At 40.0% G+C, this 72,089-nt stretch overlaps 2 protein-coding genes across 2 annotated transcripts; both read left to right on the top strand.

Moving 5' to 3' along the window:
- The first annotated feature begins 5,891 nt into the window (after positions 1-5,891).
- rom1a (retinal outer segment membrane protein 1a) lies at positions 5,892-11,646 on the top strand. The gene is made up of 4 exons (XM_026255373.1): positions 5,892-6,393; positions 7,955-8,385; positions 9,011-9,257; positions 9,992-11,646. The coding sequence occupies exons 1-4, from the start codon at positions 6,244-6,246 to the stop codon at positions 10,196-10,198; spliced, it is 1,035 nt and encodes a 344-aa protein (XP_026111158.1). The 5' UTR covers positions 5,892-6,243; the 3' UTR covers positions 10,199-11,646.
- Positions 11,647-12,965: 1,319 nt separating this feature from the next.
- rps6ka4 (ribosomal protein S6 kinase, polypeptide 4) lies at positions 12,966-27,219 on the top strand. Its single transcript, XM_026255300.1, has 17 exons — positions 12,966-13,738; positions 14,821-14,892; positions 14,976-15,043; positions 15,895-16,045; positions 19,490-19,605; positions 19,823-19,930; positions 20,078-20,158; positions 20,807-20,910; positions 20,985-21,135; positions 21,665-21,826; positions 22,303-22,562; positions 22,845-22,938; positions 23,090-23,260; positions 24,288-24,479; positions 25,126-25,285; positions 25,708-25,871; positions 26,355-27,219. Exons 1-17 carry the CDS (start codon positions 13,663-13,665, stop codon positions 26,565-26,567), a joined length of 2,343 nt encoding a protein of 780 aa, XP_026111085.1. The 5' UTR covers positions 12,966-13,662; the 3' UTR covers positions 26,568-27,219.
- The last annotated feature ends 44,870 nt before the right edge of the window (positions 27,220-72,089 follow it).

Consider the following 72,089-nt stretch of genomic DNA (forward strand, 5'->3'; position numbering starts at 1 on the left):
AATAGTTTACAAGTACATGCATTGATTTATTACTTTTGTAGTGCGCTAAAGAACTGAACTGAACTAGCAGTATGTCTGTGAGCACGGCTCTTTTCTCCAGGTGGATCAGAGGATTGTAGGCCCCTGTAATAAGAGCACTGTCAATGACTTAAGATAAAAGCTCCATCACATTTTTTGATGCTTTTGAAGCTTCTGAAAGTCAGCTTTCATTGTATAAACAGAAACCAGCAGAACAAACTTTACCAAAATCAAATCCTCAGTGTCTTTTTGTCTTTCTCTGCTCTCGCTGCTCTGGGGTCACTGAGGATGAAGAGACCACAACAGCATCTGGTCCTGATGAGACAGTAAGAGCTGGAGTGATGGAGCATCTCATCCGTATCTCTGGACCATTTCCGGATGCTGCAGTGGACTTCTCCATCCTCAGTGCACTCACCAGTCTGCAGACATTTTCATAACCTACCTACATATGGAAAAAGAAAATAGATAACCTGTGTTTAGTTACTGTATGTAGATTTGTTTGATTACATGACTTACACTCATCTAAAGCAGTGTTGACAACAGTGAGTGAACTCAGATGCTTGTTTCATGTCTGTTAAATGTGCTCACATCAAAGACTATCCTGTCAGATGATAGACATTTAGTAATAGTCTTCAAGATGGATATATGGTTTATGTAAATCCACTTTTGAGTCATGTAATTAATGGAGCTCCCCTGTTAGTTATTCATTATAAAACGTGTTTACAGCTAAATCACAAATATGCTATATTATGTAAGTAACAAACAGGGTTTAGATTAAGCCTGGATCAGGCCATGGCTCAATTAGTCTTGTCTGTGAAACCGTACGATAGAGTATTTACACCTTAGATGTAATAGATTATTAACTCCAAAATCAATACCACTGTATGAAAATAAATTGTACTCTTAAATTTAAATAATTATTTCGTGAAAAAAATATATTCTCACCATTGTAACTCACAGCAAGCTGTCATATTCGTCTTCTTTCCAGTTTAACTGCGGTTGGCATCCAGCTTATTGGTGCAATACCGCCCTCTTCTGTTCCGGAGTGTGGATCAGATAATATGTTTTTCTACTAAATGTACACATCACTCACATTGTTCCCTAACATTAATATCTACACACACCTTATGCATCAAATCCTGCCTAAAACCCCTGCTTCCCTTAAAAAAACGTAATCAATATTCTACTCTGTCCTCTGTGAAACCGGTCATACTTCTACCAACTTATCGTTTTGACATCTCGCGTGATTCTGTGAGATTTCTTCAAGTTACGCCTCGGTCTTCCAGTCTGCAGACGTACGCCTACAACAAACTAAGCAGCATATAGCCCCCGACCAGGTACGGCAACTATTGACGCTATTGTCATTCAAAATGTCAAACGAATGGGAGTTAGCCAAGAGCATAGGCTCTTTTCATAAAAGTGACACTAGCCTACTCTTCAAATACAGTTTCTCCAAACGGGTTGGTTATTTTAGGTAGTCGTTATCATTATAATCCATGTCCAAGTGTCAATTTTCCCGGACGAGATGGTTTTTATTCGTTACTTATTTGACACGATTAACACATACTGACCTCATCAAGCTTTTATTTTGGCACTTTGAATTTGCATATTTGCAAAATATTTAGTTTCAACCGAAACATTTAGATTTAACGTTTAGATTTAACATTTAGATTTTGTAACGATCGGGAACACAGGACACGAGATCCAAGAGCAGTGTGAGTTTTATTGGGTAATCCAAAATCAAAATCCAAAAACAGGCAAAAGGTCATAACCAGAAACATCCGTCCAAAAACAAAACAAAGAGGAACAAGAAACTAGAACCACAAGGGAACGAGAGGAAACTAGGTGACGGAAGGTAAGGATTCCATGAAACAAGCAGCATACAGACCGGTATAAATAGGCAGGATAATGACTAAGAAGTGAAGACACCTGAGTGCAATTAAAAGGTGTGCAATTACTGTGATGAAGGGACAAGGCCTTGTGGGAATTGTAGTGCCTGCGGTGAGGTGCCTATGGGGAAGTGAGACCTCTAGTGGAGACCCAGGGAGACACAGAACAGACACCTTGACACCTCCTGTACGGAGCAGCTACCAGATGCTCCTTCCGAACATAAGAACAACCCAAGGAACACAGAGACCAGGAGGGAGGTGGACCGGCGGAGGACCAGGGCGAGAGACGGATGGCCAGGTAATAGAGGGTAACAGAGACAGGAAGTACAAAAAACAAAAACAAGGAGATCAGGAGGGAGGTGGACCGGCGGAGGACCAGAGGGAGGGGCGGAGGACCAGGGCCGAACTGACAGGGCAAGTATCCCGGGTGGATCAGGTGGAACTGGAGTCATGCGGTCGAGACAGAAGCCCACCAGGGCGCAGAAGACCACCACAGTGGGATCGATGACACAGGAGAGTAAGTCTGGTTAGGCAAGTCTGAAACAGTGAACATGAACAAGTTAAGGGTGGCCATGACAGGATCAGTCGAGCGCTCAGAGAGTTCGGCCGAGACGTGACGAGGCTCTGGAAGTTCAGCAGAGATGAGGAGAGACACTGGTAGATCCATGGTGTTTTGACTGGATTCAGGAAGATCAATGGTGACTTGACTTGACTCCTGAGGTCTAACTGTGGTAGTGCTTAACTCATGAGTGTCAATGGTGACTTGAGCTGACTCTGGAGTGTCAACAGTGACCTGACCCGACCACCTTGTGCAGTGGTGCTGGGCTGGCGGTCCTCCTGTCTGTAAACCCAGTCTAGAGTCGGCCATCCCACCGGGACAGACAGGTGTGGCTGGGGTATCCCACAGACACCGATGTTGTAGGTACAAAATGAACCCCCAAAAATCAAAGGCGTCCAGCTGATCCATTTCCCTTTCTGGCACAGGATTATCCAGACCAGCATTGAAAAAGTCTTTCAGGGCTGCATCATTATATCCCATTCCACCCGCCAGGTTCCAGAACACTTGTGCCACACCACCCACCTCATTCCCCTCTTGACGGAGGGTCGTTAATTTGAGGAATTTCACCCTCCGCTCCTCCACACTGGCTGGGGAACGGACACAAAGTCCCACACCGCTGGATCTAGACATGATGGAGTCCTTCTGTAACGATCAGGAACACAGGAGACAAGAGATCCAAGAGCAGTGTGAGTTTTACTGGGTAATCCAAAATAAAAATCCAAAAACACGCAAAAGATCATAACCAGAAACATCCGTCCAAAAACAAAAAAAACAGGAACAAGAAACTAGAACCACAAGGGAACGCGAGGAAACTAGGTGACGGAAGGTAAGGACTCAAACATCAAACAGACCGGTATAAATAGGCAGGATAATGACTAAGAAGTGAAGACACCTGAGTGCAATTAACATGTGTGCAATTACTGTGATGAAGGGACAAGGCCTTGTGGGAATTGTAGTGCCTGCGGTGAGGTGCCTATGGGGAAGTGAGACCTCTAGTGGAGACCCAGGGAGACACAGAACAGACACCGTGACAGATTTAACATTTAGCATTTAGATTTAACATTTAACATTTAGGTGTAACATATTTATGTTTAACTATTTAAAATATCTCTAAGTTGACAAATATTGTTGTAAATATCCTAAAAAATGACCGTCAAAAATTCATACAGGTAATTTTTTACATTGTTTGAAGCTAAATTTGACAAAATGTTGCTGTTATTTTCAGCGTGAGACACTTTACAAATGGCGCCCTATAAAATACATCCACAGAGGGGTCTCACCTCGAAGCTGAATCCAATCTAATGAAAGCAGACCCCAGCTCTCGTCGCTGTAGAGTGCCCAACAATTTAGCAATTTCTGCCGCTTGTGACAGGGCTCTGACTAATTCCCGTATTTAAATGTGAACAGGCGAAGATGAACCATTTGATGGCAGCCAAGGCATTTTATCAGGTCAGAATGACATCAATGGCACTGGGGGAATAGAGGTGGCTGGAACTGTTTAACTGTGCGAAAGTCAATCAAAAAGAGAAGGCTGTGAAAGTTTGGAAAGCGCCGCTGAACACACACAGGCGAATATGCGAGTGTGCTTTTTATAGCATTATCGTATGTCTTGTCTCTTTATATCATTACAAGAGTTAACACCTGAAAGCGCAGTTCTGAGTCAGCCCTGTTCATTATTTCTCGAGCTCTTGACATCATACAGGTGCAGATCTGAATAGCAGTCTCTCTCCCTCGCATTGTCTGTGTGCTACAGGTTCAGTTCTGCTCCAGCAACATCCGACTGTGTGATAGTGAGGAAAGCGCTCTCTGAAAACACTGGAGTTAAGTCTATTACTCTCTTCCTGAGAGACCACAAGAGTGTCTCTTTAAATATGTCCTGATATTTTGGGACAACAGTCTAGACATCACCTGGGAGTGTTGCATGTCACACCACAGAACATTAAATTATTCCATCAATCAATCAATCAATCACCTTTATTTATATAGCGCTTTAAACAAAATGCATTGCGTCAAAGCACTGAACAACATTAATTTGGAAAACAGTGTCTCAATAATGCAAAATGATAGTTAAAGGCAGTTCATCATTGAATTCTGTGATGTCATCATCTCAATACAGTTTGAATTTAGTTTAGTGTCTGTGCATTTATTTGCAATCAAGTCAATGATATCACTGTAGATGAAGTGTCCCCAACTAAGCAAGCCAGAGGCGACAGCGGCAAGGAACCGAAACTCCATCGGTGACAGAATGGAGAAAAAAACCTTGGGAGAAACCAGGCTCAGTTGGGGGGTCAGTTCTCCTCTGACCAGACGAAACCAGTAGTTCAATTCCAGACTGCAGCAAAGTCAGATTGTGCAGAAGAATCATCTGTTTCCTGTGGTCTTGTCCTGGTGGTCCTCTGAGACAAGGTCTTTACAGGGGATCTGTATCTGGGGCTCTAGTTGTCCTGGTCTCCGCTGTCTTTCAGGTCAGTAGAGGTCCTTTCTAGGTGCTGATCCACCATCTGGTCTGGATACGTACTGGATCCGGGTGACTGCAGTGACCCTCTGATCTGGACACAGACTGGATCTGGTGGCTACGGTGACCTCGGAATAAGAGAGAAACAGACAAATATTAGCGTAGATGCCATTCTTCTAATGATGTAGCAAGTACATCGGGTGTTATGTGAAGTGTTTCCGGTTCCGGTTTACCTAATTAATGCAGCCTAAAAATCCTTTAACGGATTTGGATATTAAAAGCACATATATAATCACTATATATAATTAATGTCAACTAACTAGTCATTTAAATAAAAATGAAATTAAATCAAAAGCCAATGACATCACAGCAAAGTTCAAAAAAACATTTCACATCCATCACACAATGGTCTGCAAAAACTATTCAGTGAAAGGGGAAATAATAATAAAAATGACTTGCTATCATATTACATTATTATAGATGACATGACCTAACCCTATTATTATAAAAAAGGTCTTAAGATTCTCATAAAGGTTGTTGAATCCTTTATTTTTAATTTGACCGATGCATAACATCGTGCTATCCCTCCTGCAGATGGGTTAATGTTAAGAGCAGACATCATTTTTCTCTCTGTCACACAATCTATATTTCTATATTAGTTTTCACATTCAAACACTAGAACAGGATCTGCTCTCGTCGCTCAGTGTTCACTTCTGAACAGAGAGAGGCTCAGAACTAGACTGAGTTTTGGAGGAAGGCGAAGGTCCTCATCATTCCTGCAGTTTTAGGTCAGTTCCACAGACTCAAACACCTATCAGCTTCACAGGCAGCTTCAAGCTCTCTGGCTGTCATTCATCATCTTTATCCTCTACCTGCGTGAGTCAGTGAGGTGTGAACCACTGGCTTTGCTGAGCAGACAGTGGCCTTGTTTCTCATTGGAGAGGGCCGTTGTAATAGGATAGTTTAGGGATTACAGGTAAGACGCCCAAGATCCAGTGTGTTTCAGACAGCCATGGGCATGGAGGTCCACAGGCACCACTCTCACCACTGAGGGGACATCATCACTACAGGGGATCACCACCAAACAATCCGGATTACATGACCACAACATACAGAAGAGCAGCTGCATAGTTCGGATGAAATCGATTTGATCTCGTATTCTGACAAAGAAAGGGAACTGAACGGATTACGCAGAGTTAGCTGTTTTTGCACAAGCTCCAGGCTGATTCCCAGCACCTCTTTCACAGTTTGAACACTTCTGTGTGTTTTCACACTCTTCCAGCCTTCCTTTTCACAGGTTTACACCACCATACTCTTTCACAATGGTTGTGGGTAAGATGAAGCTCACTTTTCAGAAGAGGGTGAAGCTGGCCCAGGGTTTATGGATGCTCTCGTGGTTTGCAACTCTGGGTGGAGCCGTCACCTTCGCTTTAGGATGCTTCCTAAAGACTGAGCTTCGAAGGAGGGGAGAGGTATCCATATAACCCTCATGTCTTTCATTTGCTTGATGTCTTTTGCTGATAATTCCATGCATTATGCAGTGACGCAATATGTGGTTCTGACCTTCAAAGCTGCCACTGACATTATTAAGCACAGTAATTAGCAGTTCATTAACATCTAGCAATTTGATTTAGTTTATAGAATCACTGTTGTAAAGTGACAAATGTCATAATGCATAATGTTAAATTAACATGTTAATGGTTCAAATCTATCAGAAATATCTGGCAGGGATTAACCTATGTGAATATAAATATGATCTAAGCCGCTCATAATAGGCTTAAGGAGCTGTCCTTCACAAAGGAGCTCTTCCACAGTCTGGATGGGTCATTATCAGTGATGAAGATGAAGATGAAGACTGCCATCGGCCCAAAGAAGGCCATACATGATTGTCTATTTTTACACCAGTTTTAAAATGTTTTATATAGTGTGATACTACAAATCACTTTTGCATGTTCTTTATTAGATATTAAGTAAATGACCAGTTCAAAAATAAAAATTATAATATTTTTTGTAGCAGAAATTACATTTGGATTTACCCCAAATATATGTGCAGTGGCAAATTAATCAGTCCATTCTGTAAAAATCAGCCTCACATCCAGGGTAAAAGAAAAAAAAAAGAAGAATAAGAAAAAAAGGAGAAAGAAATAATATATGTCTCATATCTCATTTATATATTTATAAAGACACAAATATATGAAAATGTATTCAAAAAATTAAAACTAATTGCAAAAACAACAAAAATGACACTGAGAAATGATAATGAAAATATAAAAATACAAGCTAATTCAGAACATTAATAAAACTATTATTTCAATGATATTAAAATAACACTGATTAGATCTCACATCACATCAAATAATTGTTTAAAAAAGTGTAAAAAAATTAATTCTAAATATATATATATACTGTTTTCCCTTAAAGAAAAAATACAATTTTTGACAGTGGTTTACTAAAGCAATAAATCCGGTGAAGCCGTGGTTTACAGGGAATTAATAACAGCTGAGGGGCGTTGTTAAATGGTTATTCCATATGTGTATTAAAGTTTCACAACATAAAACAGAGCAAATAAAATGTAATGATATTAATAAGAGCAGTATTCTTCCACCAAACAATGTATCTCCTCAGAAACAGTTATGGTTGCACCAAAGTAGTTGCTGAGCAACACACAGAAGTAAACAAAGGTGTGTGTTTGTAGAGTAATTTACAACAGCTTCGAACGCAGCTCAGCCAATCAGAATCAAGCACCGGAACTCTCCTCTTTATAATAACTGATTTACTACAGTCCCAATGGATTATCAAATTCACCTTGATCAAAATGTAAAACTGAGCCACAGCTTGCTCTTAATGTATCAACCAAAAGCTCTTCAATGTTCTCCAAATGTACATGGGTTATATGGGGAATTTAGGGGGAATTTTGTTTTAATCTCTATTACATATAATCTACTCTAATAAAAAGAAGTTTGAATTATATTGAGTGTAGACACAATGCAGTCTGAGCTCAAAATGGCCTGACATCAACATCTTGTGCTTTAGGTGATGGACAACACAGACATCCACTGTGTGCCCAACACTTTGATGATCGTGGGTCTGGCTTCAATGGGTATCAATTACTTTGCCAGTCGAATCTGCCAGGATGCCCTGGACCCCGGCCGGTTCCCGCGATGGAAGACCTTCCTGAAGCCCTTTTACGGATGCTCGGTCTTCTTCACCACGCTCATGCTGATTTCAGTCATCCTGAGCTACATCATGAAGGGCAGCCTGGAGACCTCGCTGAAGATCGGCCTGAAGAACGGCATCCGCTTCTACAAGGACACCGACACCCCCGGACGCTGCTTCCAGAAGCAGACCATCGATCGCCTGCAGATGGAGTTCCAGTGCTGCGGGAACAGCAACTACAGGGACTGGTTCGAGGTGCAGTGGATCAGCAACCGTTACCTGGACTTCAGCTCGAAGGAGGTCAAGGAGTGAGTCAGAGACAGTGTCACACGACTTTAGCCAAAGAACATGTTTCAAAGAATGTTGTTAAGTTTAGGTATGGGGTGGATTAAGGGATCTAGAATATGGAATAAGGCATGCTTTATAAGTACTAATAAATAGCAATATGCATGGTGATATAGTGATCTTAAACTAAAATGTTACCAAATACATAAATGCATTCGAGTTTAGAACACCACAATGGTGAGTAAGTGATGAGACAATCTTCATTTTTGGGTGAATTGTCCATTTAATGTCCGTATTACTCTGTTTAGGACACTGGAGGAGAACGTGAGACTTCATACATCCACTATAAACCACTTTGAGACCCAAATTTGAGAAATCCCTAGCATCGTTCATTTTCAGATGCCACACTAGACTAGACATCAAAAGAGCATCTATTTGAAGAATATATGACCACTGAAATGCATTTATGTTAACAAACAGCAGTCTGTCTTGTCTGATCACTTGCTATCAGATCACACAGACTAATGCTCAGGTGTCTCTGTAAATTCAACAGTATTTTGGGTGAGTACTATGAAAGTGTGAAGAGAAGTATTGGTTTTCAAGCATTCAAAGTTTTCTTTTGTCTCCTTCTCTTTTCTCTATCCTCAGCCGCATTAAGAGCAATGTGGACGGCCGTTACTTGATTGACAGTGTGCCCTTCAGCTGCTGTAACCCTAGCTCTCCCAGACCCTGTATCCAGTACAGAATCACCAACAACACGGCCCACTACAACTACGAGCACCAGACCGACGAGCTCAACCTCTTCATTCACGGCTGCAGAGAAGCCCTGGTCAACTATTACATGGGGCTGATGAACGCCATTGGAGCCGTGGTTCTGTCCGTCTTTCTGCTTCAGGTACGCTGCATACACACAACCACAGGATGCACCATATGCATAGATGGATAGATGTAAAAAATAAAAAAAATAAGAAAGAAAGCACAAGTTTTGAAAATCAGACTGAGTTTCTTAATTTAGCTACAAAAGCGAAATCTGAACAATTTCCGCATGACTTAAATACATGCATGAACTAACAATGAAAAAGACTTCTAAAGCATTTATTAATTGTTTATTTCAACATTTACTAATGCATTATTTAAATCAGTAGTAAAAAAGTTGTATCTGTTAATATTATTTAATGGACATGAACAATGGACAGCTGTATTTTTCATACTGCTCATGTTTAGTTAATGCTAGTTAATGCAGATTTAGCCTAATTATTGCGTCGCATTAACTACAGTGACTGAAATGCATTTTTGCTAAATAGATAATCTCAGAAGATTGCAAAAACACAATTGCAATACATACACCAAATGACACTTTTTTTATTGTAGGGTAGATTAATATATAATAGCAGATTAAACCTGTAATATAGGAAATAAACCCCATAATTCAGGTATTTTTCCACATGCATGCACAGTGTATTTACTTGTATTTTGTTGCAGATTGCACCTACAGTTACATATATGCACTTAGCACACACTTTCAACCAAAGCATTTTGTTAACATCTGTAGTGTGCGATGACAGGTTTGTTAAGCAGCTCTTTTTAACCGTTTCCTCCCATGCCACATGGCACACGTCTGGCCTGCAGTGCTCGGTGTTGGCCAGTGTGCGTCTCCTGCAGACGTCTATGGAGGCCGTGGCTGGACAGGAGAATGTGGAGGTGGACAGCGAGGGCTACTTGCTTGAGAAGGGAGTGAAGGAGACCTTCATGGAGTATGTGGATCCTGTGCTGAAGCTCCTGTGGCTGAACGAGGTGACCCCCGCCGAAGCCAAAGCGGAAGCAGGGACCAGCTAAAGAGATGAAGAGTCAGAACGAGGGATGACAACTAATCCAAGAATTCATTTTTATATATCAGTTTTAATGACAAGAGTTGAGTACATCATTAATACACTTAAACAGTAGCCACACTTCACCCAATTTCATTAGAAATCTTCTGAATGATGAAGGGATCCACTGTCATTTCTGCAGCACCGTACTCCTCACTTAGCAGTGTGCTTAACTTTCCTCTCTGAACGGTTGCATATTTGAGTGAGGGTGCTGTTTCTTAACAGAAAGATCTATTATAATTCTTCCCCATTTCTTTACAAACTATAGCCTGTTTTGCAGTACCACTGCTATGGATGCTTGACAGGAATAACAGAAAGATGCAAATCAATAATACCCTTGTGAAAAAGATGTGCACTTAACTGAAGAGAAGGTGAACTTGTAGTGTACATTCTGAAAAAATCTGAAAAGTATATATATATATTAACAAAAAAAATAATGTACTTGCAGGTAATATAGTTAATGAAATTAAAGGCCACTTGATGTTTCTTTCTCAAGTACGCTTTTAAAAAGTGCACTTTGTTAAGTACACTTATTTTAAACAGTTTTAAATATTTGATTATAATTTGTACTGATTCGGTTTGATGTTTAAAGTTTATAATTTTAAATGTACTAAATTGCAAATAAACGTCTTCATTACAAGCATGTACTTACAAATCTTTTTAAATACACAACATATATGTTTCAGTCGAAATGACATTAAAGTATATTTTAGTTTTCCCAGTAATATTTGTCACACATTTATTGAAAACAGCAGTAATTATGAAATGACATACATGTACTGTATAGAGATCCTACTTGAGTGGGTGAGGAATACTCTCTGAACCTCAACTAATTGTATTTAACATAAATGCAAACAATAACAGACTTTCATTTAAATGCAAATAACATGCAGTTAGGTATCCAAAAACATTAGATTCTCTTTGCAGTAAAGTATATTATTTCTGTGATCCTCTTATTAAAAGTATGCTGAAGTGAACTTCTTTTTCTCAAGGGTAAGCCCCTTCATCACATCTTACACTGTGTGTTACTACACAGCCTATATATGAAGTATGAAGTATGTTCTAATAGGATTGTATTTCCGCTTGCAGTGTGGACAAGCAAACTATTTGATACTGGAAATCATTATTTAATAATATTATGATAAATTGGAAGTAAATTATTGTTAAATCTCAATTATTATTTGCTCATCCAGTGTTACTTGCATGTTGTAAACATAAATACTTAACTGTCATTAAGTCATTTGTTGGTTTGTTTTGCATTCAGCATGGAATTAAAAGCATTGTAAGTGTAGATGATGCTCAACGCTCTGCTATGAAACACTACTGCACTCGAATCTGTCCAGTCTAATAAATTCTGACATTTTGAACCGCTTTGTTGTCTAGAGATATTTTGTGGAAATAAATGCATACAGATCACATGAGCCTGGCGCTTTCTTACATTCATCAGTAGCTGGCTGTCAGAGACAGATAATGAGGGATGCAGTGAAAGCCTGAGTCCTTTATCCTGTAACCTGTCCTAATCTGTTAATACTCCAACTGCTGCACAAGCACTCACAGACACTGCATCCGATTATAACACACCGGGAGAGGAAGATCTCATCTACAGCTTGTCAAGTACAGATATATACTATATAGTGATGTTTTCATTAACATAGAGGATAGATGTCACAGGTTTTAACAAGACCTGTATCCAGTGATCGAACTGAGTGGGGGCTGGGGGGGGGCAGTAGCCAATAAGAGGCTCATTAAACACTTAATCTTAAACACTAGGCTCGTTTAAAAGTGCTCTTTCACTAAACAATGAAATAAAATAAAATGCATTTAGAATGCTTCCAAAATTCAAGATATGGGGGCAGAAAATGTATATTTATATAATTTCATATCATAACAGTGACTTGCTGCCATCTACTGCTGGTTATAATTTCACATTTTAAAGTACCTTATATATATATATATATATATATATATAATCATTTCCAATATCAGTATTCCACGTTTTAAGAGTAAGATATCAAAACATTATTTGTGCATTTGTAGCACGACACAATTTGCACACTATCTGTATCTCAATAGTTTGAATGCTTTAAGTCATAGGTGCAGTTATACACATAGCAGTGGTTATCAATATTGGTTTTAAAAGATGTCAAAAACTATCAAACCATAGAATTGATTTCTGTCCTCCAATATGAACAATCCAGTATCACTCACTATATATACACTGATCAGCATTAAAACCACCTAATATCATGACGTTTTTCTTGCCAAGACACTAGCAGCAGATCCTTGGAGTCCTGCTAGTTGTGAGAAGAGGTCTCCGGGGAAGGGATTTGATAACAGCTCAAAACAGAACTTACACACAACCTAACAATTACACACATGCAGCTTGAGATCCAAACAGGGTGTGTGAGATATAAGCTGTCTTCACTGGGAGAGGCTGAGCTGGACTGAAACTACTTTATACTCTCTCCACCTACACAGAGACCCAACCACACACACACACACACACACACACACACACACACACACACACACACACACACACACACACACACACACACACACCCAACCACACTTCTGGCTCACTATCGGAAAGTCAGAATCGTTTTAGCGAATCGGTTCGTTCGAACAGTTCAATCTAATGGACCAATTAATAAAACGATTCATCGACTCGTTCGGACGGAGACACAACTCAAAAGTGCATTTACGTCATATTTTCTAATGAAATAAAGCCAAATAAAGTAATTCGCTTTTTGTGTTTCCAACCTCACCTCACACATCTAAAACAAAACGATTGTGGTCAAAGTTCGCTTCGCGCGAAAAGGTTCACTCGAAAGAACCGATTCAAAGCGACGATTGCTTGCTTCACGATTCGAACAGCACTACTTCGGCTTCCGTAGCCGAAAGGATCCTTACTACACTTTCTTCCAGGCGTTTGTCGTTCAATTCATTTCCTTTCCCAAACAGACGCATATTTTAAGGCGAGCCGGGCGTTACTCCAGCCGGAAGGAAGGAGCAGAGGAGTAAACCCGTCCAGTTATCACACCTCACAGTCGGCGTCTAGAGAGGTTTGAGCGAGATCTGTGATGGATGAGGGTTAGCACGGACGCTATCAGGAACAGCTCGTTATCGAGCGAACATCGCAGTGTTTGGACGGTGTTCTCGGTGAAACCGCGCTAACGGGATCCGCTCGGATCGTACGAAGTTGGAAATACGGAAATAACAGTCATTCATGGCCCGCATTATCATCAGTTAACCTGAATTACCGTCACCGCGCCTCGTCGCCCTTCAGACAGATATTAAAGTATGCGGCTGTCAGAAGTGAAGAGTGATTAGAGTTCCCTCGAAGAGATTGTGAGCTGAGAGTACAACACAAACATGTCATAACGTGCAGAGTCTGACTTTACAACCGAAACCCGCGAGTGACCGAAGCTCATGATGTCCGGCGACAGCAGCGGAGAGGACTCGGACCGAGAACCGGACAACACCGTCACACACCGGATCACCAGCGGTAACACACTCTCTCTCACACACACACACACACACACACACACACACACACACACACGAGATACTGATTCGTGATTCCTCATTACATGAGTCAGTAACGTTATCCGTTACACCAAAAAAAAAAAAAAGATTAAATATTTAATGTTTACCTGCATGTCACGAGACCCTTAACCAACCGTCAACAAGCTAATGTGAGACTTGATAACTAAAAAAAAAAATTAAATGACGGAGAATCATTTAATTTTAAATAATGTATTGCTATTGTGATAATAATATGTAATCAATGAAAAATTACTCAAGTCTGATTATACTAGTATTTTAAAATATAATTTACTGTAATTATAATCACTTCATTTTTGGATTTAGATTACGTAACTCAGATCACGTGATCAGTTTCTGCCCTGCTCGGTGTACTTTGATATAAACCATGGCTTTTCAGATATACCTTGATATTTACGTGCAACTGTTCCAAATAACGCAAAAAAAAAAAAAAAAAAAAAGACAGAAACCTGGCCCAATGTTATGATTTGTTTCTCAAATCTGGCTCTGGTTATTTAAACAGATTTGTGGTACAGTGGTGCGATCAAATATCTTGGTGTGATGTAATTGCAATATTACTTAATATTCCGAAGAACACCCATAACAGCATTGCAATAATGTGGAACTTTCTGATGTTTTTTATTTTGGACAAACTTCACAACTTCATTGGATGGCATCATACTTGTTTTTTTTTAATTATGACTGTCCTTTATATTATTTTGTTCCATTTCAAACCGTTTTATTAAATGTAAAAATCCATGGTTTCTAATATCTCCGATGTTGGATGATTGACCTTTGTTGCCTGATTTCATTCTAGATCTGTTTTATTTAAATTAAAAAATTTGAAAGCAGGAAAAAAGTCTTGCAATTTGTTACTTGTTGCATTTTCAGTCATAGGTTATCTTCTGATTTAATGTTAAAATCAGACAGTGTTCCATCTGGTATGGTTGAGTGTATCTGACCCAGTATTGTGCTGATGTGTGTGTGTGTGTGTGTGTGTGTGTGTGTGTGTGTGTGTGTGTGTGTGTGTGTGTGTGTTCTCAGCAAACCTCACCGGATACACAGAGAAAGTGGGCATGGAGAACTTCGAGCTTCTGAAGGTGCTGGGCACCGGAGGTGAGAGCGTGACTCGTTTGCTCCTGTAATGAAGAGAAGGGTTACTCCAGTCGTCTCTCTAAACATCTCTGCTCTCTTCACAGCCTACGGGAAAGTGTTCCTGGTCCGGAAGATCAGCGGCCATGATAAAGGCAAACTCTATGCCATGAAGGTTTGTGCTGTTTTTATTAGTGCTGTGCGATATGGACAAAAAAAAACCTATCACGATTTTTTGATCAATTTTGTGATTTCGGTTTTAATCATGGTTTTGACACACACAAGCATACTTTACAGTCATAAATGCATCCAGTATACACTTTAAACATATTTCCAAAAGAAAACCAATGAGAGCTTTATCAAAAAGTTGTAACATAGTGTTTCCATCCTGCCTAATGTTGTCTAATAAAACAATGTTTATATTAAAGGCTGTGAAACAAGTATAGTGGATGTGACCATGTAGGCTTTATGTTTAATAAAATCACATTATATTCTAACACCGTAACGTTACACTCTAAAATAATGCTTTTAAAGTAGAAGTCAAATTAACTAAACTAAAAAATGAATAGAAATAAAAACAGAAGCACAGAGTAAATGCATTATATTTAATATTTTGATTAACCCATTACAGTAGTCACTTTACAGTTACTGTTATCATAGAAGTATATTTTACATTAAAAAATGTCATATATCTAGTTTAAAACTAACACTTATTGTCCAACAACAAATATAAAAAAAAATGTATATTTTGGTCAGATTTAATTTGCTCCTGTTCTATTGTGCTCCGTCTGTTTGGTGGGTTATATATATATATCTCAAATGCTAGATTACAAAAGAAGAACTGAGGATTTTTATTTTTTACATTTTTGCCACTGTGCTCTGAATTCTTTGAATGGAAATTACAATATCTTCTTTTGGACTGATACAGTCTTAACAAAGTGACAAGTACAGTTTTATTCAAATGTTTATTTCTTCCTCTGAATGAAATCGTATGATGGAAGTAAGTTATGATCATTGCTTCTGTAGGTTTTGAAGAAAGCAGCCATCGTTCAGAAGGCGAAGACGGCTGAGCACACTCGAACAGAGCGCCAGGTGTTGGAACACATCCGCCAGTCTCCCTTCCTGGTCACCCTTCACTACGCCTTTCAGACGCAAACCAAACTGCATCTCATACTCGGTGAGCACCGGATACACACTTCATCCTGATTCACTTCTGCATGCTGCTTTATGAATGCTATCTGTAATATAGCTGTGTTTACAGTAGGTCCTGGTGCTTTCAGCTCTCCAGCATCTTTAGTACTTTGGTGTAAACAAGATGAAGTTTCCGTCCAAATATTTTTAATGTGCAGTTTGGGGTATCACATAAAAATATGCTGAATAAATACAGCCAGGTGTGCATACATCCTACAGTTTCACATAAAATCTTATGCACTCAGCTAAATAAAAAAAAAATATTAGATAAGAAAACGTGCATAAACTGCGATGAAAACTCATTTAACATTTGTGGTGTTTCATGTGCCACAGTGGCTTCTTCTACTGCAGCCACTCACCATTTATTTGTGATGTTTGCTGCAGGTTTATCAGGAAGTGACAGTTTTGTTCTCTTCGTCTTATGTTTTATGTGATATTCCAACTTTGAGCGCTAGTAAAATTCACAGCTTTGGATGGAAGCATAGCTACTGTAGGGTGTAAATGACATGTATGCCATTTTAAAGGCGAATCCCAAACGATTAGTTCGAATCAGTAATGAGATTCCATTTCTCTAAACCCCTCCTTTCTGTGAGCCTGCTCTGCTCTGATTGGTCAGATGGCTGGGTCTGTTGTGATTGGTCTACCGCGTACATTGCCCTTCAGAAACTATGCACCTGTTGCTATAGTTCCATATTTGAACACTCAAAAAAAAAAAAAAATATGAACATCAATTATTGATCATACTTACAGGGTGTGATTGAGTGGAGTCAGCTGATTCAATTAAACTGAGTACTGAGCTCATCTTTCTAGTGCAAGCATTTGTGAATACCCAAAATTAGAGAAGCAGTTTCAGTAAATTGACAGGAACACAAAAAAAAGATTGGGGTTGTTCAGTTAAATTCATCTAACCACTGATTCTTAGCATCGTTCTGACGTGAAAAAAAAAAGAATAATAAAATGTTTTACTTGAACACCATAGTACACAGCATCTTCTTAACATGAACAAGTTGCAGTTTTTAACGGCTGGTCGAGTTTTTTGTGTCCATTCAGTATAGGACATTATGCAACTGTGTAACCTGTGTTGTGTAGTCCTCACAAAAGTGGGGTTCAAATTACTGACAACTCGTTTAGGCTATTCAGAGTTGATTCTTACTGTTGGGAGAAAATATTTTGTTTATCATCCACTTCTGGCTTTCGCGCACACTACACACTGCATGAAAGGCAATATTCCAAATTGGCATTATAGGGGCACTTAAATAATTTGAAACCCAAAAAATAACTAACTGAAATAAACTAAAACCAAATTATGGCTAAATTTGGCTTGTTGAAGACCACTCTCGCTTCTGCATTCTGGATCAGAGGTTCAATAGAAAGAGATAGGCCAAGAGAGCATTACAATAGTCCAGTCTGGAGAGAACAAGAGCTTGGACAAGGAGTTGTGCGGCTTGCTCTGACAGGAAGGGCCTAATGTTGTATAATGCAAATATACGGGACTGTGCCGTTGTAGCATTATGGTCTGTAAAGCTTAACTGTTCACCGATCACAACTCCTAGGTTCCTGGCTGTGCTGGAAGCAGTTATGGGTGAGAAACCCAGCTGTATAGAGAAGTTGTGATGAAGTGCTGAGTTGGCTGAGAACACGAGCAGTTCTGTCCTAGCAAGGTTGAGTTGAAGGTGATGGTCTTTCATCCAGCCTGAGATGTCATTTAGACTTGCTGCAAAGCAAGGAGCTACCGTTGGATCATCTGATAGGAATGAGAAGTAAAGTGTCATCAGCATAGCAGTGATAAGAAAAGCCATGCTTCTGAATGACAGATCCTAAAGATGTCATGTAGATGGAGAAGAGAAGTGGTCCAAGTACTGAGCCTTGAGGAACCCCAGTTGCAAGCTGTTGTGACTTAGAAACATCACCCCTCCAAGACACACTGAAGGATCTGTCAGAGAGGTAGGACTTAACCCACAGGAGAGCAGTTCCAGAGATGCCCATCTTTCTGAGGGTGGAGGAGAATCTGGTGATTAACAGTGTCAAAAGCAGCAGAGGGGATTTGGAAGCTTTGGCTTTGGGATCTGGAAGCTGCTCTTGCTAGTCGCAGGGCTTCAGTAACCGAGAGCAGAGCAGTCTCAGTTGCGTGGCAGAGAAGAGAGAAGGTGGTTTTGAAAAGTGTCCAAAAGTCAGAGTTGCTGTTAATTTTGTTTCAATTTAATTACGTTCAAATTTCATGTATATGTTCCATTCAAAGTGCACTGAAGTGCTCGAGACGTGAATTTAAGTTGTATTTATTTACCGAGGTATATGATGTCATGCTTGTCCATGTGTAAAGACGTTTCACAGTGAAAATCCATGAATGAATGTTCTGAAGTAAAGTAAACTTCAACAGATTTCCCTGCTCGGGGAGTAGAGAGCAATGAACACTGTGTAGGGAGCATGTCAATGGGAGCTCACTTCTGACGAGCCGATTATCTGAATTAGGTGTGTTAACAGAGAGACATGCAAAATATGCAGACCCGGTGGGGCTAGGACTGTAATTGAGAACCGCTGCCATAGAGGATAGTCGAGAGGGAGAGAGTGAGCACAGGTTATGCCAAAAGATGACCTGTGGAGGAGTTTGTGTTGGGTCTGTAGTCAGTCTGAGGTTCAAATGATGAGGAAGTAGTCTGAGGTGTGCAATGGCGTAACTAAAGTGTTATCAGTGGAGCCGTAGCGTATGTAGATAAGGTCTACTTGGTTTCCTGATCTGTGAGCAGCCGTAGTAGACACTAGCTTGAGATCAAATGAGTGGTGAAGTCAGCAGCCTGGGGATGTTCTAGGTGGATGTTGAAGTCACCGAGTAGCACCAGAGGAGTACCGTCCTCAGGACAGTTTGATATATATATATATATATATATATATATATATATATATATATATATATATATATATATATATATATATATATATATATATATATATATATATATCTAGAGAGAGAGAGAGAGAATCAAATATATGTATGAAGTCACTGGTCTTTACACTCGTTGGTCTTCACACAAGGGCTGCCGCAGTGTGCTAACCAATTATATCCTTGCCTGATACCTCGTTATTGAATTCAGCTGGCCACACATTACTACCTAACAAACCCAAACTAAAAGCCACATGATGCGCACGAGAACAAATTCGACTTAACTTACAACGGTCAACACAGTAAGCAAAACAATGTTTCCTACCAATGACAGCCGCGCTAAAATCTAATGAGAAAATGTAACTGATAATATAATTATGTAACCGTGTGAAATATAGTTTATTTTAGTTTTCAGCACATTTATCTGTGCTATGTAAAACGATGTACCCCATCGGTCACACCGCCCACCCCTGGTGGTTTAGCACCAGCTATTTGTCTTTTAGTAAATTGGTGTTTTTTGGAAAATGTTGAGTGTGTGTTTGTTTTGGGAAGACTATGTGAGCGGAGGAGAGATGTTCACACACCTGTACCAGAGAGACCATTTCTCCGAGGATGAGGTCAGGATCTATGTGGGAGAAATCATTCTGGCCCTGGAGCACCTGCACAAGGTACGCACATCCGTTCTCAACCAGTTACTACTATCAATACTAGTTTACCATCAAACTTTTATAATCCCCTTCTAATTAAATTCAGATTAGTGTTAAATAAATTGGAAATCAATTGCAGTAGCTATTAAAAAAGAGATTATGATGAGATTTATGGTTTAAATGAAGGAATAAATCTGATCAGTGTTTTGTAAGTGCTGTATCTGGTCTTGTGTTTCAGCTTGGCATCGTGTACCGGGACATTAAGCTGGAGAACATCTTACTGGACAGTGATGGTCATGTGGTGCTGACAGACTTTGGGCTGAGTAAGGAGTTTCTGGAAGAGGAGGTAATAAAAATATCAATAAAAGATACTTAATTGAGCAATGGTCTAATCCTGTCTGTGAAACTGGGCCAGTAACTGTAGATTGGCTTGTTTCATTGCATCCACGTGGTGTTGTACTCTAGTGTTCAGCTGTGTGTTGTCCATGTGTAGAAAGAGAGGACGTACTCATTCTGTGGCACTATCGAGTACATGGCTCCGGAGATCATCCGAGGGAAAGCTGGCCATGGCATGGTGAGAGCACACAAATCTCACAGAGGCTTTTCAGAATAAAGCATTTCATATAAGAACGTTCAGTTCATGTCATTGAGAGTACGGCTGCGACTAACGAATATTTTCATAATCGATTAGTTGGCCGATTATTTCTCGATTAATCGGATTAAAACGCTTTTTCAATTTTCTTTTTTACTGACAACACGCACTGTTCCACATCGTGCCCAATGCTGTCCTTCAACTGAATGCTATGAAAACAAACAGTTTGATTCATATATCTTTCATTTCGTTATTGTCTGCTGTAGTTAGACGTGACTTTTTCTTGATTATTGAGTACTTGGGTAAATAAAATGTATAATAAACCTTTGAGCATTATTTGCTGACTTGATTCTCAGTACTGTAATTTGCAGTTGACTTAAGTATATGAATTATATTTCGGTTCCATGCACATTAAGCTGTGATGGAAAAATATTTAAATCTATAACGATGTACAGTACCTTTTGTTCCACAGTAATGAGATTTAGTTTTTCTTTGAAAATCGATGAAGACTTTTTATTGCATTTCATTAATGAGAGTTTGTGGTCAGGGCTTTCTGTAAAACGATGAGCTGTGCAAGCTCTGTTGTGTAGATGTGCATGATGAGATGTTTCTCCTGAACGCTGTGTGTAGGCGGTGGACTGGTGGAGTTTGGGGATTCTGATGTTTGAGCTGCTGACAGGAGCGTCTCCGTTCACTCTGGAGGGAGAGAGGAATTCGCAGAGCGAGGTGTCCAAGTGAGTGTGATGATGTTCTCCAGTGTTTAACCGCTGCTGTGTGCAGAACTCAGTCAGCTCTGTGTGTCTGACAGACGTATCCTGCGCTGCGAGCCTCCGTTCCCCTCCATCATCGGACCCTTGGCTCAGGATCTGCTCAGAAAGCTGCTGGTGAAAGACCCTCACAAGAGGCTGGGCTCTGGCCCCCGAGGAGCCGAGGAGATCAAGTCTCATGCTTTCTTCAAGGTGCTCTCTTCGTCCTGTCCTCGCTCTTTTTGCCTTTCAGATGTTCCTATTCCTCAGGTTTTAGCTCTTTAACGGTTTTGGCTAAAACAGTTTAGGAAATCAATCGATGCACTACATTAATCTCTTTTCTTTGTTGTTTTTTCCTGTCAAAATAACAGAGTTAGTTTAGAATTATTCAGCTTTTAAGAACACGCAGAAGATATGGTTTCTCTGGTAGGGGGCGGAGCTAATGCGCGAGCTGCAATCTCATTGGCTGGTGCTCATCTGTTACATCCCTGTTTTGACAGTTTGAGCAAACGCTGACAATCTGAAATCTGCTCTGTAGATTTCAACTATTTCAGTTCACATAATACATTGATTATTTTAGTATTCATTCTGAGCAGCTCATCTGTTGTTTAAAAGCCAGACAAACTTCTATATTTAAAATGTTTGATGTGAAATGTATCAGAACACTTGATGTGTAGTTATTTCTTCGGTGAGCGTCCTGGTTGTCTCTGGGCTGACTGTAGACTGTCACACATCTCTCCAGGGTTTAAACTGGTCTGACCTGGCAGAGAAGAAGCTCCCGAGTCCATTCAGACCTGAGCTGCGGAACGAGCTGGATGTGGGCAACTTTGCAGAGGAGTTTACAGGAATGGATCCGGTCTATTCCCCTGCCAGCACTCCGCCCAGTACAGACCGTCTGTTTCAGGTGCTCACACACACACACACACACACACATGCAGAGACACACCTGTGTTCCTTTCATGGAGACAAACACATGCAGACAATACATGACAACATTTCCAGCCACAGCCCTCCATTATTAATATAAACAGAGTGCCACCACACACACACACACACACACACTTTTACACATTCCTGTTAAAGAGTGCCGCTTAAACTAACCTCATCTGTCCAGAACAGAGCAGTCTAACCAGCTGAACACCAGCTGAACCCGTCTGAGACCAGCTAGACCAGCTCAGAGAAAGAATTCACACAACAATGAAAATGATGTGCTTAATTACATGCATGTCATTACAAATCTGCATAAATCCTTATTTTTTCTTCTTCTCCTCCATGGATTGTTGGTGTTTGTTCTGAGAATAGAGTATTCTTCAGAGCAGCTGGGGTTGTAGATTTCCCTGCGGTCAGAATAAACCTCCGTCTTGTCTTGTCACTCTTCAGGGCTACTCTTTTGTGGCTCCGTCTATCTTGTTCAATAAGAACGTGGTGATGGCGGACGTTCTGGACGCTCATGTGAATGTTGACCGGCCCGGTTCTGCTACAGTCCAGCGCAGCGCTATGCTGAAGGAGTCCCAGTTCTTCCTGCACTATGAGCTGTGCCTGCAGGGGGCTCCACTGGGCGAGGGCAGCTTCTCCATCTGCAGGAAGTGCAGACACAGACAGAGCGGCCAGGAGTACGCCGTCAAGATCATCAGCAGACGGTACAGCCTTCACATCACACCTGTGTCCTTTCTTGATATATAAAGTAAACACTAGAGTAAAACAAATGAATCAAAATAATCATAATTTTATCTTCTCTGTATGATTTAAAAAAATGGGTTAATGAATCATTCACTCAGACACTGATTCATTGCGTTGTGTCGCTCTGAGTCGAGCAAGTGTTGAACGTGTGCACACCTGAAGACAGTGTCCGCTCACACATCTCTAAACTAACCCTTGTGACGGTCGTCGATGCCCTTCTCACAGTCTCTGTGCTGTTGTAGGATGGAGGCCATGACTCAGAAAGAGATCGCAGCACTACGCCTGTGTGAGTCTCACCCCAACATCGTCACGCTCCACGAGGTCTACACCGATCAGGTACCACACCTAGCTGTGAAAGTGAAGACATCACACACAAAAGAGTGCTTTATTGAAGAATCATGTGCATGTATGCATGCACACCTGCTCTCACACCATTCTCTTTCATGGCTTTTAACGCACCCGTCCCTGTGTGTTGTTTCTCTGGCAGTATCACACGTATCTGGTCATGGAGCTGTTGCATGGTGGAGAGCTGCTGGAGCGAATCCGGAAGAAGAAGGTGTTTGCAGAATGGGAGGCCAGTCAGCTGATGAAGAGCCTGGTGTCTGCGGTCAGCTTCATGCATGAGGCCGGAGTCGTACACCGAGACCTCAAACCTGAGGTACAGACACACATACTGAGGAACTGGAAGTACAGCTGTGTTCTAGACGCTCTGAACCTAGCAGGGTGCTAGAACCAGCTCCAGAGAGCTAGCATTACATCCGTGTGAGATCTAGTTCAGTCGTGAGGGAGAGATGGAGCAAATCAGCATGAACAGAGAGCCACAGGAATTATATGGCAATGTTGTTATGATGTTTTAATTTTTAACCTTGCCTTAATGCATACACGACCGCTCAGAAGCCTGGGGTCAGTGAGACTGTGATGTTTTTAAAGAAGTCTGTGGTACGTTTTTACTCCTGTAAAAAAAAAAAAAAAATCCCTCTGATCCCAACCGGTCGTGTAGATATTCAGTACCATGGAGAAATATTAAAGACATAAAATATGAACTGTATCTATCAAGGTTAATTCGCTGATTACTAGGGCTGTGAAATATAGTTAAACTCAATTTTGACAATATTTGATATGTATATAAATGATTTTCAGTTGTTCTTGACAAAGTTGAAACGGTGACCTTCAGGTTTCTGTGTCCAGAGGTTGGTTTATTTGTTGGCAACAGTAGTATGTAGATGTGTTGATGTTTGAAGAGCAAGCAGATGAATGAAGGCGAGGGTGGACATCCTGGTGTTTGAGTGCATCAGTATTAGACAGAACGAGCAGCTGTAGTGTGGTTTGAATCAGTATGATGCTGACATCTGTAGCAGCGCTAACGGTCCGTCCGCTGTGTGATCATCACTCATAGTGTGCTTGATTTCACTCGGTGATATTACAGCACTCGCTCAGTGCTCCGCTCGCTCTGGAGGAACTGTAATGTGCCGTCCACATGCAGGTAAAAGGACTGTAGCGAGAGGCTGTCGACATGAATCTTCATCAGTGAGATCTTTCAGCCCAACAGCATCCAGTACGACTCACACTTTCACGTTGTAAAACGTTGCGATGCATCGCGGCAGAATGTCCGAGCTCTGTGGTGGATTGTGTCAGTGCTGAGCCGTGTGTCACGTGTTGTCTCTGTGTTTCACTTCCTCCGGCAGAACGTGCTGTTTGCGGATGAGTCGGATGAGTCTGTGTTGAAGGTGATTGATCTGGGGTTTGCGCGGTTGTTTCCGAGCGGCAGTGCCCCCCTGCAGACCCCCTGCTTCACCCTGCAGTACGCCGCGCCCGAGCTCTTCCACAGCAAGGGATACGACCAGGCCTGTGACCTCTGGAGCCTCGGGGTCATCCTGGTGGGTGGAGAGAGTGTGTGTGTGTGTGTGTGTACGTGTGCTTGACCAGATTCATGTATTATTGTGGATGTTTTGGTCTGGACTGCCAGATGTATTGTTTTATTCAAGGGAGAGCTCATTGTTTAAAGTTTGATACCTTAAACTGAATAAATAGAAAATGAACATAACTCTACGTTGGTAAATTCCAGAAGTAAACTTTACTTGTTCCATCCCAAAAAAACTGGTTACTTAAATCATTGGGTTGTTGCTGGAGATACACTGTAACACAAAGATAATCGATAAAATCACATGATCGATCTGTCTGTCTCTGTGTGTCTGTCTGTCTGTCTGTGTGTGTGTGTCTGTCTGTCTGTTTTTCTGTGTGTGTGTGTGTGTGTGTGTGTGTGTCTGTGTCTGTCTGTCTGTGTCTCTCTGTCTGTCTGTTTTTCTGTGTGTGTGTGTGTGTGTCTCTCTGTCTGTCTGTTTTTCTGTGTGTGTGTGTCTGTGTGTCTCTCTGTCTGTCTGTTTTTCTGTGTGTGTGTGTCTGTGTGTCTGTCTGTCTGTGTTTGTTTTGTTGTGTTTTGTTCTGTCTGTTTTTGTTTTATAATGTTTGTTCAGAGAGCGTGATGTCATGTGCTGATATAGTTCTTGTTCTTGTTGTTGTTAGTACACCATGCTCTCTGGCCAAGTTCCCTTCCAGAGTGAGAAGAAGGGAATGACGTCATCGTACGCAGCTGACATCATGCACAAGATCAAAGAGGGAGATTTCTCATTGGACGGGGAAGCCTGGAGGGGCGTGTCTGAAGAGGCCAAAGATTTAGTGAGAGGTATGTTTTTTGTTTTGTTGTTTTTTTTCGTCCCAGTGCTCCAAAATCAATAGGCAGTTCCTATGATTGGATATTATCCATACACAGAAAATCCTGTGCTTAAATGTGTTGTTTAATTCAGATTTAAGATTAGAGTCCAACTGAGGATTTGATCAGAAAAGCCCTTGTTATAAGATCTTCCAGCTTATCAAATCTTCTGTGAAATACGTCGTAATAGTTTTTTACCGCTCCGAAGCGCCTGATGAGTGATTCCTGACCCGTGCGCTCTCACACACATTCAGTCCGATCTCAGCACGAGTGCTTGTTATAATATCTGATCATCTGGATGGAGATGGATGAGCGTCAGTGCTCTGGTGGAAGCAGAGAGGACACAGCTTTAGTGTCTGAAGGATGAGCTTCCATCTCTCTCTTGATCTTCACAGGTCTGTTAACCGTGGATCCTGAGCGCCGGCTGAAGCTCTCGGCTCTGAAGGAGAACGCCTGGCTCCAGGGTGGAGGTGTCATGTCCTCCACCCCTCTCTGCACCCCTGATGTCCTGGAGTCCACCGGCCCCACCGTCCGCACCTATGTCAACGCCACCTACAAGGTCCAGTCTCTGCATCGACACTATACTGAGCAATAATTAAAGCACAGAAATGAGTGATTACACCCTGGCAGGACCAGATGGAGAAACAGACGTAATGATGGTAGATGAGGCCCTTCATCTACATCTGACTTGGAATAAAATATAAGACACATTGCTGATAAATGCCTCTCGCTCAGATATTCACATTAAATTATTTAATCAGTTCAGTCACGAAATTCAAAGCAAAACCTATTTGAACACATGAATTAATCAGAGTGTGTTCTTAAATGGATAGTTCACCCAAGAATGAAAATGTTCATCGTTTACTCACACTCCTGTAGTTAATTTTTTATGTCTACAGAACACATATGAAGGTATTTTTAATGAAATCGGAGAGATTTCAGTCCCTCCTTTGACAGTCCATTCATTCTAAACCTTGCCACTTGAAAAGGTTCATCAGAAGTGAGTCAGCTGATTCCTTATGAATGCTCTTTATTCACACAGGCGTTTAACCGAGGGAAGCGCGAGGGGTTCTTCCTCAAAAGTGTCGACAATGCGCCGCTGGCGAAACGCCGCAAGATGAAGATGACCAGCACTGGTGTGGAGACGAGACGCAGCTCCTCCTCTTCATCCTCCTCTTCCTCTTCCTCATCCGCTTCACATTCCCAGACGCAGAACTGCCCGTCCTTGAATCCCCACGAGGAGCCCAAACCCTGAGGTCTCCCAGTGCGGCGGCACCTTGTCATGTTAGACATTTGAATGAATGTAAAAATGTTTTTAGAGAGATCTTTTAACTGCAAGAGACGAGTGAAACATGAGAAACAGAGATCAGGGAGCGCTGAAATATTAGGGGAAGCCGTATGTGAGCGTGAGAGTGTGTTGTAATGATCCACGGAGCAAAGCTTCATGTCACTCCTTCAGAAGAGTTCTCCGTGTCTGCATGCTCACAGTAATCTGAATGTTTCTCTTGTTTTCAAAGTTGAAGTGAGTCACTGAATCTCCACACACTGACAAGCAATTCTCATCAAAGTCAAAACTCAGTGATATTATATTATAATGTTTATAGGACTATTACAGATTAAAAATGATTAATGAGCCAAATTCATTCAAATTGGCATTAATGCATTGAAAAAAACTCATGGAAAAAGTATGTCTACACAAATAGTAATCTCTTTTTATTTATTTTTTATTTTTTTTACAAAAATGAGCAACAAATGTGTTCCTGGAGCACTAAACCAGTCGGAAGTCTCTGGGGTGTATTTGGAGAAATACACAACAATACATTGTATCGGTCACAATTATACATTTCTCTTTTATGACAAAAATCATTAGGATATTAAGTAAAGATAATGTTCATGAAGATATTTAGTAAATCTCCTACTGTAAATATATCAAAGCTTAATGTTTGATTAGTAATATGCATTGCTAAGAACTTCATCTGAACAACTTTAAAGATGATTTTCTCAATATTTAGATTCTTTTTGCTCCCTCAGATTCCAGATTTTCAAATATTGTCCTCCGAACAAACCACACATCACTGGAGAGATGATTTATTCAGCTTCAGATCACGTATAAATCTCAGTTTTGAGAAATGTACCCTCATGACTGGTTTTGTGCTCCAGGGTCACAGATTGTGTGTACTAATGTGGAGGAAATATGGGAGAGAAAAAAAAGTCTATAAGTCTATAAACTGCAAATCTTCATGCAGAGTAATTTCTCTCTCGGTGTGTTGTGGTGAACCGCAGGCAGAGGTTTGGTTCAGATTCGTGTGTGGAGATCTGTAGCTAGCGTGGCTGAATCCAGAGGTGTGTGTGCATGAGAAGCAGGCGTCACCATCAGTTCCTCCTGTTCTTAAGGGCTTCCCGATCACACGTCCCTCCCTGTTTGGTGTTTTATTAACCGTCTTCACGGACATCAGTCTTGCTGTGTTTTGGACTTGATGCAAGCGTTCAGACTGTGTTGAGCTGACGGTTTTATTAAGATGCAAACTGTAAAACACCTCCAGCAGGGTTATATAAACTGCACGGTGGAGAGTGAGCACTGTTTTTATTGAAACAACACATTCATGGTTTGTCTATGCCAGAATGATCAGTTAATGGAGGATAGAGAGCGTTTGCACTCGTCTGGGTTTGTCTGCTTCTGTCAGCTCTTCATGGATGGAAACAGTGATGTGAACAGACTGGAACAAGGGCTTTACTCCGCGTCTGTAATCAAAGCGTCTTTCAGAAGGAGCTTCATCAGGCCCTGCCGCAAACAGAGGTCTTTTAAAGGAATCGTTCACCCAAAAATTACACATTTCTACAAATGCGTTCATCCTCGGGTCATCTGAGATGTAGGTGAGTTGTTCTTCATCAGGACCGATTCATAGAGACTCGTGGAGTGGATTATTGTGATGTTTTTATCAGCTCTCATTCACTGCAGAGCATCCACTGATGAGACACTGATGCATTTCTCCAAACCTGATGAAGAAACACACTCCTCCTGATCTGGGATGAACTGAGGATGAGTAACGGATGCTGATTTTACACTAGTAGTTTTGGTAAATTTGAATCACATTTGTCAATGTGTTTTGGGCTTTAAAAACATATTTATTTCTTCTTACCTGCTCTTTATATCTCTATTGAAGGTGTTGTATCTTTCTGCTGAATGTAGTTTAGTGTGTTCTTGTCTAGTTGGTCACCTGCTCTCTTTAGATCACGCTCTGCGCTGGGGTTTGTTTTGTGGATCTTATACAGATGAATATTTTTGATTGTGTGATCTGAATTGGCGTCGAGTTTGTTCTGACTATATTATGTTGTGATTTGCATGTTTTTTTTTATTCTTCTTTTTCCAATTTCTCGATAACTTAAATGTTCTGTCTCTTCCAAAAAAAAATTAATAAATGTTTTGTAATTTTAAAAAAGAGAAAAGACTTCTAATGACACACACTGTTATGAGAATAAATGAGATGCATTGCTGTGCAGTAAGAACATCACTGAACCCAAAGTATTCTGTCTTTTCCTTCCTGAAGCCAGTAACGGTTTTATCATTTTATTATTATTATTATTATTATTATTATTTTTGCTGATGTTTTTGATGTAAATGTGGCTCAGATCCATTGAATTATCTCTGAGTGACTGTTGGCACAATGTGAAATAAATGAAAGTGAAATAACACGGTCTTGTAGAAAATATTCTAAATACAGTTTCGATTCATTTTTATACTCTGATTAACATGCTTTGACAACAACAGCTTGATAATGTAAATGATGCATAAAATATTGATTATTTTTTTAATTAATAATATGTCCAGTGTTTGATCTCAGGTGTGCAGGGTACTTGGTTTAGACTGATGCAGACGGTTCACTCACACACACTGAATGCTTTAGTGTTTCTCACACACTGTAAAGGTACTGGGACGCTCTTGTGATCTGAAGCTGAGGGGAGGCTGGACGTGCTCCTGCTGCTGAACAGTGTTCTCTCATGAGGATCTCCTGCAGTAGCTGGAGGAACACAGCAGATGTCACTGAAGACACGGCGTCCCAGCCGCCCTGATGCCACTGTCAACACCCCATTAATCAAAGTGATGTGCAAGCGGATCATTTGCATTGGAAATTGTGATATATGGAGCATGACACAAATGGATATGAATGGAAGCGTAAATCAAAGAGATTCCATCAATTATATCTGGCTCGTTCTGGCTGTGACCCAAGCTCTGCTGAAACACACTCATTACGACACCGGCTCCTTCCATCAGGGGCCGAACACTCTTCAGCCTGACCCTGGTAAGTTAAAGTGTCTCACACTTTTCGGTTTACTACTATCTGTCGGCTCTCGCTGCTGAATTATTGAGCTGTGACCCCAGCTGAGCTTGATTTCATGACATATCTTCAGATTTCTGCATCAATTTTTCATCTGGCCTTTCCAAAACAGTGTTTCATTATTAAAAGCCAAACATGAGTAGAGCACTATGGCCCGGAGTGAAAGTGCGTGATTGTTGCTTACTGTGACACCTCAGTGCTTTAACAGCTTCTCGTCCTCTCAGACGAAGCCCTGGAGGAGATACAGTACACGATAAACACTGGTGATGGTGCACTCCCTTACTGTGAGGTGAAGAACTGGAACAGGAACATGTCTAGATATTCTACAGTAAAACACTGCTGCATGTACACTCTCTGGAAGTGGAAGCAATTATTAAATACTTGTTTGTTGACTTGACCGAAATGAGTTAGCAGGCTGGTCACAGGAAGTCCAGCTAATCAGTCATCTAAACTAGCTTTGACTAACTAGAAAAACCAGCTTTTCCTGCAGATGATAAAAGCTCATACGAATGAGAGCTGGACAAAATAGTGCTTTTTTTAGTGAATTCTTCTTTTCTCTGTATTCTGTTTGTCTGACTTTATTGTGTCTCTGACTTGGTAATATTTCCTCTTATTTCCAGCGCTTCATCACTCCGTCTGTGGCTATCCTACAGATTTACAGTAAAAACAAACTCCATCGTGAGGATGCTTTAAGATCCGTGAAGATTTCTAGTCCACAAAAGGTTCTCAGGGGAGCCCGAAATGTTTCTTCTGTGGGAAAAAAGCCCTCTTTTGAAACCTTTATTTGTTATGAGTGAACTATTTAAAGACTGGACTGTACTGTATGGCTCTTTTGGGACAGTAAGCAATCACACAGAACACCCTAACCCCAAATTACAACGAGTTACAACTTCAAACTATTTGTTTCTAGCAGACAGACAGTATCCAGTCGACGGTACATTAGTCTCCATCTTCCTCTTGCTCACTGCCTGCACTCAGTAACATTTACACAAGATACTTTAATATTGCAATAGTCAACATCTGAGAGTGGGTCTGCTACAGTACACACACACACACACACACCGCTGCTGTCAATGCAACGCTATGCTGACAGTCATATGGTCATAAAAATAATTTAAGTCTGAACAAAAGAGCCCTTCATTTATTTATTCTCCAGTTGGGCATTTGCTGCATAAATGCCGCTCGGGGACGGTTTCTGGTTTGATTTTCACATCCTCATATATCTTCAGACCTTTCAGATTGACTTTGAAAGTCTTTATGTGTGAAAGATTTCCCGCTCAAATTAGGATTGTTTTATCATTGTAACACATCTCAAAAGATAGAAACCACCCTTCATTAAACATAAGCAATATCATTCATGTCCAATAGTGTGATGATGTGTGATGAGTTTCATATTTAGACCCAAGCCTGTGTCCAATCCAATCCAATCCAATCCACTTTATTTATATAGCACGATTTAAACAAACGGCAAGGTTACCAAAGTGCTTTACACAAAAACACTCAATATAAATAAAATAGCATCAACAGTAACAGTGACCAAGAAGACCACGACAGCTCTTATGGTGAGTCAAATGCCAGGGAATAAAAATGTGTTTTTAAACAAGATTTAAAAATGTGGCGGGTGGGTGCAACTTTAATATGCAGTGGTAAATCATTCCACAATTTGGGAGCAACTGCTGAAAAAGAGCGGTTGCCTCTGGTCTTCAGCCTGGTCCTGGGCACATTCAGCCGCAGCTGATCACCAGACCTCAGTGACCTTGACGGGGTGTAAATATGCAGGAGCTCTGAGATGTACTGAGGTGTAACCCATTTAGGGACTTAAAAACAAACATTAAAATCTAAAAATGTATTCTAAAATATACAGGTAGCCAGTGGAGCGAGGCCAAAATAGGAGTAATGTGTTCTTGCTTCCGGGGTCCTGTTAACAGACGAGCAGCTGCATTTTGGACCAACTGTAGGCGTGAACGGGAAAGTTGGTTCACGCCAATGTAAAATGCATTGCAGTAGTCCAAACGGGTCGAAATAAAAGCATGAATCACTTGCTCTAAAATATTAAAAGATAAAACAGGTTTAATTTTGCATAAAAGCCTCAATTGATAAAAACTCTAGGATCTAACCAACCTGTTTATCTGCTTGTCAAGTTTAAATTCACTATTCATTTTAATGCTTAAATTTGTCACTACTGGCTTTATATATTGCCTCAGGGACCCAAGGTTTACGGGAGTGGAGTCACAATACCAGCTAGGTCCAAACACAATGATGTCAGTTTTTTCATCATTTAAATTAAAAAATTAAAAGACATCCAGGTTTTAATATCCTTGAGACATTCAAGTTACTGAGTCAGAGAACCGTTTGCATCTGGTAAATAGATTTTTTGAGTCATCCGCATAAAAATGGTAAGAAATACCATGTCTTTTAAAAATATTTCCAAGAGGGAGAAGGTACAAAGAAAACAGTAGTGGTCCAAGAACTGAACCTTGAGGGACTCCACAGAGAAGGGGGCGATAGATGATGTAGAGTCACCAAGTTTTACAGAAAACGATTGGTCAGATAGATATGATCTGAACCACTGCAGGGCAGTATCTCGGATGCCTACACGGTGCTCTAGTTGAGAGATAAGAATAGCGTGATCAATTGTGTCGAACGCAGCAGTAAGGTCTAAAAGCACAAGAATAACTGAGTTTCTACCGTCTGTAGTTAATAAAAGATAATTTTATTAATCAATCCCAAAAGCAACAGAGATTCTTGTAATAGCAACTATCTAACTATCTAAACCAGTTGTCCATTGTAGGATCGCAGTCATACATAACATTATACTCAACAACCCTTACCAAAAAGTAGTATACATTTGTGTAGATGATGTATCAGACGCTCTTAAAAGTTAATGTGTTAAGTTCATGAATCATCCTGACCTGAGTTACGCTAACATCTCACGTCACAAGAAAATCACCAATCATTGAACATGTCAATCATACATAAATTGAAAGAAATATTAACATACAGTAATAATCATGAAAAATTATGATTGGGACTCGAGAGGACTCGGGAATAAGTCCAATTCCTAATATGTTTGAGTCTGAGTCAATACAGAGTCAATATACACACGAGTCCATGACAAGACCAAGACCTTTAAAATACGGTCTCTAGACCGAGTTCAAGACTGAGTGTTAGCATCTGTTGTTTCTTCTTCACTTTTTTTTTTTTTTTTTTTTTTTGTGGAAATTCTGTACAGAAGATGTGTACTAGCGCCATCTACTGCATAATAATGAAAACATGGATTCTAGGAGTATAGGTCTAATATATTTAAACTTTTTGTAAGTTTAAGTCAAGTATACTTAAATGTCATTTTAAGTATTTTTTGAGGAGTACATAAAAAGTAAACTTAAAGCATACTTTCCTATTTTTAGTTTAAAAGAAGTATACTAATGCCACACTTGAATACACTTTTTTTCATAAGGGAAAAAACATGTATTCATTTTTTTCTGATTTATATTTTTTATATGGGTTTACAGGGCTAAATTATTTTGTTAACTGTTTGCAAGGCTGCCAAACAGTAGCCTAAAACAATGCCTGAATGATTATAATTCTACTATTTGGCGATTGATTAATAGATCATATTTTTATAGATTTTATTATTTTCTGACAGGTGACACCACATCAACTTAAACGTAAAAGCAACTTATTATTATTATTTTTTTTACAGTAAGGTTCCTTTTGTTAATATGTAACTACATTTGTTAGCATGATATAACAATGAGAAATACTCCTCCTTTATGGTGTTTTCAACATCAACACACATTATTAAAATCAAAAGTTGTTTATTAATATTATTTAATGGTCCCGAGCGAACATGTACTAATTATGAACAGTAGCATTTTCATTAACTAACCTTAAAGAAGACTAATAAATACTGTAACAAATGTGTTCATCGTTGGTTAATCTTAGTTATTATGTAATGGGGAGCCTGTTGAAAAGTGTTACCACTGCTTTCTGAATAATGATGAATCATGCACAGTAAGACCAGGAATCATTATTTATTCACCCTTGTGTCAGTCTAAATCAATCTGACTTTCCTTCTTCTGCTGCAAACAAAAGAAGATGTTTGGAAGAACGTCAGCCTATGCCTTTAAGAAAGTAAATACTGAAAGAGTCCATATAGATCTGAAGGTGAAGTAGAGTGAGTGTTCAGACGAGCTCCGGCCTTCTGAGAGAACAGATGCTACAGCAACACACAGCTTCACACACACACACACACACACACACAGAGAGAGAGAGAAATAAAACTAGGGAACTTAGCCTACTTTTATTTGATATCCCGACCCCACCTGGAGACACACACACATGCATGCACACACGCATGCACACACACACACACACACACACACACACACACACTCACACTGATTCAGAGTTGGCTGATAAAAGCCATTTTCAGTCAGTGTGGTGTTTTAACCCCTCACCCGCCGCACTGTTCTTCAATCCCATTAACCTTTCTCCTCACTGGCTCCATCCCTCGTTCCTCTCACATCTCTGTCACTCGCCCGGCCCCTCATCCCCCTCATCCCTTCATTTCTGCTTCATTTCAGAGATCTGACCCTGTCAAGCGTGTTTGCTCTCCGCCGTCTCTACCATCCCTCAGTCCAATTATCACTCCTTCCAGTCTTTATGCCTTTCTCCTCTCCATTCAAATCCTGTGCCAGATACAAACTCAAATACTGCTTGAAGAGACAGTTCTCTCCAAATTAAAATGATCTCATTATTTACTGAACCTGTTAACAGTTTTCATCTCCATAAGCTCTGTGTTGTCCCAAGCCTGTATCTGTAAAACACAAAATGAGTGAAGTTTGAAGAACTGAGTTTATTAAAGATGTTTACCCAGAAACAGTATTTTCTCAGAATACATGACACCTTTACCATCAGTGTGGAAAGAGGCTTTTTAGCCCAAAATGGTGCAGATAACACCAGATAACTCTGAAATATATTTAGAATAGTTCCTTTGTGAAAAACAGTCATGATTTATTGTTTTGAATGTGCACTTGTAGTGTACTTCAAATCTTAAAAGTATATAATAAAAAAGGCAGACAATGTAATAATAATTACTGAAAAAGCCACTGAAGTGTAAAGAGAGACACTTTCATAACGTTTCTTTACACACAGAAGATCACTTTAAGAAGTGAACCTTATAATAATGTAAGAAGTTTTACTTTGAAGTACATTTTAAATCACTGTTTAGTTTTGTCATGCTTTCAAGTGCACTTATTTTGATGTGCTGACTAAGATACTAAAGCATGAGAAGTACTTGAGTATAATTTTAACTGTAGTGTGTCATTCAATAATAAAAAAAACTCGGTAACACTTCATTTTAAGGTGTCCTGGTTACACCTGTTACATGTACTTACTATTATAATAACAATTAATTATGTATAATTACATGCAAGTAACCCTAAACCAAACCCTAATCCTAACCCTAACCATATAGTAAGTATATGTAGTTAAATAATATTACTCAGTACTTAAATGTATGATTACACTGTAACAAGGACACCTTAAAATAAAGTGTAACCAAAAACTCTGTCATCATTACAAATGTGTTATTACAAATATATTTAAATACATGACATACAAGTTATGTGATAGTAATGATAGTAAAGTATAGTATTCTATAATAAACCTGATTTCTTTCTCTGTTTTCCACTTGTGCGCCTTCCCTTTATCTGACTCACAGGGCAGTGTGCAGTTTATTAAAAAATGAAGGTAGTTTTGAATGAGCTGATAATACAGCAGCGGCCCCCCACAGACTCGGAGGGAAATAGATGGAGGTGGGCACATTTCTGACAAGGTTAAGGAGAGGACAATGGACAGGGGAGGAACGCGGGACAGTAGAGGAAGGACAGGAAGAAAGAGTTATTGCAGCTGTCTGTTAGGGAAACGTTAACATGGCCACCTTGACCTTCTTTTTGCTCGACAGTATACATTCAGCGCTGATTAGCAAATGGGGGTTGGTCATAAAATGACATGCTTTTATTAAAATGCAAGCATCACTATTGGTCAGCGATTAACTGACAGGCGCAGAGCTGTGGGCATTTACAGCTGGCCCGCTCAATCAAAAATAAAAAATTAAATAAAATACTCTGTAGTAAAACATGGATACTACTTTATGTGGTGTATTTTATCTATAACATGTTATGTTAAAACAGTAAAAGTATAAGTAAGCCGGATAACTACTTAAAATTTAAGTGTGTTGTTTACGTGTTTTCATTGGTCAAATCAAAGTACTGTAGCACGCACTATTGCAATCTGGCGCGAACAACCAACGGATAACGATCGCTAGAAGTGTACATGGTATCTTGATTTTTCTTTAGTATGGGCAAACAAGTTACTTTCACTAATAAAAAAAAAAAAAAATTGTATCGAGAGGACCAGTCTGTGGATCATAATGGAACAACCGCTGGATCTGAGAATTGAGCGGAGATTAACTCCGAACTCCACTGATGCTAACCGGCAAGCAGATCTGCGTATGGCTAATCAACGATCACTGCTACACTTGATTGCACCGTCGGATCTGTCAGCCATGGGGGAACCTGTTATCCAACCTCATCTACAGGCATTCCCGAGTACCATAACTGATGGGAAATATCGAAGCTTCAATGCTAAGTGGTGTGAAAGGTTCAACTGGATTGAATATAGCCAGTCGAAAGACCTGTTTTTTTGTAAAGCCTGTCTGCATTTTCCTGAACAGCACACTGAGGGGACTTGAAAAAGACTTATTGAAATGCTGGAAAGTATTTATAAGAACAATATTTCATTGCAGCATCACCACACCATAAAAAAAAATGGAAAGAGAAGAAAGCACGTAAAAAAATCTAAATGGTTGTTGTGGCAGCAATATATTATACAATTTTAAAATATGTAGGCTAGGCTATTATAGTTTGGATTACTTTTCATAATATCCCACATGTTCTAATACATGCAATTTCAACTATTTCTGATGTGATTATTTTATAAAGAACACTGCTTTCCGACATAACGCAGTGAAGTAAAGTAGTAAAAGCAGTAAAGCAGACCATGCATGAGAGAATAATTCTCCATCCGGCGACATCAACAGATTCAGCGCCGTATTGTTCGGGGAACAAGCCAGGAATGGTATACCTTTAGTTAAATTATACGTTAGGAGTCTTTGTAGCGACTCTAAAAGACTCTTAGAGTCGCTACAAAGACTCCTAACGTATAATTTAACTAAAGGTATACCATTCCTGGCTTGTTCCCCGAACCATACCTTAGGAAGCTGTTTAAGATATACCTTGCGTGCGACTCTACCAGGAGCTGTCCGTGGCGATGGTGCTGAATCTGTTGATATTGACGGCTCCAGAATCAATTATTCTTTCATGCACAGGCTGCTTCACTGAATTATGTGAGAAAGCGGTGTTCTTTATAAAATAATCCCTTTAGAAATAGTTGAAAATGCATGTATTAGGATGTTTTTATAGACTTGTTATTAGGGATGTCAACGATTAATCGATGATCAATTGATTGTCGATAAGAGATTGATCGATTAAGGCTGTCGGTGGTCGACAGTACTGGTACACAGTAGACAAGACAAAGAACAGACGAAGCAGGGAAGTCAGGGAGGAGAGGAGAGAAATGCGACCGCCTCCGTTGAGAGCAGAAGTTCATGATGGTAATGGGATAATGAATCTGGTACTAAGCTTGTGGCATGGTAGGTGCAGGCGGATGTCCTGGGTTGACAGTCAGACCTTCTGTCTAGGTTGGTATTCCGGGGCTTCAGAGCAGGGAAGGACGGCTGTCATCCTGTGCCTATGTAGAGCCCATTGCAGTTGGTAGTGGGCCGCGTCCCAGATCCTCTCACTCTCTTGGAACCAGTTGTCGATTGAGGGGACGTCCGAGGGCTCACCTCACCACAGGAAGAGCGGAGGTTGGTAGCCGAGGTACGCACTGGAATGGAGTGAGTCCAGTGGGGAGTCCGGTTGTCGTAGGGAGTTCTGTGCGTACTCGTCCCATCCTAGGAACTGGTTCCAAGAGTCCTGGTGGCCATGGCAGAAGGTACGGAGGAAGCGGACAATCCCCTGAACCTTCCTCTCTGTCTGCCCGTTAGATTGGGGATGGTATCCAGAGGGAAGACTGATGGACACGCCTAGGAGTGAGTGGAAAGCTTTCCATACCGGGAGATGAACTGGGGACCTCTGTCAGAGACGATGTCTTTGGGAATGCCAGAGTATCTGAAGACATGGTTAAACATTAATTCGGCCGATTCAATGGCCATGGGCAGACATTTCAGAGGGATAAGACGACTTGATTTAGAGAACCGGTCAACTATAACAAGGGTACAAATGTTATTTTCAGAGGGAGGCAGCTCTGTGATGAAGTCCACCCCTAGGTGTGACCACGTGCGGTTCGGGACGGGCAGAGGGTGGAGCTTGCCTGATGGTAGGTGGCGTGAACTCTTGGAGATGGCGCAGTCTTTACATCCGTGCACATAAATTCAGATGTCCGATGCCATGTTGGGCCACCAGAAGCGTTCCCTTAGCAGCGAGAGGGTTTCATTGACCACCAGGTAATCAGTGCCAAGAGACAAGTGTGTGGAGTGGATGAGTGGAGTGTCCTGGGGATGTATTGCCGGCCTGGTGGGCAACCCGGCATTAGGGCTCTAGATACGGCTTTGGATGCGTCTAGCTCAGGGATTCCTGTTCATTGTCCGGTTCCAGCAGAGCCCCTGTAGCAGGGCAACTGGGTGACATTGAGGCAGCATAGTCGTGGGTCAAAACACCGCTCTTCTGTTCCGATCAAAACATTAAACAGGTTCTCCCCACTCAGTGATGCACCCACTGAGAAGCCTGATGAATGTGCTCTAGTTATTGGTGATTCTATTGTACGGAACGTGAATATAGAGACACCAGCCACCATAGTCAAATGTTTACCGGGAGCCAGAGCGCCTGACATCTTGGCAAATTTAAAAGTGCTGGCTAATGCTAAACATAAATACAGTAAGATTGTTATTCATGCTGGCGCTAATGGTGTTCGACTTCGCCAGTCGGAGATCACTAAAAATAACTTTAAAGAGGTGGGTGAACTTGCAAGTACGATGTCAGACACTGTAATATGCTCTGGTCCCCTCCCTGCTTACCGTGGTGACGAGATGCATAGCAGATTGGGACCCACTTTATATTAAGTGGTCTTAACTACTATGTACTTACATTTTAATTAATAATTTCGTACAATGTACTTATTGTGTACATACATGTTTTTACATTGTACTTATATTTAAAAAAAAAAACGACATGTAATTGCATCTGTACTTAATTTCTGTAATTACATTTATAATTACACTGTTGACCCATACTTTACACCTTAACCCACCCTTAAACTTACCCATACCTCCAACCCTCTCCCTAACCTTACCCCATCCCACCTCAATAGCAGCAAAAGTGTTTTACAATACAATATGAACAATAAGTACATTGTACTTATTTTTTTATGTAAGTACATAGTAGTTAAGTCCACCTAATATAAAGTGGGACCGCAGATTGTCATCACTCAATGGCTGGATGTCTAAGTGGTGCCCACAGAATAACATAGGTTTCATAGACAATTGGACAAGCTTTTGGGACAGATCCCTCCTGGGGTGGCGCCACTCTTCTCTCTAGAAATATGGCAAATAGTCTTAGTGTTTATACTTGACTAACTGGGGCCAGGTCAGGAAGCAGACAGACTGGCTAAACCGACCGTCTGCTAGCTGCCTCCCGTCACAGAGGTCAGTTAATTCTCAGCACATAGAGACTCTTTCACCTAGATATCACACTATAGAGACTGTGTCTGTTCCCAAAACTAGAAAATACAAAAAACGTTCAAACCAAGTTAAGGTTAACAATTTAATTGAGGTTCAACAAATAAAAAACAAATCCAATATGGATAAACAAATGATAAAGCTAGGCTTATTGAATATCAGATCCATTTCTACGAAAACACTTTTTGTAAATAATATGATCACTGATCATAATATAGATGTGCTCTGTTTGAAAGAAACCCGGCTAAAACCTGATGATTACATTATTTTAAATGAGTCCACCCCCCAAGATTACTGTTATAAACACAAGCCGCGTCTAAAAGGCAAAGGGGGAGGAGTTGCTTCAATTTATAACAACGTTTTCAGGATTTCTCAGAGGGCAGGCTTCAAGTATAACTCGTTTGAAGTAATGGTGCTTCATAAAACATTATCCAGAGAAACCAATGTTAATGATAAATCCCCTGTTATGTTTGTACTGACTACTGTATACAGGCCATCAGGGCACCATACAGACTTTATTAAAGAGTTTGGTGATTTTACATCCGAGTTAGTTCTGGCTGCAGATAAAGTTTTAATAGTTGGTGATTTTAATATCCATGTCGATAATGAAAAAGATGCATTGGGATCAGCATTTATATACATTCTGAACTCTATTGGTGTTAGACAACAGGTTTCAGGACCTACTCATTGTCGAAACCATACTCTAGATTTAATACTGTCACATGGAATTGATGTTGATAGTGTTGAAATTATTCAGCCAAGTGATGATATCTCAGATCATTATTTAGTTCTGTGTAAACTTCATATAGCCAAAACTGTAAATTCTACTTCTTGTTACAAGTATGAAAGAACCATCACTTCTACCACAAAAGACTGCTTTTTAAGTTATCTTCCTGATGTATCCAAATTCCTTAGCATATCCAAAACCTCAGAACAACTTGATGATGTAACAGAAACTATGGACTCTCTCTTTTCTAGCACTTTGAATACAGTTGCTCCTTTACGCTTAAGGAAGGTTAAGGAAAACAGTTTGACACCATGGTATAATGAGCATACTCGCACCCTAAAGAGAGCAGCCCGAAAATTGGAGCGCAGCTGGAGGAAAACAAAACTAGAGATATTTCGTATTGCTTGGCGGGAAAGTAACCTATCCTACAGAAAAGCATTAAAAACTGCTAGATCCAATTACTTTTCTTCTCTTTTAGAAGAAAACAAACATAACCCCAGGTATTTATTCAATACATTGGCTAAATTAATGAAAAATAAAGCCTCAACAAGTGTTGACATTTTCATAACACCACAGCAGTAATGACTTTATGAACTACTTTACTTCTAAAATAGATACTATTAGAGATAAAATTGCAACCATTCAGCCGTCAGCTACAGTATCACATCAGACAGTGCACTATAGACCCCCTGAGGAACAGCTCCACTCATTCTCTACTATAGGAGAGGAAGAATTGTATAAACTTGTTAAATCATCTAAACCAATAACATGTATGTTAGACCCTATACCATCTAAGCTCCTCACAATTATATTCCTTCTTAGAGAAAAATGGTATATGTGAGGATTTCCAATCAGGATTTAGACCGTATCATAGTACTGAGACTGCTCTCCTTAGAGTTACAAATGATCTGCTCTTATCATCTGATCGTGGGTGTATCCCTCTTTTAGTTTTATTGGATCTTAGTGCTGCGTTTGACACAATTGATAACAGCATTCTTTTCCATAGACTTGAACACTTTGTTGGCATCAGTGGAAGTGCATTAGTATGGTTTAAATCATACTTATATGACTGCCATCAGTTCGCAGTGAATGAAGATGTATCATATCGATCACAAGTGCAGTATGGAGTACCTCAAGGCTCAGTACTAGGGCCGCTACTCTTCACGCTTTATATGTTAACCTTGGGAGATATCATCAGGAAACATGGTGTTAGCTTTCACTGTTATGCTGATGATACTCAGCTCTATATTTCTTCGCGGCCCGGTGAAACACAACAATTTGAAAAACGAATGGAATGCATAGTCGATATATAAAACTGGATGACGAGTAATTTCTTACTGCTAAATTCAGAAAAAAAACAGAGGTGTTAATTATAGGACCTAAAAACTCTGCTTGTAATAACCTAGAACACTGTCTAAGACTTGATGGTTGCTCTGTCAATTCTTCGTCATCAGTTAGGAACCTAGGTGTGCTACTTGATCGCAATCTTTCCTTAGAAAAGTTTCTAGCATTTGCAAAACTGGATTTTTCCATCTCAAAAATATATCTAAATTACGGCTTATGCTCTCAATGTCAAATGCAGAAATATTAATCCATGCATTTATGACCTCAAGGTTAGATTATTGTAATGCTTTATTAGGTGGTTGTTCTGCACGCTTGGTAAACAAACTACAGCTAGTCCAAAATGCAGCAGCAAGAGTTCTTACTAGAACCAGGAAGTATGACCATATTAGCCCGGTCCTGTCCACACTGCACTGGCTCCCTATCAAACATCGTATAGATTTTAAAATATTGCTTATTACTTATAAAGCCCTGAATGGTTTAGCACCTCAGTATTTGAATGAGCTCCTTTTACATTATACTTCTCTACGTCCGCTACGTTCTCAAAACTCCGGCAATTTGATAATACCTAGAATATCAAAATCAACTGCGGGCGGCAGATCCTTTTCCTATTTGGCGCCTAAACTCTGGAATAACCTACCTAACATTGTTCGGGAGGCAGACACACTCTTGCAGTTTAAATCTAGATTAAAGACCCACCTCTTTAACCTGGCATACACATAACATACTAAAATGCTTTTAATATCCAAATTCGTTAAAGGATTTTTAGTCTGCATTAATTAAGTAAACCGGAACCGGAAACACTTCCCATAACACCCGTTGTACTTGCTACATCATTAGAAGAATGGCATCTACACTAATATTAGTCTGTTTCTCTCTTGTTCCGAGGTCACCGTGGCCACCAGATCCAGTCTGTGTCCAGATCAGAGGGTCACTGCAGTCACCCGGATCCAGTACGTATCCAGACCAGATGGTGGATCAGCACCTAGAAAGGACCTCTACATCCCTGAAAGACAGCGGAGACCAGGACAACTAGAGCCCAGATACAGATCCCCTGTAAAGACCTTGTCTCAGAGGACCACCAGGACAAGACCACAGGAAACAGATGATTCTTCTGCACAATCTGACTTTGCTGCATCCTGGAATTGAACTACTGGTTTCGTCTGGTCAGAGGAGAACTGGCCCCCCAACTGAGCCTGGTTTCTCCCAAGGTTTTTTTCTCCATTCTGTCACCGATGGAGCTTCGGTTCCTTGCCGCTGTCGCCTCTGGCTTGCTTAGTTGGGGTCACTTCATCTACAGCGATATCATTGACTTGATTGCAAATAAATGCACAGACACTATTTAAACTGAACAGAGATGACATCACTGAATTCAATGATGAACTGCCTTTAACTATCATTTTGCATTATTGAGACACTGTTTTCCAAATGAATGTTGTTCAGTTGCTTTGACGCAATGTATTTTGTTTAAAGTGCGATATAAATAAATAAAGGTGACTTATTATCTGTATTTCTGTTTTATGTCATTCTTTTAACACGTTTTAACTCTCACACTGAAAAGTCAGACCCCATTTCAATTTTAGTAATTTGTTTGTAATTTTAAAAGCTGAGCAGAGAGTCCACAGTACCATTGAGATGTTACAGTACTGTGTACAGAATACAGTACTGTAAAAAAGAACCAAACCAATACCAATTTGTGGTTGCATTTTTCTACAGAATGAGTACAAGACTTGCTGGGGGTGGACACCAACGCACCCAACAGCAGGTCTGGTCTGTATGTGTAGTACTGTAGTTGTGTGTTTTGAGTAATACCAGCCATCAATGCTATGTATTTTGTTGCAGAAAATCTTGGAGATGGATGGAGCTGCACAGCCTCCTGAATTTATTTACATTGATGAGGCTGGTTTCAACCTCCGCAAAACTAGACGACGGGGTCATAATATAGTTGGCCAAAGGGTAACTGTGCACATCCCGGGGCAGTGTGGGGGAAACATCACAATGTGTGCCGCCATAAACCTTCGAGGGCTACTACACCATCATGCCAATCTAGGTCCCTACAATACACAACATATACTCACATTTCTCGATGCACTTCATGATGCAGTACAGGACAGATTAGAGCAGCCCAGGTTTGTTGTTGTCTGGGATAATGTTAGTTTCCACTGTGCTGCTCTGGTCCGGGAATGGTTCACCAACCATGATCAATCTTAAGTTGAGTCCTTGCCCTCTTACTTGACATTTCTAATCCCTATTGAATTATTGTTTTCCTCTTGGAGATGGCAAGTATATGACCAACTACTATGAAGGTATTTTTGATTCAAATTAACTGAGCACCTGTGGCAGTGCGATTTGTAGTTGTAGAGAAAAGCCACACATGTGTATCAGTAAATTTGAAGCCACAGAGATAAATGTTTTAAGAGTTGCAAACCTGTAGCCTTTTTTTCTCTCCCACAAACACAACACAACAGTTACACCTTCTCAAATTCTTCATTGCAGGTGCACAAATCCTATTCTACAAATCACACATTTAGAAACTCGTACGCTCACATTTTTGAAACAATTGCTGCAGTGAATGTGGTGCAAAACGCATTTACACACCCGCATCAAGAAATGTGCAGTCGTGGAGAAATGTTGAACATCCGCAAATCAGTACGTGAATTCATCAAATGAGAGTTGCACACTTGTAGAATATTTTCTCAGAATGTCTTGTATATTTTTCTAACACAAACACAAAGTACATAACTACAGCTTCTTGAATCTGCTGCGATGAAGCTCAAACACTGTTTTTCGCTTTCAAGCGACAAGTTTCGCGCTCTCCCTTTTGCACCGAGATATTTGGTTCAAAAGTGATTTGTGCATCTGTAGAGGTAGTGGGCGGGACTGTTTAGAGATTACAGAATTTCAGCCAATCAGAAGAGCTTACTGAGCCGGTAGATATACGCCCCAAGCAGTTTTACGCCCCTGTTGTTCCTCATTCCTGTTTGCTTCACGGTGAGAGGAATAAGACATAATTCACCCCAAAAAGATGCTAACGCATAGTTTACCGTAGAGGTGTGTGCGGAACAATCAATCAAAACTGACTATGTTAGTTGACCAATCAGAACACAGTATGCTACCGAAATGGGGTTTAAGGAAACTTAATCTTTTTAACAGCTTCGCGTGAACCGTTTGGGGATCTCTGAGAATTGAGGTAATTTTAAAATGATATTTTGACAAAATGACAATGTTTTTTAACCATGGATGGATTTAAACCTATTGTACATATAAACAGTGATAGGAAGCTTAGAATTTTCATCTTACTGGCTCTTTAAAGATGAGTATTACTGACAGAGAAAGAGACACTTCATAAAGGTTAGGAATAATCCGGAAGTCAACTAAACAGAGGTGTTCGGATAACAAAGAGCAGGGCACCTGTGTATGTGTGTGTGTGTGTGTGCGAGGGTTAGAAAGCAATAGACAGAGGGTAAGAGTGTGTAATAGAGTGTGAGAGAGTGTCAGAGCGAGTGTGTAAATGGAGGCCTATCATTTAGCATGGGTCAGTCTAGTGAAAGCTTGCTGCAGCTCTCTAAGTGTCTGGCATTGCAGCAAATTGAGCTGAATGCTTCTCTACACGCGTAAACAGAGCAGAATACAGATTAGCCAAACTGAATCTCTCATTAAATCCACTTTTAATAGACCAGAGTAAGAGAGAGATGCGATCATATATAAATGTGTGCATTCCATAAGGTTTAGACCTGCCAATTGGCTGTAATATTTTAGATGACTGGAATTGATTAGATGATGTGCTGATTAATTAATCCAGTGAATCACATCTATCAATATCTGCTGCATTCATGCATTTCTATATCTCTGAAGATAGGCCGTCACTGGCCTACAGTCCTCAGAAATGCATTGATTTGACATAGAAACTAGTGTTGTTCTGCCACAGAAACAGTAAATATGGCTGTGAGTTTGTTTGGCCGTTCACCAGCCTCTCTCTTTTAAAGCACTAATTAATAAACCTTATAATAACTTAAAATAATGGTTGAAGGCCAGACTGAGCCAGATGCTTTTAAAAAACAAATTACTCAACAAAAATTGTAGTTAGTAATGAAAGCTGTTGGATTACACCTATGAGGTAATGTATTCAGGCTACTTTTTGATTACTTTTGCTTAACTCATTTTGTTATAACTATTGTTATTAAAATAAATAAATAAATGTATGTGGCGAGTGGGGCACAATGTATTTTAAGTTTAGAAAGAGACAGCCTCTGGAGAGTGTATGAGTGCAGGCACACACTCAGTATAGGCTATATTTATTTACACTTTCCTCATTCTCAGTAATTCAAGTTTTTATATCAATGAACCTCGACCGTCTTCAGAGAAGTTGTGATGGCATTTTCATTATATCTGATAATATACATGCTTCATTTGCAGCTTTATTTCTGATGTCCCAAAAGCGCCTCCTGCTGGCAGCGAATGAATGTGCATTTTCAATAACCCTGTCTGCAGCTTTTGTTCAGACCAATGTGAAATTCCACGCACATAACCTCATTTAAATATATATAATAATTTATACTTCTGACTCATTCATTTTCTTAAAAAAATGTTTTAAGGTCTCCATTGTGAGGTTTATCATTTTATATGTGTTTTTTTTTTTTCGGTGTGGGGGAAACCTGTATCTCAACTGCAAATCAACTGCTATTTCGTCGTCCTCAACATGAAAGAAAGCCATTGTAAAATATACATGAAAAATGAACTGAAACATTGGACGCAGCTATGGTGCACCTCAAGGGTGATCTAGGTAAATGTGTACGAATGTATAGGGCCTTCTATATTTTGCCTGGGGCCCCCATATATATATATCATTAAATCCACCCCTGCTCTCTCTCTCTCACACAGAGCGAAGCAAATGTATTCTAGCGAACACATCCTCTGCACCTGGAAGCATATGTATCTATGGCAACTCCTTCAGTGCGCTCCACCTCTGCTCTGTGATCAGCAGTAAGAGAAGAAGACAGCAGCACGAGCCAGCGGAGTGGAAAATGAGCCTCTGATTGGGAATCTTAGAGAAGGATTGTGTGATTGGTAATTTCACAGGCCTCTGGAAGCCTGAAGGAGAAGATGAAATTCACACCAGCTTCAAGAGCTTCAGTTTCTGATTAAAGCTCAGCTGTAGTCAGCTTATGCACGGAATCTACACCATTCCTTGATCCTTGTTTCTCTTGGCTGACATCCATCACTAAAGGAAACCTGTTGGAAAGACCTGTATATGTTGGTCTCCCCACCAGGCTTTTAACAAGATTAACCAGCAGGTCAGCTAGCATCGATGGAAAGTCCATGTCGGACAACTAACACCACCAGATCTGTTCCTCAACCACACGTGTGAGGAAACTATAAGATGTTAAAAGACTTGATCGAGCTTCTTTTCTTGCCTGTGAATTCTCTTCTTTTTTGTGTGTGTGTGCTTCTAAAGCTGAGCCTCGTGGGATGTGTGCAGTGACTCAACACCGTCCCTTCCTCATCGACACTGTCCCCATGTAACGCATGTTTCTCCACCCCCAGCAACAAAGACAGTCATCACACGGGACACGAGGGACCGGTTGAGAAACAATGAACAGATGAAAGCATCATGAGCGAGTGCTGTCAGTGATTTCTGCTGCCTGATCCTGTATCTAGTACCAATATTCCTCCTATGAGGAGTTCTAGACTGATGGACCCCCTGCACACTGCATGAATATTGATCCAGTATGACGCAATAGCTAATCAGCTCATGGGTTCTGATGAACCTTAGTGAAAGACCAGCATTTACACACTGGTTTATACACAACTTCAGCTCATTAGAAAAAAAGTGCTTCTATCTACATTTCCTGAAAAACTCCTTTACATGACATTCACAGTAGTGTCACTATAGTGGCAGTAAAACACCAACGGCTTTTATTCCTTTTCACACAATGATCAGATTATGGATTTAGTTCCTTGTACAATATTATGTTATCATCTTAAGACAATTTTTCCACATAATGCATGATTTGTACACAAATAGATTTTGACATATGTGTCCCTGGAGCACAAAAGCAGTCTTAAGCAATGGCCAAAAATACATTATATGGGTCGAAATTATAGATTTTTCTTTTATGCCAAAAATCATTGGGATATTATAAGTGAAGATCATGTTTCATGAAGATATTTTGTACATTTCCTACTATAAATATATCAAAACTAAAAAATAAATATGCATTGCTAAATCTTCATTAAGATGATTTTCTCAATATTTTGTTTTGTTTGCTCCCTCAGATTCCAGATTTTCAAATAGTTATATCTCAGACAAATATTGTCATATCCTAACAAACTATACATCAATGGAGAGATGATTTATTCCCTTATGACTGGTTTTGTGCTCCAGGGTCATATTTGATGAGGAAACCAGCACATTTCCATAATAAGATCAGCATCCAAAGCATATAGTGGAGGTGTTGAATACAACATTATTCTATAGAGCAATCTATTTGATAATCGAATAATCTAACATCTTTATCTGCATTATTTCACATATGGACAGGCTATTTCAATTCTTTCTGACCATAAGCTTTTGTAATGTGCTTCAGTTGATTGCAACAGAGCCACACCACCCCAAGTCGGCCGTTTTATGGGTTTGCACTGACAAGTAAATGGGATATTATGCTGGGAAATGGAGCAATGAACTCCTCCTCCCCTCCCTCCCTCTGTCCTTCATCTCTCTTTCCAATGCTGCTGACATCCGTGCTTATTTACTGCCTGTTTACAGCATTGATTGGGCCAGTGTTTGTTTTACCTGTCGCCCGACCCATACATCAACACTTTGGAAGGGAAGAGAGACGGCGAGAGGAAGACATGGAAAGAGAGAATCCAGCAGAGGAAGGGGTGAGCTGTGGCCTTGTGGTTAGCGAGCTGGACTCAACACTAGTGTGAAATCCAGGCTCTTCATTGGCATCGATGGCATCCATTGAAACGCTCCATTACACAAAATATTCTTTACAGTGGAAAAAGGTTCTTTAAATCAGTCAAATGTTCTTCACACTGTTCACCAAAACTGGCTCCTCTATGGCATTGGAAGACATCACTTCTAAAACTTTTATTTTATTTTTATAGAGTGCAGTTTGAGACATTTCCCACCACAATCATTTCTACATTGCATTATGGATGAAAAATCAAAAGAGAAAACAAACGAAAAGAAAAGATTAAATGAAAGACTGAAAGGCTCTTTGAGGTAAAGAGAGAATGTTAGTTGATTAATTTAATTCTTTGTACAGAAATCCAGTGATGTCCTCAGGGCATTTACACACACTCGTTTTAATCAAAGTATCACAGCAATTAGGCACTTCATAATGCACTACCCCGCATAATAATGTGTTGTTTTTCAATTATGCTTCTATGTGTATGATATATTACTATACAGCTTGTGTGCAATTGTTTCGATGTCAGAACAATTTGTCCTTCTATCCTGTGTACAAAAACCTTCATCACCAGAGCAGTTCAGCTTCTGGCTGGATTACACGTTTGTCTGAATGGGCAAATGAGAGGGAAGGGGTGGCTCTGGGAAACTTGTATGAAAAGGTATAGCCAGTATATTTACAAAGTCATTTAGGGACGTTTGACTTGCAGCATAGCATCCGATCCACCTTTCAGCTTATTCAGGCCAAGAACTGCCCAGAAGAGACCGTCATACTGACAGCTTAACAAATCCTTGTGGCTTCATATCAACCTCCAACCAAACTGCTGAGAACATCACAACTTTCTAGAAGCAGCTGAAGACGGGCTCTTCTGCAGACTCTTAAAGGGAACGTTCCCATTGACTTCCATTGCATGTGATGCATGAATATTTAATATACACACTATATAGGCTCATTAAAAAGACATGGCTCCATCTTGAAAAACTCCTTAAATATATCTATATGTAGAAAAAAGGAATGGTAAAGGTGCGCTTCCTGGACTCCAAAATTGGTTAAAATAGAGGTGCTCTTTGGATGGGAAACTAGATGCCAAAAATTAAAAATGAAAAAGGAACTCCAAGGCACTCTCAATTACAAAAGTAAAAAAGCCTTTATTATTATCGCTTGGTCACATTAACCTTCTAAAAACTCCAACGCGTTTCGGCTACATGCCTTCTTCTGGGAGTTAAACAGATCTCAAACAAACAAAGTTTCTTATGAACTAACAGTCAACCAATCAGAAGTCTCCATCTGTCAACTGTGGTGCTAAGGTTACAATTGTGAGTACACACACGAGACAGCAGTCGTATCATTTCCCCTTCTTAACAAATCAATTAAGTACATACAAAAACTAACTTCATGAAAGGACCATACCTGTACCCAACACGGTGACCCATAAAAGTAAAATACAAGCATAGTATATGAATTTCAATTGTGATGTTCCATATAGTGTCTTGCCATGGGATAGTTGGTGTTTCCTGTGCGAATTGCGTATTTGTGTTCAGCCAGTCTGTCCAATAAACGCCGCTTAGTTCTTTCTACATAAAAGACTTCACACATAGGACATTCCAATCTATAAATGACAAAGGTAGTTTGGCAGTTTATAAAATAGTTAATAGTCAATTCCTTTTGAGAACCAACATCATGAAAAACTTTGGTGTGTCTTACATTGGCACAATGATTGCAGTGATGGCATTTGTAAGAACCTCTGGGCCTAGGGCCTAACCATGTTTGTTTTACTTCTGGTTTAAGATAACTGTGAACCAGTCTATCTTGTAGGGTGGGACATCTTCTAAAACTAATGAGAGGTTGTTCAGGAAAGACCTGACTTAGTACCTCATCATTTTCAATAATTCCCCAGTTTTTCTGTATTATTTGCCTTATCTGTTCAGCCTCTGCACTGTATGTAGTTTCGGTGTATTCCTTTGTAGTAATGATGCCCTATCTATATGTTTGGCTCTGGTGTAAGCTTTTTGGACAGTGGAGCTTCTATATCCCCTTTCCTTAAATCGTGCCATCATCTCTAGTGACTTACTCTCAAAAACATGATCTTGGTCACAGATCCTCTTCACTCTCTGGAACTGCCCATATGGGACAAGCTCATGCATGATTTGCAAACTAATATATTTTGACATTCCCATCACATCACCACCAGCTTGATGTGTATGGCTTGTCTGACATGGTAAACCTGCTTGGTAACTCACCTGGTAAAGCAGAACACTTAAGATTCAGTGTGCTCAAGTACTGTGAAACATCACATCAGTCACACAAAAAAAGAACAAAGAAAAGAAAAAGAGCCCAAAGACACAAGTTAAAATTAGATTTTTTTTGTTTTGTTTTGTTAGGTTTATAGCACTCTATGATTTCCGTGACGTGGGCATCCGGACTATACACTTGTCCAAAATGAAATTCTTAGCAATGTATATTACTAATCGAAAATGAAGTTTTTATATATTTATAGTAGGAAATGTACAAAATACATGATCTTTATTTAAAGCTGCGGTAGGGAACTTTTGACGCTCTAGCGGTTAATAAACAGAACTGCTTGCGTCTTGCGGAAGAACATCGTAGCCGGAACTACTTCTCTCTGTTTATGTCTATGAAGAATCACAAAGGTACTGGGTTACTCCGCCGCGGTATCCTCGAAGCAATCTAAAATAGTCCGAATATAAACGCTTATTATAGGTGCACCCTAGTGATTCAGGACAAGCCAAAAACACGGTTTGGAAAATGGATTCATGGTGTTCTCGCTTATTATATACATTTTTCTAGATTTTGAACACAAACAAAGTTACGGAGCGCAGCTCTGATTGGTTGTTTTTTACCGGGAGCGATGGAGTTTCTGCAAATGGCAATAGGACACTGGGAGGAGCCAGAGGAGCTTGATTTATTCACAGATTATCTGTCCCATATTCTACTGTCAGGACATAATGACAGGTTTAACAAATATGTAAAAAATATATATTTACAAAAGTTACCTACTGCAGCTTTAACCCTTTCGAGTCGATTAACGCATATATGCGTTTTGAGTCATTTTCTCCTGATAACCCCGAAAAGAACTTAAATTACACTCTCAGTTTTAATCGTACAGATAAGAGCAATACATCAATCGAATCTGTAAAGGGTCTAGTTTTTTTTGGATACAGACATAATAACAAAGAACCTTTGTGCACTTATAAATTAAAGATAACAAACAAAGTGCGCTGTCTGCAGTCTTTGTCTCCGCTGATCTTCATTTACAAACACGTCATTAAAATGAACTGTAACTCCGTGAATACTCAACGAAGAGACATGAGAGAGATATCTATAGAAAGCCTGAAATGTCTACTTTTAAAGTAAACAAGTGCTCCGGACGATTTTTGGTAATTTTAACCCATACAGTGTATGTTTGTCTACTGCTACAAATATACCACAGACACATAAGGTTTTGTGGTCCAGGGTCACATATGGCATCCACAATTAACTGCTTCAAAAAGTCTATTCAGTATATACAACCTTCTCAAATGCCTGGCATGTCACTATAATATATTTACTGTACTACAGACATTTTCATATCTTGCTTTGTTCTGAAACTGGGGCTAAAATCGTTGCATTTTCTTCTTAGTTCAGCTTGTTTTCAGCAGGGGACACTTTAACGGGGTATTTCTGCAAGTCACATGTGAGTAAAACTGTGGGAGAAACCCCTCTCAGATGTTTCGGTGATGTACTCTCTTCAGCTCCTTCAAGACCGACTAAAATCAGCGTTGCTTTAGTTTGCTATCCTTACGGGTCTCTTATAATGTTAATTTTGGATGAAATGTCTCCTGACTTGTGTTCAGTTGTCTGTGCATCAGCTATTAGCTGCTGATTAAATATTGATCTGAACAATTTACATCTGCCAGTTCATCTCTCCAGGTTATGCTGTTGCTCTAATTCAATTTCATATCAAGATTCATGTTCGGTTTTCTGTGAGACTTTCCATCAGCTTCATTAACTGAAGTGTTTTGACTAATGTGACCGACCTGAATGTCACCTCTGTGAAGGTGAGAACATCCATTCATTATAATCCTCCTTCAGTAAGATGTAAAGATGGAGAAAGAGAAGGTTTTCACTGCTCAAGTGAGGCTGATTGAGCTCTGCCAGCCACAGCTTGGACCTTCTCCATCTGTCTTCGGCTCAGCTGCTCATCTCACTCTCATCAGAGATGGCTTTGGCCGGCCGGTGGACATCAGAGGTGGCAAAGGAAACATTTGGCATCCATTTTTGCCTGCTGTTAACCGATGCACTTGCGTTCGGCTGCCAGGTGAGCCTGCGGGAGACTGAAGGAGCCAACAGCGAATGCGTCATCCCACTCGCCCCAGCGCTCTCAGCAGCTCCGCTGTTATGAGAGATCTCCAATGGCCATGTCACATCTTTCTCTGGCTTTCCATTGTCTCCCTGCACCCACTCCATGTAGTCCTCATCCCAAATGACGTCTCATTAATCACGGCCGAGGATCAGTGAATCTCTACAGTCTAGAGATGAAACCTTCTTATCCAGCTATCAGTATTATCACGGTATTGTTCAAATGTGCTGGAGATGTTCAAAAAGTGCAGATACAAAAATCACTTCACCAAGTTGTATATTAAAAAATCACAAATAAAATGACTTTTTGTTTGCAAAATCACTAAATCAATAGCATTACCAATGATGATTTTAAATGACAACATAGCATGTTGAGATATCTAATGTAAATGTTCAAATAAAGCTTTGAAAAACCACACATTTTAGCCTTTAAATAAAAATATAAGTCAAAATGGTAATTGCTTAATAAATGATTATATGTATTTTATCTGCTCCATAAATAATTTGATATAACTTATCTGAATTGTTTAAATGTGTAGAATGCACAGGCTTGGTTTTCATCAACCGGTCAACATTAACAGCAGGGCTTGCAAATTCAGTGTGTTTTTCGCCAGACAGAAACTGCACACATGCTGAATATAATCATGAGTCTCAGTAAATCCAGTCTCTGACAGCAGGTGGCGCTGTGATGAATTACAGCAGTGGACAAGACAGCACTGCGATTAAAAACACTTCCTTTAGGTATCACATCAAAATCAAACCGTTTCTGAAGACAGTCAATACCTTCAGAGGTACATTCATATAGTCAATTAATTCATATATTCATTTGTATAATTCCCTTACTAAATATCTTCATGGAACTTGATCTTTACTTAATATCCTAATCATTTTTGGCATAAAACAAAAATGTATAATTCTGACAAATACAATGAAATTAAAGTTAAAATAATTCAGAGAATGGGTTGATATAGCTATAATGTGACAGTAAACCGTAAAAATGAGCTGAAAACTCTGCAGACTGTGCTAAAATTGAGCTTAACATAAGGTATGTCCCAAATCACGTACTTATACACTATTCCATGACGTATTGTAGTGTGAATAGTGTGAGTAATGTGTTCTCACTGAAAACCAAAAAGTGCACTTTAAATATCCAGATGATGCACTTAAATATCCAGAAATGTTGGACACTTCATGCACTCAACTTCAGGCTATGACTACATAGTGCACGGTGTAAGAGTGCATAGTGCGTCATTTGGGACACAGCTAGAGAGTTGTTGTCATCCATATCTTGTTTACTGAATACAACTATAAACAAAATAAAAATGCTCTGATAAAAAGTAATGTGTAATATGCATGATATGGTCAATGAGCAGATGATATGGATATATGATATGTGTGCTGGAGGCTGACACTATGCAGACAGAGGTGCAGGAATTACCCTTAATGTGCTATAATCGAATGCATGCATTGTGTTTTGAGTAATGCATTTGAATATGTCTAGACACAGTTGTGTGTACCACACAAACACACACCAGACAATGACATATCTCTGTCTGCAAGAGATATCCACGAATCATGACCCTCTTACTGTACCAGAACAGTGCAATTTTACTTTTGTCGGCGTAAGCTGAATTCTCCCTGCTTTAGCAGCCTCTCTCCTGTTCCTGCTTACTGATGCAAACATGCTCTCTCCACATCCCCTTCACCCCTGGGGAAAACAGCCTCCAGCCCATCTCTGCCTTCTTCTCTGCTCATCCTGTTCACTGTTCAGTGCTCTGTCTGTCAGAAGGAAATGCACATTGCTTGCACAGAGCATTGCTTCGCTGTTGCTAAGGTGTTCTGACTGCTTGTGCATTTCTAGATGGTTGCAACACTGCTTTCTAGGGCGTTCAGGATTCATTTATAAGGATATGCATGTAATGATACTAAATGTGAATGTACAACAGTTTCTGAAATGTACCTATTAATAATTTATGCAATGTCAATCTCCATTCTGACATTCAAACTCCACCTACAGAACACACACAGATATTACTGTGCATCGCTCGTCATCAGTGGTCAGGGACGCTCTGAGACAGCTGCCGTGCACTGAACATGTGTTTGAAACAAGTTTCACTCACAAAATGATAACACATTCCCAAATAATTATGAAGAAACAGCAAGTAACACTGGATTACACATAAAGAGACAGAAATAATGCTCTCTTGTAAAGCAGACTTCAATAATTGCTTTTATTTACAGTTGAATTTGTTTAAGCATGGCCCTTCTGTGTGTATGCACAAATTATTATGATGATTATTATTATTTAGGAAATCTTTAATATAAATGAATAAATTTTAGTGATTTTTTTAAACAAACAAAACCAGTTGAATTCTTCCTCATTTGCACATATGATAATATTAACTTTGTTGTGATTCCCAGTTTATTTTTACATTTTCATAAATGATGCTGAATTACTGGTAAGTGAGGACCAAAATGTTTTGTATAGATGCTCTTCAGTTGGCATACATAAAATAACATTTTCACGCATTGGTATGGGTATGGGATAAAATCCTTAGTTTTTAGATTGAGTTTTAGTTCGATTTGTGTTCACCTGTTTTATCACCGAACGGAGGAAAACTCTCTTGATCACTTGGAAGAGAAACATCATTCCTCATCATTTGAGGCATCATTTATGTCGCACAAACAGTTAATTTTTTTATGTTGGGGAGTTTGTTCAAATCCCTAATTCTAGCTATGAGCAATAACAATAGTGATTCTTGCTTTTGCAAGCACCATTAATAAAATAAAGGATGGTTTTGCCTAGGGTTGTCTAAAAACCCAAATGCTTGACCGTCTTTTATTTTCTCTCTCTGAATGAAAGAATAGCGAACCAGACCCTTTTGTGTGAGAGTGCACTTGCATTTGGGTCTCAGCTCCGAGGCATCAGGGCCAACAAAAGCTGCATTACAATGAACAAAACTCAATATCGCAATGCATCTCGCTCAAAAGAGCTAATATTTCTGCTTCAAAACATGCTAAGAGCGAGATTAAAGTATCTATTGTTGCCTGCCTTCATTGTTATTATATTGAATAAGGAAAGACTTGGCAGGCAGAGGGCAACCTCAAAGATGACATTGGTCTTAAAACTGCAAAAGACAAAAAGAGAAATGAGCTGAAGCCCCTCGCTGCCGGGGGACGACACTAACAGACTCCGCTGTCCATTTCTGCAGCAACACAAGCACATTAAGCTCAGGATGACAGCATGTTAGGATGTTCAGTGCACTCCTGAAAGCTCTTCTGTCTCACAGACAATATGTCAGGTCACGCAGAACCAGTCTTTTGACCATCAGCTTCATGTCTGGTCCACTTTGCTGCTCATTCTGCCCAAGAATCACTGTCACCATCTTATCAACAAATCAGCTTTTTAAAAGAGAGAGGAATAATTGAAATCGCGTCATATGACCCCTTCAAGGCAGTGTACAAGTCAAATTATAGTAACTCTTTATCAACTGTGATGCTCTCTATGTATGAATAAAAGCCTAAATCTGCTCCTAATATAAAGCAATGGATTGTGCAAGCTACAGTAACTCTGCATTGCATTACTGTGGAGCAATCAGAGTTTAAGAGACAATAACCTGAGGTTAAACACTATGTGAACAGCCCAAGACACATAACAAAACATGCTTCTCCCGCACGCAAATAATATTGTCTGTATGTGTTGACCTGCATGCACATCTGATGGAAAACAATACCTTACAAGATCACATTGTTATCTCTACTCATATGGAAATCTATATTAATGAACATATTGCCTTTTATCCCTGTCTACAGCCCAAGGCATCCCCTCGACACTTTTAGAAACAAAAAAAGATAAAAAAAAACCTGTCACAAGGAAGGTACCCTTCAAAAGTTACTAATATGCAGCAGATTTAGATTCAGATTTTGCAAAGGTACGGTGTCACTGACAGAGTAAGACGGGGTTGTTGCCTGTTACATCAAAGCTTAGGTTATGTGTACTTTATATAAAGCTTGTGTGTATCCTGCTACTTTTGGCTCTGAGCTAGCAGCGTAGCATTCAGCTTATCTTAGCAGTTAGTTTTCCCTCTAGTCTAGAGTATCTGAGCTTGACCTGCTTGTCTAACATTAGAAACACAACAGCGATCTGTTTTAAAACCTGTCTGATTTTCTGTCTGGTGTCATACACAAAAGTCATTTTTCATTTTTTTTATTTTTTCAATATTAGGTAATTGTGACTTTTTATTTCACAGTTCTGACATCATGCAATTCTGGCTTTCTTTCTTTTTTCGGGCTATAAACTGCAATTTTATTCCTGGCAGTTCTGACTTTTTTCTCACAATTCAGATTTATTTTCTCAGATCTGTGAGATATAGACTTGCAGTTTCCAGTCCAATTCAGAGGAAAATACTTATTTGTAAACTGTAAATTTCTTACAATTGCAAGTTTATATCTCACAACTGACTTTATTTCTCTGAATCGCGTCTTTATATCTTGCAATTCTGACTTTATTACACACAATTGCAAGTTCACTGTATTTCACAATTCTGAGAAAGAAGTCAGAATTGCAATATGTAAAATTGCTATTGCGAGAAAAAGCCGAAATTACTGATTTTTACATTTTTAATCAGTGGCAGAAACAGGATTTCATTACCTGGCAAAAAAAAGAAGAAAAAGGGTCAAATTAAAACAAAGATGTAGGCCTTTACCCTAAAAACTCTTGCCTTAAAATGAGTGTGCAAACTCTGCACAGAGACATTTGAGATAGCATGGTTCTGTCTGGTGTCCTGCAGTATCTTCACTGAATTTTACAGCTGACTATTTTATACAACAATAGCATTAACAGTGTGAGCCAGGAATAATTATTGGGAAATAGCATGTGTGCGACAGACAAGGAGAAGACTAGTAGCAATAGAGACACGCAGTGAAGAAGGCATCCCTGTAGGGGTCTGCTGTTGTCATCTTAATGAGGCTCTCAGGGCAGTGTGTCTGTGTGATAGCTAATCTCTCCTACTGCTCCTGTTTACTGACTGTGTCTCTGTTTGCCTGGTGAGCGCCTCTGTCTATAGAGGTTAAGCTGCTCTGCATTTCCTCTGCACTGAATTAGAAGAAACAGCTTTGAGTGACTGGCAACTGTCCCACATCTCTTCCAGCTTCTCCTCTTGTCACAGCTGTATTAGGGATAGCTATATTTGGCTCTCAGATCTGCCTGTAAACGTACTATTTATTCAGCAGCGACTGTCAGGGCATTGCTATCAAGTTGTAAAGTTGCAATCTCAAAAAAAAAAAAAAGGTACAAAATCTGTCACTGGGGCAGTACCTTGAAATGTACAGTTGAGGAACTAATACAGTATGTTCTTTCAAGGCACTGAAATGCACTCTTTAGGACTAAATACGGTGCAAAGGTGTAGCTTTTCTGAGTGTGTTCTGAGTAGTTTTTAACACAAGCATAGTCTGCTTTAATTATGGTTTATTTATTAATTGGGAATTGATTAGGGTCTATTGGATTGTTGTTGTTATTTATTTATGGATTTCAATTTTATCATCAATTTTATCACCTCAGTAAACCTCAGTCTATTTCCACTGCATAAAATGCACTTTAGTTTTTTTTTTATCCCTGTATGAGCAACAATAATACTGACTTTTTAAACACTACTCATTAATAAACAAAACTGACATTGTGCACACATATCCCTTGGTCACGATCACGGTGCGTGTCTTCAGTCCTTCCACAGAGGCTGTTCTGTGACCCGTCCCATGTCCTCATACATCCACATACTGTACATCATGCATCTCACAGATGCAGTGCTCACGGGTCTATGAACACATCAAGGTTATTATTGCTCTGCATTTTCACACTCATTAAAAAAAAAAAAAAAATTATTGTTTAATGCATAAACTAAGAGTACCATTGTAAAAAAGTGCCCTTAACTGTATTAAATGTACACTTGTAATGTACTTCATCTATTAAAAGTATACAAGCCTACATTGCCTACACACTTATTTTGAATACTAAATAAAATACTTGATTATAATTTTAACCATACAATTATTTTATATTATATAATTATGTGTGTTATTTGATATTATAGATTTAAAGTCCATATATTTTAAATGCTCTAAAACTCAACTTTATTATTATAAATGTGTAATATATTAAAATTCTTGACATAATACGTTTAAACTAAAATTAAATTAAGGTATATTTTTGTTTTCAAAGACAATTAAATGTAATTCTGAAAGTATATTATTTCTGTAATAATTTACTCACATTAACATATGAAATGATTTGAGATGGAGCACAGTTTCATAATGTTTACAAAAGCATAAAAACTGCTCTGCTGTTCCTACCAGCCATTTGATACCTTCCCACCGAGCGTGTAACACATTTATTTAAAGGAATTGCCCGCTGACAAATCCTTTGTCTGAGCCATTTTAAATTGTCCATCAGGCTATAGCAGTGTTTCTAAGCCTGACATGAGAAAGAGTCATGATGGCATGAGAGCTGGAGCTGTGATGGCCACTAGTGCATGTATAGATGCTGGAGGGGGGCCAGGACATAACCCTGTGGGATACCCATATTGACCGTGATTTCTATCAGAAATTGGCACACAAAATGGAAACGTTGAGGTTTGCCCTACTGAAGGATCAGAATCAGAATTAGAATGATGTTTATTGCCAAATATGTTTTCACATATAAGGAATTTGTTTTGGTGAAAGAACCAGTTGTTGATTCCCTACAGAACTGGGGTCTTGTAGTTTGAATGAATGAATGCATGTAGTGAATGCAATCTGCTGATCCTCTCAGTAATAAACTCTTCAGAGTCTTTATCAATCAGAGGTTTTCTTTTTGTATTCAGTACTAGTGTTCGGCACTTACCATGTGTGTTTGGTGTCATACTGACACTGACAGATGCAGTACACTATCCTACAGCATTTGGTGAGCGATTCTACTTCCAAATCCCATCCAAAATCTTTCAGGATTTACCAAGGCACTCAAAAGCCTGGCTCTGAGAATCAGGATCTCAAACTACAATTGGAAGCTGCCAGTTCAAAATTAGGCTGCTTGAAGGTTGGTGGAATGTTAAAGTTTTATTGGTGAAGTGAGAGTGAGTGATTGTACAAGAGAGAAACTGATGATTGGCTGAGCACTGGTTTTATGAAAGATGTTAATAAATTACATTAATAAGTCTATAAAAGGCAGTCAGATGAGGTACAGAATCAGACTTCATCATGTGGAGAGAACAGTAGGGTTGCATCTGCATTCATTCTTTTTGAAAATGTTCAAACCTGCAAACCTGTAGAAAGTTGATTGTATGCAGATATGTACAATTGCAATCAAAATTATTCAACCCCCTTGACCTTCAAGACATTCTGCTGCCATGAACCAAATTTAATCAAAACATTTAAACAAGGAGTCAGTAAACAATTATATAAAATGTATTAATACACATTCTGAGTATAAAAGTTAATTAAATTAAACTGTCTCTAAACATTTATTAACAAAATGATTAAAAGATGATGCCTTCGGTGCAGAGACTGGAGATTGATAATCAAGTTTCCAGCAGGATGACCATCTCAAAGTATATTTTTACATTTGCTGAATCTTGGTTCTTGTTTTGAAGCATGTTCTTGAGTAGCCTGGTCAGTATTCAGATTAAATCTCATTGAAAATATTTGGTGGAATTTGAAGAAAACAGTGGCAACATGAAAACCAAAGAAACCAAACTGATCTGGAAGCCTTTGCACATGAGGCATTTTTCTTCACCTTTCATCAGGAGGATTTTTCTCAAACATTTTATTCCACCTTATGATATTGTGCTTTTACTTCAGCACCCTCAAGGTTTTCTGGTATAACACATTTTCATTTTACACTTATTAGTAAGGCGGCCAGCTGTGTCTCTAGGAAATGTCTTCTTGTAATGAAACAATTTCTTCTATATAGCCTTTGTCACAGCTCTTCAGATGGCCATATTTGCTACTCAGCTGCACATGCATGGACTGAAATGATGTATGTGTAACAGCTCAAGCTAATTAAGTCTTGTTATACAGTCTCCAAAGGTTCAGTTGTGTTTTAAACACATACAAATAAGTGACTTAAAACAGCACTGTTGAATAAGGGTTGAATAATAATGAACCATAGAATAACCTTTATTATTTTCTATACTGTGAAAAGACTTTATAAAACTATCAAGAGAGTAAAAATACTATATATCCAAAAGCACATTGTTTTCGCAAGTTATCAGTCAATTAGTTGACGATTCATGAAATATTACGTCATCTACCCTACAAGAGTCAGCTAAAAAAGGATGCTATTACACTTTGTTGAAAGATTACTAAGCGTTTTTTCTTTGGATCTATAAGCAGGGGTTAAATGGTCCATCCCGAGCAGCTCATGTTTATGTACTGCTCATAATATAACCCAGACAGAACACTTTCCACATCTCTATAGCAGTAAATACTAAGAATATGGAAACCGGGTGCTCGCAGTTTGACTTTAACACATTTGTGTGTAAAGAGCATAACGGATTATCTAGGGGTCAAATTGATTAACAGCATCATGTCAATAGGCCATCGTGTCTTCATCAGGCCTGTGTGTTGCCCAAGGGCTATATGTGTTGTTCTATAATGTCTACGTCAAACATCTATAAGGGAGTTATTTGTTTTGCTTTGGTCTTTGAGGGCAGATGTGTGTTTTTTGCAATATACAGTTGAGTACAATGTCGAATGCTGTTGAGTTGCATTCTGATATTGATCATGTAGTTATAATTTGGAGGTCAAACGTGACATATTTTGAGAAAAAGTCAGCCTACAGCCAATCGTTCGTTATTGATGTTGGGATACTTACTATAAGTGCTGATGCACAGTTAAGCACATAGCAGAGAGATGACAGAAGCAGCATGATACAAATAAATCAGGCTCATTTGACAGAGAGAAGAGCAAATAAAGTGAAAAATAATGGGAGCACACAAGAGCTAATTTTCTGAGCATCTTGGGAATTTTTAGAAACTCATGCTTTATTTCTATTTCCAAACAGTTATGCAAGTCATTTTTAAAAATGACCCTTTTACACATCCAACATCACCATCTCTTTTACTAACTCTAGAATTGCTAACTGATGTTATGAATAATGTGTCTTATTTTATCATGTCAAAATCCTTCAGATTTCCCCAGAAATAAGTGCTGAAAAGTCTTTTGGACCCCTAATACCATGCTTTCTTTAGAAAGCACTAATAATAAACAATACAACAAATAAATACAAAGCAATACATAACAAGTCTCTTTCATCCTTGTGTGCAATCCTTTACACTTACCACAGAACTTTAGCTTGGTCTCATGCAAAAGGTCATTTTTCAGCAGCCTTACTCTGAATGAAAAGGTCATATTTCTAGCAATTTGCAGCATGAGGTAGAGCACAGAAGATCGATAGCTGACGTCCGAGTGAGGGAGAAAAGACAGAACCTCGGGAGTGTGCAAGCTGTGGTCAATAACACAGGGCTGTCTGCTTCCCTCGTCTCCATCTCTCTTTCCTTCTGCCTCTCTATTTTTCATTCCTTTCCTGACTCTCTCCTGGTGGTGGAGGGGAGCTATAAATTTAAGTGGGGAATTACGGCTAGCTGTTGGAATAAATTAGAGTGCTTTTGCATCTGTAAACACAGTCTGACTACCTAATTACTGCACACTCCACAGAGAGAGAGAGAGACAGAGACAGAGACAGAGACAGAGAGAGAGAGAGAGAGAGAGAGAGAGAGCGACAGACAGACAGAGAGAGAGAGAGACAGAGGGGGGGGATACAGAGAGAGACGGGGGGGGGGTAGATGGGGGGGGGGGTTAAGTGCATGTGTCTGTGTCGCTCCATTCGTGTCATGCATTGCACATTTTTTTAATGTAGATGGTCATGACTGAACAACATCTTTCACTAAGAGACACATTTTAGTTTGGTAGTGCACCACTCAGAATTCATTTGAGATCTCCTTTTAAATCCCACATTAATTCCTGAATTTGAGCTGATGAACACACTGTGATGAACTGGCCATCTGTCCAGGGTGTTTCCTTGCTTTCCGTCCCTGAGACGCTTGAATAAACCACAGTCAGGCTATTGGTTTATTCATTGTTTGACAAGAGCAAAACAGTTATGGAGTGCTGAAAACATTTAGAAAAAAATGTGATGCTTCATTTTTGTGTTTTGTTAGTGTCAGCATCCATTTCATGAAAACAGGGGGTCTAAGAACCTAGGCATGTGGGATCTGGGGGGGGGGGGTCGAGTGGTGCCTGGGGCAGAAGAGGAGAGGGGGGCAAGTTCGGGAGTGAGTTCAGCTTCCTGACAGCCTGGTGGATGAAGCTGTCCTTCAGTCTGCTGGTCCTGGCCTGGAGACTCCGCAGTCTCCTCCCTGATGGCAGCAGGCTGAAGAAGCTGTGTGATGGGTGAATGGGATCACCTGCGATGCAGAGGGCTTTTCGAGTGAGACGGGTTCGGTAAATGTCCTGGAGGGAGGGGAGTGTGACACCAATGATCTTCTCAGCTGCTCTCAATATGCGTTGCAGAGTCTTTCGGCAGGACACGTTGCAGACGCCATACCACACAGTAATGCAGCTCGACAGGATGCTCTCGATGGTGCCTCTGTAGAAAGTGTACATGATGGGGGGCGGGGCTCTGGCTCTTCTCCGTTTGCAGAGGAAGTAGAGACGCTGTTGTGATTTCTTGGCCAGTGCTGCTGTGTTTTCAGTCCAGGAGAGGTCCTCTGTGATGTGCACACCCAGGAACTTGGTGCTGCTCACTCTCTCCACAGTCCACAGTCCTTCGTCTTCTCCACGTTCAGAGAGAGATTGTTGTCCCTGCACCACTCGGCCAGGCGGCTCACATTGCTCCTGTAGTTTGTCTCATCTTTGTTGCTAATGGACCCACCACAGTTGTGTCATCCGCAAACTTAATGAAGAGGTTGGAGCTGTGTGACGGTGTGCAGTCTTGGGTCAGCAGAGTGAAGAGGAGGGGGCTCAGCACACATCCTTGGGGGTCCCCAGTGTTCAGTGTGATGGTGCTAGATGTGTTGCTGCCGACCCGTACTGCCTGAGGTCTTCCAGTCAGAAAGTCCAACAGCCAGTTGCACAGCGAAGTGTTGAGCCCCAGCTGACTCAGCTTGTAGATGAGCTGTTGAGGGATGATTGTGTTGAACGCTGAAATGAAGTCTATGAACAGCATTCTGACATAAGAGTCCTTTTAGTCCAGATGTGTGAGTGCTGAGTGGACGGCAGTGGCGATGGCATCATCGGTCGACTGATTGGACCGATATGCAAACTGTAAGGGGTCTAGGGAGGGGGCGAGCGCAGTCTTGATTTGGTGCATGATTAGCCGTTCAAAACACTTCATGAGGATGGGGGTAAGTGCAACAGGACAGTAGTTATTGAAGCAGGATGGAGATGGCTTCTTCGGGACTGGGATGATAGTGGTAGTTTTAAAGCATGTGGGAACAACAGCCTGACTCAGTAAGATGTTGAAAATATCTGTGAAGACATCAGTGAGTTCTGCTGCACAGTCTTTCAGTACACGCCCAGGGATGTTGTCAGGACCCGGAGCTTTGCGGGCATTGATCCTGCTGAAGGATCTCCTCACGCTGTCTGGGGTCAGTGTCATCACCTGGTCGCCGGGAGGAGGTGGAGTCTTCTGTGCAGTGGTGCTGTTTTGTTGCTCAAAGCGAGCTCGTTCAACAGAGAGATGTTGTTGTCACAGGTCCATGGTGGGGGCTTGTAGTCCATAATGGTCTGTATCCCCTGCCACAGGCTCCTAGTGTCTCTGCTGTCACTGAATTGATGAGCTATCCTCCTGGAGTGCTGTCTCTTAGCCTCTCTGATGCCGCGGGACAGGTTGGCCCTAGCTGTTCTCAGGCCCACCTCATCTCCAGCTCTGAAGGCAGCGTTCTGCATCTTCAGTAGTCTGTAGACCTCCCCCGTCATCCATGGCTTCTGGTTGGCCTGGACAGTGATAGTTTTTGTGATCGTTACATCATCAATACACTTATTGATGTAGACAGTAACAGTCTCTGAGTACTCCTGGAGGTCAGTGGTGTTATTGCATGTGGCAGCCTGCTTAAACATGTCCCAGTCAGTTGTGTTGAAGCAGTCTTGAAGAACCTCTGATGATCCTTCTGGCCACACTTTAATCTGTTTGTGAACTGGTTTGGCGACTTTAATAATTGGTCTGTATGCAGGCATTAGCATGACAGTGATGTGATCTGAGGCTCCGAGGTGGGGGAGGGTGGTGGGCTTTGTAAGCTCCTCTCTGTGTGGTGTAAACAGAGTCCAAAATATTATTACCTCGTGTTGGAAAGTTAATGTGTTGGTGAATTTTTGGAAACACACTCTTTAACTCAGCATGGTTGAAATCCCCAGCTATTATGAGAAAAGCATCGGGGTGTGCTGTCTGCTGCTCACTGATGTGCAGAGGTGGGTAGAGTACCCAAAAACTTTACTCAAGTAAAAGTAAAAGTACTTCTAGAAATATTTACTCAAGTAAAAGTAAAAGTACTAGTCTTGAATAGTTACTTGAGTAAGAGTAAAAGAGTATCGGATAAAAAAATCTACTCAAGTAGTTAGTTACTAGTTACTTTAGGTCATATATATGGAGCCTATTTTTATTTAGATACATAGATAAAATGTATGTAATGTATATGTGTGTGTATAAATGTATATATTTCATCAGCCTTTAATCCAATTTATGTAATTTGTTATAAAACCCTGTCTGTTTACTTAAGTAACAGATATAGGTGTCATGCCATAACATATTTTTAATACGACTGACTTTATATTAAATGTGAATTTAACATTGAAAGTTAATGTGATATAAATATTGCTACTAATCTTTTATTGTTCAGAAAGAGAGCAAATAACATTTACTTTATTAAAGATCATTTTCACTGACAGTCTAGATTTCAATCGCTCTCAGAAACTCCCATTAAAATCACTGAAACTGTCAACACTGTGAAATCAATATCTTAATTATAGATTCGTACACACATCTGCACTGTGTTGTTTCTGATGAGAGAATTCGCCAGAAAGAGGTGTTCAGTCAGTGAGCGAGTGAAGGAAGCACCGGCATTTCAGCGATTACTCATCGGAACACCTCTGATTGGCCATTGCATTCAAAAGCTCAAAGAGAACCGTGTGTGATTGGTTATAATTCGCAGTGCTGTAAAACGCGTCTGTCTCTGGCTCAGCGCCAGCAAGCGATGACAGATCTGAATTTAGCAGCTGATGATATGACTTGCTGAATGTATTCAGATGTGATTGTATTAAAATTAATAAAATCTTAATCGGCTATTTTTTGTCTTTTGGAAGCTGCATTCAACTTGACTCCCCTCTGTTATAAGTCACACGTACAACAAACTAATGTCACATACAGTGGTATCGGGTATTGTAATCGAATGTAGCCCAAGTTATTACCTGTTAAACCGTAGACAGCACACGCGGTGTTCATCTAATAAGGTTGTCCATCGCAAGCAAATAATAGCCTTTGCAGATTTGCTTTCAATTCAGTGCAGTTCCTAGCCCTGTTTTCAACGCTGCTGATATTTTTAAACGTTACAACTCTGAGTGAACCGCTTCAGATGCTCAGCGCGTTGCTTCAGGGAACTGAACAAATCATTCAAACTGATTCATGAACCAATTCACTCATTTGCCAATTGGATTGATCAAGCCTCTGAACAGAATTGACTCAAAAGAATGAATCATTCGCGAATGGGCATCGCTCATTGCCCAGAGAAAAGTAGACGGCACGTTTGAAATAAACTGAAGCATTTATAACATTTATTGCATTAAGATAAAGTAACGAGAGGAGCGTCGCCCACAGTAACGAAGTAAAAGTACAGATTTTTTCCAAAAAATTTACTCAAGTAAGAGTATAAAGTACCCATATTTAAATATACTCCGAAAAGTATTAGTTACCCCAAAAAATTACTCAAGTAAATGTAACGAAGTAAATGTAACTCGTTACTACCCACCTCTGCTGATGTGCTGGTACAGTTCATTAAGAGCATCGTTCCTGTTGCAGATGATGTTGATCGGGGGAATGTACACCGAAATGAGCAGTATAGCAGTATATTCCCTCGGCAGATAGAACGGCTGGCACTTAATAATCATAAACTCCACCAGGGGTGAGCAATGTTTGCAGATCACAACAGTATCGCGGCACCACTCGTCACTGATGTAAACACAAAGCCCGCCGCCGTGGGTTTTTCCTCCCGATGAGAGCTCTGTCCGCTCGATAGCACGTCAGCTGGTCGAGCTGAATAGTGCAGTCTGGAATGCTGTTGCTGAGCCATGTTTCCGTGAACACAAAAAAACTGTAGTCTCTTACAGTCTTCTAAGTTGAACATAGTAATCGGATGTAGTCCAGTTTATTGTCCAACGAGTGTACGTTAGCCAGTACGATGGTGGGGATAGATGGCTTGTGTGGGTTAGCCGTTAGCCTAGCCCAGATACTTCCGCACTTACCCCTCTTCTGCTTCCTCTCACACCACTTGTGGAGCCTCCGCTGCGGGCGAGATGCAGTAGTGGGGGTCGGAGATGGTGAAGTCCTGCGCAGCAGACCGAGATCCTGCAGCTGTTCCGCGTCTGCGGAGTTTAACTGTAAAAATGCGGTTCTGCCGACATCGAGCAGAAACTCGCAATGTATGCACACTTACAGACAGGTAGACGCGATGACGACATACAAAAACACTGCGACTCACAAGACAAAAAAACACGAAAACACCGTTCTGTTGGGACAGAGAGAAGCCACTACGTGTGGACGTGCCGCCATCTTGGATAATCTGCAGTAGGTGAACGCACTGATGCGAAGACTGTTTGATTTCTTGATTTGAATCAATCGATTGGATCTTCAGGAGCAGGTTTCAAAACTTTATTGGCATTTGATGGACAGGTGGTTTAATTCTTGTATGGATTTCGTGATTGAACATCTATGGAAAGAGCAAGAGGAAGTGGTGATGGAGGAAGACGCAGCTTGAGAAGCATCAGTCTGTGGCTGTCATGGCCTTTACTCCACACACGCTGCTCGTTAGCAAGTGTAAACAGGCCCAGAGCGAACATCTTCACTAGCTAACGAGACTGAGCTCCACATGCACTCACAGATGTAGATGCCCAGGAAAGGCTGTGAAACCCTTTCGAGGCCTCATCAATCATCTGGCAGGAAAAACAAACAGCAGATATCAAGAGACGACTGATACAGGGGTTGTGTAACTTGTAATATAGTTAAACTTAACAAACAAAATAAACTTCTGTTTCTTGTTTTTTACAAAAGAAACGTTATTGTCTTGTTTAAACATTAAAATTCAACATACATACATAACCACATCAAGATTCCCAGCAATATAGCAATATAATTAATCCAATTGATCATCACAGGTGCAAAATAATAACAGAATCCACTCAATGTCATCAAAAAGAGTTTTAAATAATATTTTCAGTTTATCAGTTTACTGATTTCTCTTCCTTGAGCACTATATCTAACAAATCTTGAATGAATGAACAACATCACAAAAAATTTAATTCAATTTAATTTAATTCATTTTCACTCAATCTCCTGTTAATCTTGAGTACCTATAGAGTAGTACTGCATCCTTCATAACTCCAAAAAGTCTTTAGTTTTATTATATTTCTAAGAGAAAAATAGTCTGTGCCGATTTATTTCGGAAAAACACGACCGGCTGGAGGCGTGACGTGTGGACGGAGCTAAAGAATCACGAGCGTGAGTAGGCTTTTGAGTGGAGAGCTTTTGGAAGTTGTGACATTACTGTGAAGAAAAAAAAAAACATCAACCAAAACAAACCATGGCTAACAGTCAGATTCAGCGTATATTTATGATCCAGAATCAGATCCAGAGGCTGAAATTTAACAAGAGCAGCATCAGCAAAGGCGGTATGCTATGTGGTATGTACTGAAACTGTATATATTTGCTTAGCGGTTTTGGAAAATGACTAAGTTCCACTTTATGTCGTCTTTTTTTTTTTCTTTAAAGGTGTACAAGGTTTACTTGATGTGCTTATGCGCCGATAGCTAAGTTAACAACACAAAGATATTTGAAGCAGTTTTACTCACCGCATGTGGTTCCAACAACTATACGGGAGCGCGCTCTTCAGGCAGACGTGCCTCAGGACCCATATAAGGAAATTTCGCTCTATCTAACGTCACACAGAGCCATACTCGAAAAAAACTTTCCCAAACTTGTGACAAACCAGAAGGAGTATTTTGGGAACAAAAATACTCCTTCAAACGTACAACTTAATTTGTGAAACTTTGTCCATGTTTAGCATGGGAATCCAACTCTTTAACAGTGTAAAAAACTCAGTATGCATGAAATAGCATTTCACCCCCCCTTTAAATAATAATAACCCCTTTATACCCACAATCTGTTCCAGGGCTGACAGAACAGGAAACGTGCGGATCCAAATGCAAAGCTTTATTAGAGCACATGGTGAGACAGGCTAAAATCAGACACCAGCAAACAGGAACAGAGTGTAATCAGTGAGATGCATTGTGGGAACTGTAGTCCAAGGTGATCTGTGACAGTCTGTGTAGTGCAAGAGTCAATGTAAAGCACAGAAGAACACAAACCAGGGTTGTTACACATTCAGTGTAATTTCATTACAGGTTTGCACAAGGGAAGAGATTTAGATGATCAGCATTTGTAAATAAAGAATTTGTCATCAGAATAATTTCATTTTCAATTAATCAATTTTTCAATTTTGTTTTCATTATCACAGTGTGAGGCTTAAAGTTTTTTTTAAAAAAAGATGAAGTATCTGAAGGGTTGCTGGAGAGTCTTTTCAAGGTCGAGATCATGCACAATTCCTCGTTTCTAGAGAGAAAAAGTAACTTTCTTTCCCCTTCCTCAAATAATTTGGCCTTGGAACAGCTGACATATCTTTTTATATCTGTTAATATTTCACAAATATTCTTAAACATTTTTAAATCATGAACTCAAACAATTAAACCATCGACATGGCAAGTGATTAAAGTAGAGTTATCCAACCAGATAATCAATATGATCCATCTTCCGTGATCAGAACAAACAGTTTAAACTCCCTTTAAATCTGAGTAAGAACAAACTTCGGAGAACGAGAAAGCTGTCCACAAAAGCTGAACGCCACAAAAATTCCTGACTGCGTAATCATAACCGATCACTGTTTACATGAAACATTATTTGTAATAGTAGCTAATGATTTATATATGTAGTTTCATGCCTTAATTCTTAATATTTGAAGCAACTGAATAAATTCATTAAACATAGTACCTTTGGATTTGAGAACAACAGGTTTTTTTTTTTTCAAGAATTGATTGGTTGAAGGCCTTATTGATCTGAGCTTATGCATTTCAGTTCTTGAGTTAAAAATGCTTTATTTGTGTATCATTTTGGCAAAGGCCTACTATCACAAACAAAAGATCATTCGCTGATCAATCACAATGCATATTTCCAAGCCGATTTGCAATAACGAGAGAAAGCTATCCATTAGCGTTCTCATTCATCCCAATGGTAGTTGCTCAGATATATTTTTTAAGCCATGCATCACGAGAGCTGCAAATGCCATGCAATCAATCACTCTTGAGCTGTAGGAAATGATGTCATCACACTGCTGATTGGGTGGTGGCTCCACAAGAATGCACGCAGTCCCAAGGCCTTCACTAGTGACCCATGCAAATCAGTGGGGTAAAGGTCAGAAAAACACCTTTACTTGTAGCCTGCTGGCTTATTCAGTCTGCGCTTGTCTGACACAAAACAAACTAAACAGAAGAAGTGATGTTTTTATCATAAGAATATAGAGTACATTAGAACTGCCAAAAGACTCAATTTCAGGCAGGCTCGGTGGGCACTTTTTTTCGGTCGCTTTGAATTTACTTTATCGTACCGTAAATGTCAAACCCGAGTCTTTGCACGTCTTTTTGATCCCTCCGCCTGCTCGGTGACTCCCGAGTGTATTTTACCTGAGAAATTAGTGGTCTCAGCACTCGTATGGGAGGTCGAGTCGAAGGTCAAGACGGCCTTATAAGGGGTAATGCCTCCGTCCCATTGTCCACCGAACCGTTTATTTGTGCCGGAGGATTTAAGGTCCGAAGTTGTCCAGTGGGGTCATTGTTCTAATGTAGCTTGTCACCCAGGGATAAGTAGAACTAATGGGTTGGTTAGACAACGATTCTGGTGGCCACGTATGGCTCGTGACGTCCGCGGTTTTGTTTTGGCTTGCTCAGTTTGTGCCAGTGGTAAGTCATCTAACCGACCTCCTGATGGGCTCCTTCAACTGCTGTCTGTCCCTTCGAGACCCTGTCACATATCGCTCTAGATTTTGTTACCGCCCTCCCGCCCTCTAATGGCATGACGGTCGTTTTGACCGCAGTGGACCGGTTCTCGAAGGCGGCACATTTCATTCCCTTGCCCAAATTACCGACAGCCAAGGAGACAGCGGTCACTGTCCTAGATCACGTCTTTCGGCTTCATGGCCTCCCGGTAGACTTCAGTTCCTGTGCCATCCTCTCCTGCTGCCCTCTCACCGCCATCATCTGGATTCCTCACCTCCATCTTGGATTGTCGTCTTCCCAGCATCATTGTTTCTTCTTGTTTGTTTGTTTATTTATTTTGATTAAACCTGTTAACTCGCTATTGTTTCCAGTCCTTCCTTCACCCCACCGTCACAGTATCGTGACAGAAGGTAAGTAAATTACCAGAAAATGTAAATTTTTCGGCAAACTAATCCTTTAAGAAATACGTCCTTAAAGTAAGAAAGAAAGAAATAAAGAAAACATCAAGTATTAAAGACAATATTACTAGTGACATGTTAAATATTTTTATTGATATTTAAGACATAGGTGAATATTTAAATGACAACATGGACAAACTAATGTAGAACTGATTTCTCATGTTGCCACTTTACTGATTTATATTGTACTGTAAATTATATGTATGTAAATGCTTTAGGATTTCTTTAATAAACTTATGTTTTTATAATAATGTCATTACTCACTCCAGTCTAGCGGTTGTGTTCATCAGGAGTGATACAGTGGAAATGTTTCTCCTGAAACACATCATGCCTTGTTTCCTGCTGTCTCTCTCTCTCTCTCTGTGTGTGTGTGTGTGTGTGTGTGTGTGTGTGCTTGATTAGTCCCTTCTTTGCACATCTACTCTCAACTATCCTCTTGAGAACCCTTCAGAAATATGCACTTAAAAAGAAGGTGGGTGCAATAGATAGAAAACAGGAGGGGGCTTTGAGAAGGTGAATAATTGAGGTTCAAGTACTTGTGGCTGCTTGCAAATGGA

The sequence above is a fragment of the Carassius auratus genome, chromosome 5 (assembly GCF_003368295.1).
Source record: "Carassius auratus strain Wakin chromosome 5, ASM336829v1, whole genome shotgun sequence".
In the NCBI taxonomy this organism is placed as follows: Eukaryota; Metazoa; Chordata; class Actinopteri; order Cypriniformes; family Cyprinidae; genus Carassius; species Carassius auratus.

Bases quoted from the DNA above. Each gene is read 5' to 3' on its own strand.
- rom1a (XM_026255373.1), top strand. From the start codon at position 6,244: ATGGTTGTGGGTAAGATGAAGCTCACTTTTCAGAAGAGGGTGAAGCTG. The intron at 6,394-7,954 runs GTATCCATATAA...CTTGTGCTTTAG, and splicing joins AGCTTCGAAGGAGGGGAGAG to GTGATGGACAACACAGACAT. The intron at 9,258-9,991 runs GTACGCTGCATA...TCTGGCCTGCAG, and splicing joins TGTCCGTCTTTCTGCTTCAG to TGCTCGGTGTTGGCCAGTGT.
- rps6ka4 (XM_026255300.1), top strand. From the start codon at position 13,663: ATGATGTCCGGCGACAGCAGCGGAGAGGACTCGGACCGAGAACCGGAC. The intron at 15,044-15,894 runs GTTTGTGCTGTT...TTGCTTCTGTAG, and splicing joins GCAAACTCTATGCCATGAAG to GTTTTGAAGAAAGCAGCCAT. The intron at 19,606-19,822 runs GTACGCACATCC...CTTGTGTTTCAG, and splicing joins CCCTGGAGCACCTGCACAAG to CTTGGCATCGTGTACCGGGA.